The sequence below is a fragment of the Vitis vinifera genome, chromosome 17 (assembly GCF_030704535.1).
Source record: "Vitis vinifera cultivar Pinot Noir 40024 chromosome 17, ASM3070453v1".
NCBI classification, from domain to species: domain Eukaryota; kingdom Viridiplantae; phylum Streptophyta; class Magnoliopsida; order Vitales; family Vitaceae; genus Vitis; species Vitis vinifera.
Genome location: NC_081821.1, coordinates 17,043,183 through 17,115,271, shown reverse-complemented (window position 1 = coordinate 17,115,271; position 72,089 = coordinate 17,043,183). Strand labels below are relative to the sequence as shown.

The following is a 72,089-nucleotide window of genomic DNA, read 5'->3' as shown; positions in this document are numbered from 1 at the left end:
AGGATGGAAGACGAGGAGGAGCTCAAGGGTGGTATTGCTACTATTAAGTCAATGTTTGAATATTCTCAAGCAAAGAGACCGGATCTGGCAACAGATCTCTTCAAAGGCATTGAAGCTTTAGATAAAGATCTTATAAAAGGGCTTTTCTTGGAGGATGAGGTCTTATCTGCCCTCTCTGATTTGGACAGTGATAAAGCGTTAGGGCTAGATGGCTTTTCATTAGTCTTTGGAAATTTTTGTTGGGCCATGGTGGGTAGGAAGGTGATGTAACTTTTTGAGGAATTTTACTAGAAGGATTTCTTTGTTCACAACCTCAATGCTACTTTCTTGCTCTTATTCCTAAGAAGGGAGGGCAAAAGATATCAAGGATTTTAGGCTCATTAACCTAGTAGACAGTCTTTATAAGCTTCTAGCAAAAGTGCTAGTGAATAGGTCAGATACATCCTTAAACATCACAAATGCAACCCCAATATCTAGTGAACGCAACAAAAAGCATCCATATAAAACTTGTTTGCCAAACGAGTACTGACAAAGCCCCAAAATAGAAACAAAGAAGCAACATGGGCAAGTTAAAGATAGTACGGACTAGGGAAAGTAATGGTCATGGGGTCCCAACTTCTGAAATTGGCTCTTGGGTAATGCCTAAACTTGCCATGCATGGGAAAACATTGCTTGCAGAGAGAGCAATTCCAGGAAAGTAGTATGCCCAGAAAGTAACTGCCAATACTACAATGGGAGATGATAGTTGAGGAGTTTTTATGCACCTTTGTTTTTGACAACTGATTGTTCCAGTTGGGGAAAGGGGGTGTTTCTTCTTTGTTTACTCTTCAGTCACTGTCTTGGCAGCTCTTTTCAATATATTTTTTTTCTTATAAAAATAAAAAATAAAAAAACTATAATGGGAGATGACCAAAACAGAATCAAATTGTGCAATCTCAATGACAGTACTGACGTCAACCACTTGAATTCCTCTTTCCTTAACATTTCAATGATACAAACAAAGCACTGAAGATGACAACAAATTGAGAACCAACAGTGTCCTGATCAGCAAATGACATAGATAAAGGGCTAGTTATATCATGCCTTAGCCTGAATGAATCATCTGGAATTTTCTACCCTATATGCTTTCACCACCCCTCCTGTCTCAAACCTTTCAATTACAACATTTTCACAAAACAAGTGAATTATATGAAGTTGAAGGCATTTCATGTTCTCACCTATCAGTCAACTTCCATTTCTCAAAGCAGTTATGGTAGCAGGATATGACCATTGAGCCTTGCTAGGCCATGTATCAATAAACTGGTGACCTCTGTATTTCAAGTTGACTGAGATCCAAAGGTGGAAAGTGATCCATGTTGCCAAGATGTCTTTCAGAGATTAAACCTGGACATACTTTGTGCAACCACTGGTTGTTAAGACGATGTTGGTGATGATAACTTAGACCACTCCTTCAAAGGGATTGACCAATCTAACCAGAGGCCGCAACTCCAAACACATCTGACCCGTTCGACATGGAACCAATTTCTGAAGGCAACTTTGTTTTTTGTGAAACTGTAGCTGACGAAACATCATATGGCATGTTTGGAGCAAAGGGTTGCCGGTAGGCATCTAGGACAGCAATATCAAGAAATGAAACCATAGATAGAAACCAAAAATAGAGAAGCAACAATAGGAAAGTAACCATAGAAACAAAGCATAACAAATAACTTGGTCATCAAATGAAGCTTCACTTCATAAGTGACGAGTGATCTTGTAAGCCAGGTGGGTGAGAACAAGGGTCTAGATAAGAACAGGGACTTCTCAAATAACTTATAGTGGAATTAAACAAAGTGAGGTTATTTTCCAGTAAAACCAAGAGGAATATTAAAAAAAAAAAAAAAAAAACAAGGACAACAAGTACAAAATCATCTCAAAGATCAACAAAAGACCAAATGTAGAGTTTGATATCCACACCCAAACCAAAAAATGCGATGGAACCAATAGATAGGAAAACAAAACAATGGAAAATAGAGACAATAACATTACCTTATGATCCTCCTCTCAAACAGAGATCTATTTGGCTTCAAGCTAGTCTTCCCCTCTGCTCCTCTACTCTATCCCAAAATCATCCAAGCTCTACCAGCTCCCTCTTCTTTCTCTTTGCGTCCTTTCTTCTTCCCATGGCTCCCTCTCACTCTCCTCCAACTCTCTAGAAACAGCTCGCCCCTAAATGGGTGTTCCCCTCTCTACACCTCTGCTATCCCTCACAACTCTTTGCCCCCTCTATTTTTCTTGCCCCTTACTCAAGACAGCATGTTGTTCCTAAAACCGCCTCCACCACGCGTCCTCCGATGGTCCTCCTTCCAGAAATGAGTTTGCTCCACTCTAAAAGGTAGTGCCCTCTCTGCAGCCTCTCTTTCCTCTAATCGTCAGTAGAAAATGTCCTAACATGGTAAAAATAATCTTTAAAAGCCCGACAAGAGTCGAGAATTGTGAATTGTGCTTTAGATCCATTGGACTGGAAAATTGAGCCAAGATGACTTAACCGATAACCGAAAATTACGTTGAAGGACATTTACGTTTCAAATTTTCCTGAAATGCAAATAAACAACAAACTTATCAAAAAAAACAACATATTTCCCACTTCTCTCTCATTTTCTCTTTCTCTTTCTCTCTTTGCATTCACCTTACATTTTTCTCACATATTAAGTGATGGGACCATATAAATTAATTCCTACCTAAAGAGGTATCACTATTTCCATCAATTATTTTTCTCCCAAAAACCATGTTTAATAAATTGAATATTGTAAATCAATGGTTATAAATGATTATTCCTATGTTTTTTAAGTAAATATTTTTTAAACACCGCATAAAACATTTTTTTTTCAAACTTACAAAATATATAATAAATATTTTTAAAACACCTTAAAAAAATATTATTATTATTTTTTTTATCTAATATATAAGAGCTATTTTTTATATAAATATCTTTAAGATTATAGACAATTATTTGAATATTTTCTCTATTTTATGAACAATACATAGACATTGTCTTAATATATTATTTTGTAACATGACCATATTTTAACTAATGGTGGTAATTAATTTTTAATTGAATAATGTATTATAATTTAATAATTTGAAAAATATTAAAATATCCTTTTAAATATGCAATAGATGTAGACTTGATATGGTAAATTATTAAAATACGGTGTTATGAAGTCAAGCAAATGTATCATATTAAGAGATGTGCATGTAATTATACCATAATTTTATCTTCCTCTTTTTTTTCTTCATACATGATATCTTTTGTATAAAGTTTTGTAGATGAAAAATGACAAAATCTTTTATTATGCAAAGATGTATAAAAATACATTAAAATCGAAAAGAGAATATAATGGAGCACAAATTAGATTAAAATCACCTTAAAAAGATATATGATAGAAAACATGAAAATATGGGTAAAAACAAGTTTGGATGAAATTTAAGATAAAGAATCAAAGAAAATAAATTAAAATTAATAATATAAAAATCAAAGAATCTTCAAAACTATAATTACAACAAAAAAAAAATATTTTAAATTAACTGGATAATTTAAATTAATGATTTTTTTTTAAAAAAAAATACAAATGTTACAAAGATAATTTTTTATCATTTTTAATTCTATTTAAATATGATTTTTTTATCTCTACTGATATTATGTTAATAAGGGTAAAATAGTAAAAATGTATATTTCATTCGGTTTACTTGTAATAAACACTTTAAATATAATTAATTTTAATTTTATTTCCTATATTTTAATTTTGTTATGAGAGATCTACATGGCATACTTTGGTAAAAAAAATAACATTGATAATTTTTCCTAAATAGTTATTATATCTTGTTTATATTGTCTTGAGTCATTTGAAACATTGACACTAATGTATTATCCATTTAAATTAATTTGATTTCACAAAAAAGGTAATGCCTAAATATTGTGGTTAGTTTTCCTTTATATGGGATATAAATGTACTAAGAAAAAATGTTGTTAAAATTACTCAAACGAAATATGCAATTACAAATTTTGGATGATAAAATTTAAAAATTCAAATTGAAACACTTTTTAGGTGAAGGAATGTGTGGGGGAAAAGTATCCACTCCTTAAGTGACAAGAAAAAAAAATGGTTGAGAATTGACTAAAATCTTGCATAAATGGTAGCCTTGTACACCCCTCGTACAATTAGTACATTTGTTTTATACAATTAGTACATTTGCCTTGTACAGTGAGTATAACACTCTTGTGCAATAGTACAAATTTCATATACAATCCGTGAGTGACAAGGAAAATAAAGAAGTGATTCAAAATCGATTAAAATATTTCACAAATGGTAACCTTGTACACCATTGTATACTTAATACATTTTCCTTGTACAGTTAGTGTAACATCATTGTACAATGACGCAATATATCCCTCTTAAGTTATGTGTCCACATATGTATGCTAACCATATTTCTAAGGGTTTGACCGAGAAAATGATGGATGAATTAGGGTTAAATTTTTTTTCCTTAAACATTATTACTATGGAAAGTATCGAAATTTCTATGTGGTAGTTAAATAAAATGCATCACATAGGTATGCAATCTATGGGTGACAAGGAAAATGAAGAAGTGATTCAAAATTGATTAAATCTTTCACAAATGGTAGCCTTGTACATCCTTATATACTTAATACATTTCCCTTGTACAGTTAGTATAATACCATTGTATAATGGTGTAATATACATCTTCTAAATAATGTGTCCACATATATGTGTTAACCATATTTCTAATGGTTTAGCTAAGAAAAAGGTGGATAAATTAGGATTAAATTTTTTTCCCCAAACATCATTATTGGGAAAGTATTAGAATTTCCATGTGGGAGTTAAATAAAGTACATGACATGGCTATGCAATTTGTGGGTGACAAGGAAAATAAAGGAGTGGTTCAAAATCAATTGAAATATTTTACAAATGGTAATCTTTTACACCCCTTATATACTTAGTACATTTCCCTTGTATAGTTAGTGAATACCCTTCTACAGTGACACAAATTTCATATCTCTGTAGTGAATGTGTGCCTATGTATGTATTAAACATGATTCTAGTAGTTTGATTAAGAAAAAAAATGGAAAACTTAAATTTGATTTTTTTGTGAACATATTATATTTTTGTGAAAAAAATATACAATTGACCGATTCCTTTATTTAATTATGAACATATTATATTACATTACATTATTAAAATAACTAATAGAAAAAAAAATCAATAAATGAAACTTAATTCTTTATTATTTTCATATGAAAAAAATAGTATTAAACAAGTTCTTCAATTTTCCTTTTTAAAAATAGTTTAATTTTTTAATTAAAAGTATTTTAAAAAAAAGACAATATAGAAAATAAAAATTATTTTCAAAAATAAAAAAAATTAAACTAGAAAATATTTTAAAACCAAGCTCAAACATAATCTATATAAATTTTAACTACATGTTTTCATTTAAAATGAGTAAATATATCATTCAATCCTTTTATATGAGAAAAATTCAATTTCTACTATACTACGTATTGAAATAATCCGTTTTTAAATACAAAACATTTTACTTGGATATTTAAAATAAAAACTCTTCATCCATCATTTTCTCTCTTTGTCTTTTTCTTATTTCAATAAATTTTCAATTAATTCAAATCATTAAAAAAAATTCTTTAATAAACAAATTTGCAATATTTCATATAACTTATTATCGAAAGTCTATGTTCAAAAAATTATTAAAATAAAGAAGAAAGAAGATTAAAAAAAATTAAAATTTTTATTTTATAATAGTAAAAAACAGAAAATAAAATTAAAATACCTTTTAGTATAAAAGAAAAAAAACAAATATATTTATTTTAAACAATGTTTTAATCATCCAATTATTTATTTCTAAATTATAAAAGATAATTTTTATTTATTTAAATTAATATTTTTTTTGAAAGTATTTTCCAAATTGGTTTTTAAATCATTAATATAAGTTTTTTTGTTTATTTATAATTTAAAACTAGAAAATAATTTTGATTTTTCAATTATTTTTAAAAATAATGAAAAAAAATGTTTAAATAAGGGAGAATTCTATGGAATTGGCATGTAAAAAATAGTGGTATAAAGATAAAAACATGGGTGTAAGTTAAAGGGATATTTTTGTCTATTTCTATATCATATGCTTGTAATTATTTATGGGTGATTGAATTACTTTTTTTTTATTATTAATTATTAAATTAGGGATCCAAAATGTGGGTTTTCAGAAAGTTATTTTAATACTTGGAGAAAGTAAACCTCCATTTTGTCATTGGCAGATGTACTTTTATTATTATTTTCCCTCTTATTCTGCTCTTTTTAGTACAGGTTAAGGATCCCTTTTTGTTCAGTTTTTCATTGTCTTTATTTGGCTCACTGAGTTACATTTTGAAGACTACTAACGGATTATTTCAGATCTTTTTCTTTAGTTTTTCATTGTTCCTCAGTGATTTGCGTTTACTCGGCTCATTGTCGATTTTTGAACTACATTTTGGAGACCATTAACGACGGATTATTTCAGATCCTAGCGTGAGTATGGAGGACCCTTAAGGTTTAGTTTTTGAACTTTGGCTTTGGAAGACTATTTTTATAGAAGCCTTTGTCTTTTTGTGGGGATGATTGTCTCACGTTTTGAAGCAGGGCGTTAAGAGAGAACATTTTTTTTAGTGGGAGCCATTCTTCTATTTGGGGTAGAGTGGCAGAAGGGATTTGGTTGGAAAGTGTTTGTTCTAGAGATGAGCGAGAGCTGTGGTCCGGAGGTTAGTTGAAATATAGTAGAGATAGAATAGAGAGAGGAGTGGGGTTTTACAGTGCAGTGAGGTAGAGACTATGTGGGATTCTTTTGGGTTGGTGAGTTAGATAGATTCTGGGACGCTGAGAGAGAAAGCAAGGTTGAGGGAGAGAGAAGAAGAAGTTTGGGAGAGAACAGAGGTGGACACATTTCTGAGCGAATGGGAGAAAACAAGCAAAGGAGGGTCTAAGAAGAAACCAACAAGAAAGAGAAAGCAAGAAAGCAGAGGAGGCAGAGGAGCCGGTGACTTTTCGGCCGGTTTTGGAAAAGGAGTGCTGACCTAAAAGCCTAGTGCATTTTGCTTTAGGGGAGCAGTTTTCAGGTATGGTTGCTTTAGGTTCTCTGTTATTCTTTATTGCCATATAATGCTTCTTCTTTTCTTGCCATTTCCTGGCATTGCTTCTTTGGTTGTTTGGGTGTGCATAAATGAGGTCATACATGATTTTGTTGGTTTGGGATTGAACCAAATGTTGTCTTGTTCTTCATCATGTTTTGTGGTTTCATTTCAAAATAAATCTGGATATAACTCACTTTTACCACTGATCTTTAAACCCATGGATGAAATAATGAAATGGGTTTCCTCATGCTTGTTGGGTGTTTGACTCCCTATTTACTCTCCTTTAAGTTTTTACTCTGTTTTCCGGCTTTATTTCCTCTTCCTGGAGGAAGTGCTATGTAGTGCCTGTTGTTTACTTGGGGCTTCTTAGAATCTATTTCTAGTTTGGCATTTTATTATCATTCATCAACCTTGGCCTCTTCACTGAGGATGGTACAGTAGCTACTGATGACCCTATTGCTGAAACTGGAGATGTCTTGGACACTGGATGTGTCTTGGGCCTTAGTCCAGTTGGATCATACGGTGGGGAGACTTTTGGGTTAGAAACTGGTCTAGAGTGTACATTGGATGCATTTTCAGAAGTATGCAAATGATTTCAGGGCTCAGTGTTTCAACAAGAATGGAAATGTTACCGATTTAAGAGGTAACATGAATATTGGCAGATTATAGAGAAATCGATTGAAGAAGTTGAGGTGCTTTATGTTGGAAAAAGGGGATGAATGAAATTAAGTAAATCCATTGAATTAAGTAAATTCATTTATTTTTCCAGAATTCTAAGAGTCTCAAGAAGCCAAATTCATTTTGGCTTTCTGAACCTGTCTGTGTTCTTCCCTCCTTGAAGTCTATAAATAGTGGTAGACTTTCTTTCAAAAAAGTACAGAAAAACTTTGGAGTATTGTCAGAGTGTTGAAGAGTTCCTTCCTTCCGTGTCCGTGATAGAGTTGAACAATTTCCAGTTCGCCGGAGTGGCTGCAGAGTGTTGTTGTTGCTATTCGAAAATCGTTTTATCCTGGGAGACAGACGCCTTGCGATTCTCAAAGCACCTGTGGAGAAGGTGAATCTGTTTTAAGGAGATTGTGTTTTCCACAAGACTCGGTCTAATCTTCTTCCTTAATTCTCTGTTTTTTTTTTTTTTCCAGTTTTCTTTTATTTTCTTATGAACTAACCAGTGTGTGCAGTGTGGTTGTCTAACATTCTTAAAACAGATTTTTTTCAAAGGAAAACCAGTGGTTGGTGAAAAGGAAACAAGTTATCAGGAAGAAGAAGAAAAAAAAAAAAAAAACCAGTGAGAAAGAAAAAAAAAAAACCCGCAAGTTTCTGGAAAAGGAAAAAAAAAAACAAACAATTTGGTTTGTTGTTTTCGGTTTCGGGAAAAAAATAATAATAATAAGTTTGTTGAAATTGGGTTTATCTGGAAAAAAAAAAAACAAATCTGAAAAAAATAAAATTTCAATTTTGTGTTTTTTTTTTAGAAGAAAAAAAAAAAAAAAAAAAAAAAACAACAACCATTTGTTACAAAAAGAAGCTTCGAACTCTTAACCTGAGCCCTTTTTCTCATGCTCAACTCAGTATGACACCATTGGACTGTGACTAATTTTTTTTTATTATGGGAAAAATATCTTCTTATAAAGTTTGTACCAAGTCTTTTGAAAATTTGGAAATTATGATACAGAGAAGTTCTGTCTAAGGTAATTGGAATTTAAGCGGGACCATTTGTGACCCCTCCAATTTCCTGGGAACTGAATATTCTGTCTAAGGAAGCTAGTCCTGGTCTGGGTCATTATACCCACTAGTCTTTCCTGGGAATACTTTGTAAAGTGATTTTCAGTTTTTTTTTTTTTGAAAAAAAAAAAAAAGGAAAAAGAAATTGACACGTTTTCTTGGATGTTTCAAGAAAATGACAACTGAATCCGATAACGTTGTTATAACTGAATTAGCCCTAGTGGCAACCCCTACTGTGGCCCAAGTGCCAGCGATGCCTACTGCTGTACCAATCTCTGTCTCACCAGGAGAAAAACCAGAGAAGTTCAGTGGACTAAATTTTAAAAGGTGGCAACAAAAGATGTTATTCTATTTGACCACGTTGAATCTTGCAAGATTCTTGACTGAGGATGCTCCTAAGCTCAAAGAAGACGAGCACAATATCCAAGTCATCAGTGCTATAGATGCTTGGAAACATTCTGACTTCTTGTGTAGAAATTATGTCATGAATGGTTTAGCTGATTCGTTGTACAATGTTTATTCTGACAAGAAAACAGCTAAGGAGCTATGGGAATCTCTAGACCGGAAATATAAAACTGAGGATGCCGGGGCTAAGAAATTTGTTGTGGGTCGCTTCCTCGACTATAAGATGGTAGATTCCAAGACTGTGGTAAGTCAAGTCCAAGAACTTCAAGTAATCTTGCATGAGATACATGCTGAGGGAATGATGTTGAGTGAAACTTTCCAAGTAGCAGCTATTATTGAGAAACTACCCCCTGCTTGGAAAGATTTTAAGAATTACCTCAAGCACAAAAGAAAGGAAATGAGCATCGAGGATCTAATTATTAGACTTCGCATTGAAGAAGATAATAGAAGATCTGAAAAGAAAGGGGCGCACACTCTAAATGAGGCCAAGGTTAACTTTGTGGAACATGGTCAAAGTTCCAAGGCAAAGACGAACAACAACAAAGGGAAAGGATCTAAGTTGGGACCTAAAGGAGGGATCTCAAAGAAGCCGAAATTTCAAGGGAAATGCTTCAATTGTGGTAAGCAAGGTCACAAGTCTGTTGATTGTAGACTGCCCAAAAAGAATAAACCTAAGGAAGCTAATGTGATTGACGACATCACTAAAAATGTTTTTGACATTGACCTCACAGCAGTAGTCTCTGAGGTGAACTTGGTGGGTTCTAACCCAAAGGAATGGTGGATTGATACTGGTGCTACTCGCCATGTATGCTCTGATAAGAAAATGTTCTCCACTTTTGAACCAATTGAGAATGGGGAAAAAGTGTTCATGGGGAACTCTGCCACCTTTGAGATCAAGGGTCAAGGTAAAGTAATCTTGAAGATGACTTCTAGGAAAGAGTTGACTCTGACCAATGTTTTATATGTACCAGAAATTCGCAAGAACTTGGTGTCTGGTTCATTGCTGAATAATCATGGATTTCGGTTGGTCTTTGAGTCAAACAAATTTGTTTTGTCCAAGAGTGGAATGTATGTTGGGAAAGGGTATATGAGTGATGGAATGTGGAAACTCAATGTAATGACTATTATTAAGTCAAATATGAATAAAGCTAGTACTTCTACTTACATGCTTGAGTCTTCTAATCTATGGCATGGTAGATTAGGACATGTTAATTATGATACATTACGTAGATTAATTAACTTAAATCATATACCAACATTCCAAATTAATTCCAACCATAAATGTGAAACTTGTGTTGAGGCAAAACTAACAAGGTCATCTTTTCAAAGTGTTGAAAGAAACACTGAACCCCTTGATTTGATCCATAGTGATATCTGTGATTTGAAATTTGTACAAACAAGAGGTGGTAATAAATATTTTATTACTTTTGTTGACGATAGCACCAAATACTGTTATGTGTATTTACTAAAAAGCAAGGATGAAGCTATAGAGAAATTTGTTCTCTATAAAAACGAAGTTGAGAATCAACTCAACAAGAAAATTAAGGTACTAAGAAGTGATCGAGGTGGTGAGTATGAATCGCCATTTGTTGACATTTGTGCTCAACATGGGATTATACACGAAACAACAGCACCTTATTCGCCTCAATCCAATGGACTGAGCGAAAGAATCGTACCTTAAAGGAAATGATGAATGCAATGTTAATAAGTTCTAGTTTGCCACAAAACATGTGGGGAGAAGCCATTTTAACTGCTAATTACCTTTTGAATAAGGTACCCAAAAAGAAAGCAGAAAAGACTTCATATGAGTTATGGAAAGGAAGAAAGCCATCCTACACATACTTACGAATGTGGGGATGTCTTGCTAAAGTGGCAGTTCCTCCACCTAAAAAGGTGAAAATAGGACCTAAGACTATTGATTGCATTTTCATTGGCTATGCACATAATAGTAATGCTTATCGGTTTCTTGTTTATGAATCAAATATCCCAGATATTCATAAGAACACGATAATGGAATCAAGGAATGCATCATTCTTTGAAGATGTATTTCCATGTAAATCCAAAGAAGAGCCAAGTTCATCAAAAAGAATGCTTGAGAGTCAGGATCAAAATGAAGAAGTTGAGGTAGAACCTAGACGTAGCAAAAGGGTAAGGACAGAAAAGTCTTTTGGTCTAGATTTTCTAACTTTTATGCTTGAAGGCGAACCTCAAACTTTTAAAGAGGCAGTGAACTCTACAGAAGGTCTTATGTGGAAAGAGGCCATTAAGAGTGAAATTGATTCCATATTGCAAAACCATACTTGGGAACTAGTGGATCTTCCACCAGGTTGTAAACCTTTAAGTTCCAAGTGGATTTTCAAGAGAAAGATGAAAGTAGATGGATCAATTGACAAGTATAAAGCAAGACTTGTAATCAAAGGCTACAGACAAACTGAAGGCCTAGATTATTTTGACACATATTCTCCTGTGACGAGAATAAATTCCATAAGGATGGTACTTGCAATTGCTGCATTGAGAAATCTTGAAATACATCAAATGGATGTAAAAACAGCCTTTCTAAATGGAGATTTAGATGAAGAAATCTATATGGAGCAACTTGAGGGTTTTTCAGCTCCAGGACAAGAAAAGAAAGTTTGTAAACTGGTGAAATCTTTGTATGGCTTAAAACAAGCACCGAAACAATGGCATGAAAAATTTGACAATGTTATGCTGTCACATGGCTTCAAAATCAATGAATGTGACAAGTGTGTTTATGTCAAGGATACAGAACATGGATATGTCATTGTGTGTTTGTATGTAGATGACATGCTTATTGTTGGTAGTGATGATAAGATGATCACATCTACAAAGAACATGTTGAATTCAAGGTTTGACATGAAAGACATGGGACTTGCTGATGTTATATTGGGAATAAAAATCAAAAGAACATCAGATGAACTCATATTAAGTCAGTCACATTATGTAGACAAAATTCTTGGAAAGTTTGATAAAGATAATTCTGGAGTTGCTAGAACACCGGTGGATGTAACTCTACATTTGTCCAAGAATAAAGGTGAGAGTGTTTCTCAAGTAGAATACTCTAGAGTAATAGGCAGTCTAATGTACTTAATGAGTTGTACAAGACCAGACATAGCCTATGCGGTTAGTAAACTGAGTAGATATACGAGTAATCCCGGAGCCAAGCATTGGCAAGGAATTATAAGAGTACTAAAGTACTTACGGTTTACTCGTGATTATGGGCTGCACTATACGAGATATCCTGCTGTACTTGAAGGATATAGTGATGCGAATTGGATATCTAATGTTAAGGACTCAAAATCCCATAGTGGTTATGTGTTTACACTAGGAGGTGCAGCAGTGTCGTGGAAATCCTCAAAACAAACGGTTATTGCCAGATCCACAATGGAATCTGAATTTATAGCACTAGATAAATATGGGGAAGAGGCTGAATGGTTACGCCACTTCCTAGAGGATATTCCAAGGTGGTCAAAGCCTGTGCCTCCAATTTGCATACATTGTGATAGTCAATCTGCAATTGGTAGAGCACAGAGTAATATGTATAATGGTAAGTCTAGACACATTCGTCGTAGACACAATACCATTAGACAACTACTCTCAACTGGGGTTATCTCTGTGGACTATGTGAAATCCAAAGATAACATTGCGGATCCACTAACCAAAGGGTTAAATAGAGAGTTAGTTGAAAAGTCATCAAGGGGAATGGGACTAAAGCCCATAAAAGAATAAGTCAATACAGTGGATACCCAACCTAGTTGATTGGAGATCCCGAGATCTAGGTTCAAAAGGGACAACTAAACTGTAAAGACTTTGTTAAATCACTGTGGGGATCTTCCCTAGTCCATTCCTATGATAAAAAATAGTGATGCCCGTAAGAGGAAAGGGTAAGCTATGCTTTTAATGATCCTTATGCTTCGGAAAACTGAACAAAGTAATGCGGGTTACTCGTGATTAAGAGATCACCTATGTAAGAGTAAAGTGGGGCCGCTTCTAAGGGAATTGAATAGGGCACAATTCTTATTAAACTCTTACAGAACCAGGCGTATGTTCATGGCCAAAATGAACATAAAAGTGAGAACTGAAATTTGTTAGGAAGATTCCTATGTGAGATATGTCATCATCTACATAAATGGCAGAACAGTTCAAGGACATCGTGTCTACTGTTTAGCTAGTAGAGTAAACATATTTCTACAAGGGAAGGTTCAAAGGGTAACACCTACCTCTCCTATGCAGGTTTCAACCGTTGTACTCTATCACAAAGTTCATCGTGTCTTAATTTCTTTCATGTGGGGAATTGTTGGAAAAAGGGGATGAATGAAATTAAGTAAATCCATTGAATTAAGTAAATTCATTCATTTTTCCAGAATTCTAAGAGTCTCAAGAAGCCAAATTCATTTTGGCTTTCTGAACCTGTCTGTGTTCTTCCCTCCTTGAAGTCTATAAATAGTGGTAGACTTTCTTTCAAAAAAGTACAGAAAAACTTTGGAGTATTGTCAGAGTGTTGAAGAGTTCCTTCCTTCCGTGTCCGTGATAGAGTTGAACAATTTCCAGTTCGCCGGAGTGGCTGCAGAGTGTTGTTGCTGCCATTCGAAGATCGTTTTATCCTGGAAGACAGACGCCTTGCGATTCTCAAAGCACCTGTGGAGAAGGCGAATCCGTTTTAAGGAGATTGTGTTTTCCACAAGACTCGGTCTAATCTTCTTCCTTAATTCTTTGTTTTTTTTTTTTCCAGTTTTCTTTTATTTTCTTATGAACTAACCAGTGTGTGCAGTGTGGTTGTCTAACACTTTATGGGATTGACCTAGAAACTGGGGATTTTGGCAGTGGATCTCCCAAAGTTTCTAGTCCTACTGGTTCTACCTCAAATGAATGACATGCAAGACCAGGCTGGAACATGGATAACTTTCCTAGTGATAACACTTGGCTTGTTGATCTGATTCAGTAGAATGGTGACTTGTTCTTGAAGACTACATGGTTACCTTCTGTTTGCAATCCCAAACACATGTGCTTCTCCACCAAGATGATGGCCATAATGCTGATTTCGGCTCTTGGAAAGGCATTTTATGTGGCAATGTCAACTTTGCTAATTGTTTCTCTAAACCTAACAAATTTGAATTTGGGTGGGGAGATTTTGTCAGCAGTTGGTGATTTAAAGAAATCCACAATCCATAAACCTTTAGGAGAACAGATAAATCGGAAAAATCCCAGATAAGATTAGAAACTCATGTGTATGCATATTTTGATGTTTATGGTGGGGATCAGAGTTGACAACCATAGCAGAGAGCTGCTGAGTTGGGTTATAGTGAAAGTTACAGAACCTAGGAGTTTTGTACTTGCATATTACAATTAGTCAAGATCCTTCCTTGAGAGGCAAACTCTTGTTGGAAAGCTGTTTGGAGGTACACGAATGCATATCAGGGGATTATGATTAGTTGATGGCTTGCTGCAGTAGGGGTCCCAGATAGCATAGTTCCTCAAATGGGTTCCTCACTCACTTCACCTTAGTGGGGTGCAACATAATGAGTTTACTATTTGGAATTTGAACTGCTCAATGCCTCCTAAATAACTCAAAGACATATCAATTCCTTTTGCTGATGAAGCAGCAACAAACCAGAATGATCTCATGGAACTCTGGTCTCTAATGCATTTCTTGAAGCCCCATATCTTTCAATCTCATCAAGAATTCAAATATTGGTTCTATAATCCAATATCTAGAATGGTCCAGTACCCTTTCTTTCCTAGTCGAGGGATTTACCTTCTCGGTCGAGGTCCGATTGAAGGTAATGGTCACCTACCAAGCATTAAATGCTCCAACGGCTAGTGAACCAATCAACCCACAGCTTGACTGGTCAAGGCTACTTTTTGGTTTTTTGGCTCTCGAGGTTAGAAACCTATAAATTGAGAGCTTCACTTCATTTGTGAGAAAGAGACACCTGCATTTATTTGTTTACCTACTTGTTCTTGCCATAAAAGATCTCATTCTTTTCTTAGTGCATCAAATCTTCATTTGCATTTTCTTTAGTGCACCTTTGTGATTCATCCTAACCCTGAGTTGTATTTGAGTCATTGTTGAGTTAGGTTGAGATATTCATACTTGTTAATTGAGTGTTAAAGCCTTCAAGTGAGTAGAGACTTGAAGAGATTATGTAAGAGCCCATTGGAACCGAAATCTAAGTGTAAAAAGTGATTAGTGGAACCCTTACTCAATTAGGAGCTTGAGGAGAGTGGATGTACGCAAGGAAGTGTTGAATCACTATAAATCTGAGTTTGTTTTCTATATCTTTATCTTTTTATATTTGTGCTTGTGCTTAATTTTATTGTGTTTAAAAAGAAATTTTTTAAAACTCCAATTCAACACCCTCCCCCCCCCCTTCTTGGATGTTTTTATCCTTTTAGATTATCCCTTTATTTTCTCAATTGTAATACATTAGATTAAAGTATCAAACTAATATTTCTCCAAACTACTCTTTTGAAGTTGGAATATCTTGCTACCAATTTTGACATCAAGATTTTTAACTCACTTTAAATGCAATTTTTGTTGTATGGAGTAGCATGTGAAAATTAACTACTAGGAAAAGCTAAAAACCAAATAAATAAATTTCAAATTACTATATAGATTCAAGCAACCTACTGTGAATTGGAGTTTAATTGTTGAGATACACAAGTCTTCAACAACAAGAAAACATATTTAATATTTTTTTTTAATATGTACGGTCATGCATCATATAACATAACTTACTAGCTCTTGGTCATACTATGGTTATGTTATATAAGAAAGAGTATGGAGCTATGTGTTCAAGGTAGCAAAATGGAAAGTACTACTTTAGAAAATTATTAAAATATTAGTAAGATATAGTTAGAAATAAATTACACAACAATTACTGATAATCCTATCCATAATAGCAAAAATAATATTGATTTTGAATGAACTACTTAAACCTGGTGTCTGAGTAATAAAATTATTTGGTTGTTGGTTTTGGGAAAAATAGTTTCTTAACTATTAATTTGCAATCAACAAATATATTCTTATATAAAATAAAAGGAGATGTTGTATGAAAATACTACCATATGGGTCAATCTGCTTTAGGAATACTAGGATATGAAAAAGCCTGTAGCAAGCCGTTTGGAATCATCGTCATCCTAATTAGAAAATCCAATTGGAATACATTTTGCAAACATAATAGTTATTATGAACATTGGACATTCAAGTGTTAAAGATAGAGTGGGTGATTTCTAAATAGAAAATTATTTCAAGAACATGAATTTGATAAAAATTTAATAATTTTATCAATTTAGTAATATTAAACTAAGTATGTTTCTAATGTTTCATTGTGGAAGCAATTATATATTTCTAATAATTATAATAATGCACAAGGTGGGTAGATAGTAAGGGAATCCTTAAAATATGTGCTTAAAATTTGTCAAGTTTTATGTCATTATCTTCTTTTTCTTTTTATAGATGGAACTGCATGCAAGTGATTAATCCACACTAATCTAAAATCATGCTAAAATTTTGTTTTTAGAAATGATCAAAGACAAAGTGCCTTCTTCCAAGTTGCTATTTATAATGTACATCAAAGGAACAAGGCAAGGTGAAAAACTTGGTTACCTATCTATAATCCTTTCTTCTGCAACATACACTTTTTGCGCAAACAATGACACATTACTGATGTTTGCATGAGTTGGAGTATGATTTTTTGTAAGTTAATAAAAAAAACACATATGTGATTTATATGTCACAAGCTAGTTTATCAGCTATGAATTTATGTGGTGTTTAACATCCATTCATATAAGTTAGGAAATATAAAATATTTGAAATAGTAAAATTGTCTATCCCTAGATCATCTAACAATATGATTAAACTAATCTAGAAGTTAATTAATAGTAAAGAGTTCTTTCTTTTATGGTACTTATCAAGTTAACCTAATATTTAAAATTACTTTCTTATATCAAAATGTACTAAAAATATCATACCATCACAATCAAAACTACAATGAAGTAATTGTGAAATTTTCATGTATGGAATGATGTTCTAATTAGTCTAAAAACAATCAAAGGGTTGTAGGAGCACATGATATGGAATAGAGGGACTCCAAATTTATATACAATTAGTTATATCCTTATAGAAGGAAGATTTTACTTGGGCTACCAAAGAAAAATATTTTAGTAAATTAAAAAAATCGAGGGTTCCAATTCTTGGCCAAATGAGCATTCTTGGGAATTAAATGATTCCAAAGATGTACCAATTAGCTAAAGTAAATGCATTTCCCCTAGATTGATCAAGTTGTCTTCATGTCAATGAATGACTTCAAATATATTTGTTAACCTTAAAATCTTTAATTCACTTGTACTTGTCAATATGCTTGATGACTTAATTCTTGTAATCTTTTGTAGAATCATCGGTTGTCATATCCTAATCAACCATCAATGCAGTATGAATAAGATGTTTGAAAGTTAATTGAGTACCATCCTATGGTTTTTATACAATTTCTTTTTAGAAAAGCTAATATTTGTTTTTCTTTTTATCATTCTTTGGAGTAAGCTAAAAGATTAGTAGTTGAAAGAAAAAAACAAGCATAAGAAATATTGAATTAAAAATATACAATCCAATGTTAAATAACAAATTATCTAATTGGGTATGAATTCACTAAGCAAATATAATATTTTTAGAGTAATTGTTGAATGAAACTTCAAAATAAAAATAACCCTCCAATATTAACTTGTTGTCGTCTTACCCATTGATCTAAAACCACCAATTGTCGTAATGTCTTTGGAATCTCAAACTGACTTTTCGCTTTCACTAGCTGATGAGTTGTAGAAGTCTATTAGCTTTAGCATCCCTACTCACGACCTGGTGAACCATATATAAGTTCAAAAGAAATTCGACTACTACCAATAAAAGCTATCAATAGTTGACTTACTAGGACTTTTAGTCTCTCTTTGCACCTAAACACATCTCTCAAATATGTATGTTGATTGAGTATCTCTAACACATCAAGAAAAGGAAGTTTTGAAACATCAACCTGAGAATTGAAAGTAATAATATAATCAACAAGTTGTTTCATGAAAAAACAATTCAACCAATGTTTATTCATAAGATTCAATCTGTTTTAAAACATAACCTTATCCAATTCATCATGTGTGAGGTCATGCAACCGTAAAAGAAAATTCTTTCCTAATATAGCATTATCTTTAGAGTTAACCATTGCCACCAGAAAAAGATATTTTAAGATATTGTACATATAACAACAAATTTAAAGATTTAATTCTTAAATTTCAATTGTAGTTTTAATTGAAATGTATATAAGTGGACTAGAAGCAATCATTGTTTAACCATTAAAAAAATTGCATGTAAAGGATAAATATAATAAACAAAAATGTTCACATATGAAATTATGAAGGAAAATAGCTTATACATCAAAATACAAAGTCAAGAAAATTAATTCATCCTTAACATATAAAGGTTACTTTTATCCATGTTAAAGGGTCATCCCTACTTGTTATCAATGGAGGCAAGGAATTTACATATGTTCAAAATTCAAAATAAAGAGACAATTAAAAACTAATTTACATAAAGGACAAATTTGTTAAACTAATTATTTATATATATAGTATAATTCAAAATTCAATCCTATCTAATTTGATATTTTACAGTTAAATTTTTTTAATCAAATATCTTAAAATATCATATTTTCACGTTAAAAGAAAATTGAATTTTTGCTTATTCACAATTTCTTTCATTGATTTTTTTTTTTTTAAAGAAAATTAAGGAAAATATGATAATGTGTAACAAGATAATGATAACTAAAAATGTAACTAATTTTCACTCTTCTAATATAAGAAGATTAAAATATATTTTATTAATTATCCACATGGTTATCAAATCATTATGTTAAAAGATAGATGAATCTAATAATTGGGTTAACATGCATAAAAAGATGCATGATTGTTGTTAAGCACATGAAAATTTATCGATATATAAAAACACTTTTTATCATTCACACTTATCAATTTGCATATTTAAAAGTGATAGATTTAACTTTATTTGTTATATTTACTTATTCTATTGTTTGTATAATTGTTTTTTTTAGGATTTTACACTCAAAACTTTCTAAATAACCCGATCAATTTTTATTTATTTTTTAATTTGATGGAAACACAATATATATGTAGGATCTATGTATATTGTAGGTATTAACTAGTAAATAAAATTGAAATATAATTCAAATATTCCTTAATTGTTTAGAAATAAATTTTATTTATTATGATAATTATCATTTATTTTAATTATCATAATTAGTTAACTCATATAATAATCACAATTAAATAAATTTATTTATTATGATAATTATTATAATTAATTACTTATGATAATTATAATATTTATTTGATTTGATTTTTTTATCAAATTATTTTATATAGCATGTCAATATTTTATTAGTCAATTATTGAGACATGGTAATTAAAGAGTGGACAAAAATAAAATTTGTCTCCTTACATTTATACTTTCCTCTTAGTTTTTTTCTTTTATTATTACAAATATTAAGTTCTTATATTTATTATTTTAAATTTTTATTTCCCCTTGTGCCTAAGGTTGTCATCCCTTTCTTAGTAGAATTTTTAGGCTCTACCGTGCTTGCTCCTATAGACCTCTTATCTTAATTAAAAATTTACCAAACCTATCCTAATAAAGAGGGTCTCTCGATAAACCAAATCTATTATTATCTTTATACAATGGTAGGGCCACCATTGGGATAGTCCTATGTGTACTCAACGAATCTTTCCTTATAATACCTAATTATTTTTTTAAAAAAAAGTTATTTTTAAATAAATATAAATATAGAAAATTACTTTTATGCCCTTATTAACCCATCCAAAATTTATGTGTAATTCATTTTTTTTTTTTTTTTCACTTCTTCCATTTCATTTCCTTTGAGACACTTGGACATAGAATGAAGATGGGAACACAAGAAAGAAACTTAGGGCAAATTACTAATAAACTTAGGACAAAAATTTATGTAGTTTAAAATAAAAAGTGAAATGTTAGTTGTATCAGTTTGTATAGTTAGACAAACATACCTCAAATACCCTCAAAGTTGTCAAAAATTACACTAGATGCCATTATAAGAATAAAAAAGGAAAACAATAAAATATCAATTTTGTTAGTTTATATTGCATACATTCTTTTAATTGGTTAAGATTTACATAGCTTCAACTTCAAGTATTAAATAAGCGAATTGATTAATGATTTTGATTAATTTATTAGACAACATATAGTGTAAATGTCCTTTAATTTATAAAAATTAAATTACATCACATGTCATTTTAAGTGTCAAAAAAATTAAAAATAAAATATCAGATTTATTGATTTTTATCACTAATCAAACATTAATATTTACATCATATAACAATTAACTATTAAATGAAAAACAAATATTTTAACCATTATACTAATTTTCTTCATTATTTATATGCTTAACACAAATATTGGTAAATTAATACAAAATTCAAATCACATACCATCATGAATGTTAAAGAAGCAAATCTGGAGGTACCGGGCATAGAAGATGCCAAACCGCCGGGTTCGCCCACCCATTCGAGCTGAGCGGTAAATTTCGCTACAATCAATGCCTTCTGGTAGGGGCTAAGACTTTTATCGAGAAGAAGTATTGGAATTGCATTGTTCAAGCAAATCCTTCCAAGCGTGAAAGCTTCCAGGTCCGTTTACGCCTGAAGCTCTCCAAGAGCTCACCCTGGTTGAGCCTAGAATAGCTCAACATATGGGCATTGGGAAGAAAGTATCGAACTACCCTCATGGTTTCACATGGAGTAGACATTGAGAGCTACAACAAGATGCGTGTAAGGAACGAATCCCAAAGTGGAATCTCGTTCTATCACATCAATAGAGGGCGTTAGGGGGATCAACCACATGGCGCTTGACACAAATCTACATAACCAATCATAAGTGTCATGCGATCAAGGACGAAAATATCAGTAATTATGGATATATCGGTACTTCGATTTTACGGATATATCGAATATATCAAAGATATATCGATGGATATTTTGGAAAAAAATATCGATAAACTTAAAATTGTTAAAAACTCATGAAAATATAAGGAAAACCTCATAATAATATAATTAGAAGTATAATAAACATTTTAAAGTTATTTTATTAAAAAATTTGATATATGTATAATATGATTTATCATATTTGATAATAATATCGTATGCATCGATAAAAATATGAATTTTATAAGTATACATTTATTATTAAATTACATATAATATTATGATATTTGATTATAATATGTCTAATTTTAAAATATATATTAATATTAAAATTATGATCCATTTAATTCAATTGTATTAAACAATATAAAATAAATTATGATATATATATATAATTTTTTAATATTTAATTAATTATTAATGATATTAAAAACATTATGAAGAAAATTATATAATTTTTAAATTTTTGGTAATCAATTAAAAGAAGATTTTGCATTTAATTATAAAATAATTATAATTAATTTGCTATTTAGAATATTCTTTTAATATTTTCTTTATATAATGAGTTTAAGTATATATAAATTTAGTGTACAATATATAACAAGGGCAAGTTTGCCCGTATGGTAAGTAGAGTGTTTCAAATCTCCTCATAAGCAAAAGGAAAAGACATTGTAGCGACACAATAGCACATTGAATTTACTATAGCGCATTTGACTTCTGTTGACTTGCGTTGACCATGCGATATATCGAGAAAAATCGCCGATATATCACGAGATTTATCCCAAAATATCGTTGGATCGATATTTCTCCATGAAATGTTGTGTCGATACCCTCCAATACACGATATTTCGACGATATATCGCTGAAATATCGCGACATTTTCCTCCTTGCATGCGGTCTCTAATGTTTGATTCTCGACATGCCACTTCTCTAAAAGAAAGTTGACTCACTCGGCCAATCGAGTTGGCTAGGAAAGCCTATAAAGAAAAATGTTGAACAAGAGAAAAGGCAGATCCCGATCCTAAATGATCAAGGCACCGATCAATAGAGGGGGGCGATACTTAGAAGTTGGCTAATAACCTGAATAGTTAATGGATCACTGCATCCACGAAGGTGGAGCACCAACAAAACCTATAAAACATTATTTTCACTAATTTTTATCACGTGATCAATGTAACATAAATAAGTTGATCAAAATTTGCATCACATACTACAATGAATACTATAGAAGCAAATCAACCAATAAATTGATTCATATATTTGTTAAATAAATATATAATATAAATATCCTAAAATTTCTAAAATTTTACATCACATACCACTATAAGCATCGAAAGTCTTTGCAAGTATCGAAGAAGCAAGTAGCAAATGACATTTTGATATGGACACATCTTTCAAGGATGGACGTGAGAAGCATGCACCTATGAGACCAAAATTGCTGTTGTCAGGATCAGGTGGAGTCTCACCAAACTGCCAGGGCCCCCACCAGCTGATTTGCAATTAAAGTTCACCCTCTCTCACCACCGACTTCCCAACATCACCCTCGCCTCTCACAATCATTATTTTCATTCCATGTAACTTATGATATTATTCCTATTTATTTGTCCAAAAATATTTTTTATTCTCATTTTACATGCAGGGCATTTAAGGAATTCCCACCATATTTTATTTCTTTTCTTTACCATCTTTCATCAAGACTCAATTAAAATCTTATCTCCCCACTTTTTTCTTGTGTCTTATTCATTTAGGCTAACTTTGGTTCTGAAAATTTCGAGCGAAAATGTAAATGAGAGAAAATAGAGAGGAAAAGTAGAAGGAAAGAAAAAATAAAAAAATATAAAATTGATAAATTATTTTTATCTACTATTTTAAATTTATTTTATGATATAAAGATTAAATAATTTAAAAATATATAAATTTTTAATTAGTTTTTAATTATATATGACTTTCTTTGAAATTTTTCATAAGACAATCAAATATAAAAAAATAATTTTTTTTTACATTTTTTTCTTTCCTTAATATTTTCAGAAAATCAATCATAGGAATTACTTTTAATCTATAAGAGTTTTGTCTTGGTATCTTTATTAGAAAGATTGTCACTAAGAATGAGTTAGCTAATGTTCAAATATAATTAAAATAGCATTTTTTAAAATGTATTTAAAAATTAAATATATTATAAAAGATTATTTTTGAAAGAAAAAAGTCATTTTAATTGTTTTTTAAATTCAACTTTTATTAAAAAAAATGTCATTTAAAAATCTTTTAAATATTTTTATAAAGTAAAAATTACTTTTGATAGATTATTTTTTAATAATGTCTTACATAATGAAAATTATTTTTTCTAAAAAAATAAAACACTAATCAAGTGATTCTCTAGATTTTGAAAATTGATTTTATATATAAAGATAAGATATGCATACATTCAACTTTTTTCTTCAAATTTTTGAATTTTTTTGCTTTTTAATGGGGTGTGCAACAACCATAATTAATAAAAAGCAAAAAAAGGGTGATAGTGAAGATGGATATCATTTATGAAGATGGATGCCAATATCAGGGTGGATCCACACAATCCACATATATGGACAAACCCCTATGAGATGTGTTTAGGCGGTTATACGTTTCCAGCATATAGTACAAATGGTAAGGTATTAACACTTTTCCCTTTTTTGACTCATCATTTGACATTTATGCCTCTTGCTACCCCCAAATTTGCATACCATTTTTTATATTTTTTTAAATATAGAATTAGCTATTTTTGCATGCACTACATATGTCCATGCCTTTTATTACATCATCTACCACTCAAAAATAGGAAAATATTGGATTTTGAAAAGTTTTTAGACAAACTTATTGATATATTAATAAAAATATTTTTCAAAAAGTTGGGGACCAAATTACCTTATAGAATAAACCCATTATTATAATTTTACTAGAGAAATGAGTTGTAATTAATGGTGGGTACAGATGAAAGACTGAATTTTTTATCTAGAAATATTTTTGTTGTTAAAACAACATAAGAAAATTTGGAACAAAACTCTCAACTTTCTCTCTGTAAAAAGTCACTTTCTTTCTAGAATTTTGTGCAATGGCTCGATATAAATAGTGGGAGGGGGTGGGAGGGTGTCTTGTAATATCTTCTTACACCATAGAGGGGATAGAGAATAGAGGGAGAAACAAAGAGAGAGGAAGACGGATTACTTACTACGGAGAGGCGTTGAGTTCAGAAGACAAAGGCTCTGGTTACTCAGGGCTTGTGTCATGGTCTGTACAGTTTCACCATTTTACCACTCTTCTCTATTTCACTCTAAGTATCATATACAAAGATATGTGAATTTTGATGAAAAAATATATTTGTTATGATAGATTTTTTGGCAAGAATGATGGGTTTTTCATTAATAGGGAAAAGGGTGGGTTATTCTCATCTAAATCTCGAGAAGCTTCATCTTAGATTCTTTTCCAATTGGGGCTGTTTTTTATTTTTATTTTTATTTTTAGTTGATCTTATGTTCTTCTTTAGTCAATGGGGTATCAAATAAAAATCTAGTCCATTTTCTTTGAGCTTTTTCCCTATACAATCATTCTATTTGTCAAAAATGACTTTCTTTCTTCTTCTAGATCTCATTCTTTTTTCTCACCACTTATACATTTTTGACAAAATTCTTGTTATAAATTCGTGCATTTTGGGAAAAATAGTCTTACCATTCATATACTTGAGAATATTTTATGAAATATATATTTTTTATTATAAAAAAAACACATAAAATATTGACTTTTCATGGAAGATCAAGTGATTGTTAACAATTAAAACTTCAAGCCACAAGAGTTATACAAGAAGAAAATTACATCTTCCTTTGTGTAAGATTTATGGTATAGATTTACATTTCATTTGATCTTATGTGAATCATCATTCTCATTCATTGATACAATTCTAGGTTTTGATTGAATTTGAGCTCCTATGTAGCTATCTTTTCCTTTTCTTTTTAAATTTATTTTAGTAATTAAGTTTTGTTTGTCATATACCTTCTTTTACATCTTCATCATCATATTTATGTTGTCTTATTTTGTGAGATCCTCTAATTTTTTTTATTTGTTTTTCTTATCAATATTATTAGGGTAAGTTTCAAATGTATTAAAGATTTGTGAGTTTTCAATAGTTCTTCTGCCTATGAATTAAGTTAATGGAAATTTTTCTAGCTGAAGGTTTCTTATAGTGGGTGCTTCTTTCTTTTCTAGATTTTTTTGGAGCATCATTCAGGGAAATTTTATGCTCTTGGTATCATTGCCCTCTCATTGCTTGTTAATATAAGGATTTCCCATTGATTCGGACTCATGGCTTGCATGCAATTTGTTGAAATATTATTGTCTATCCAATTTTTGTGATAAAGTTTGATTTTTTTTATTTTCAAATTAATTTTCTAGTTTCATATTTGAGATGTATCATGCTACCTTGATTTAAGCTAATGGTAAGTTTTTTGGGATTTAGGGTTTTCATATATAGCAAGTGTTTATGTGTGTGTGTGTGTGGCCTTTTGTTTTGTTTTTTTTTTGTTTTTGTATTTTTTTTTTCTTTGTTTTTGGGAGAACCATTTAGGTTGATTCTACATTCTTGTTGTCACTACCTTCCGATATATTGTTCATATAAGGATTTCCCATGGTTTCAAGTTAAAGACTTGCATGCAATTCATTGATTATTGCATATCTAATTTTTGTGTTTCATTCTCAAAATAATTTACTAGTTTCATGATTCAATGACTTTGTGTTGTCTTTGATTTAATTTAATGGTAATTTTTTTGGGGGTTAAAAGGTTCTTGTAGTAAGTGTTTTGTGTTTCAGAAATTTTCGGAGCATCATTCAAGGCAAGTTATGTTCTTGCTATGACTGCCCTCCTATACATTGTTAAAATGAGGATATTTTATTTTTTTGGATTAAAGACTTTCATGCAATTCATAAGTATTTCTGGTGAAGTTATTATCGTTTTTGTTGTTGTTGTTGAACTAATTAACTTACATGTTTCCTTATTGTATGTTTATATCCAAGTATTTACCACTAAAACAACAATATCATATATTATCCCATCTAAAAGTTAACTTATTTATCTAAAAAATTCATGAACTTATTATAAAATTCATGGAAGTATAATTGCATATCTAATTCTTGTGTGCAAGTTATTATTTGTTGTTTTCAAGCTAATTTATTAGTTTCATAATTTTCTACTCATGTTATCATAAGTTTAGCAATAAATTTATGATTTTATTTAGAGATGAGTTAACTTTAAAATTGTATAACATGATTGTTGTTTTCGTATTAAAGATTTGGATACGAATCATTGAAGTATGATTAGATATCTAATTTTTGTGCCTAAAGTATTTTTTTTTTTCATTTACAAACTAATGAATTTTCTAGTTTTATAATTTTGCGTTGGTATTATTATTAGTTTAGCAATAAATTTACGATTTCTAGTGATAAATTAGTTAATTAGATTGGATAATATAAGTTGATATCGTTTTATAGTAAAGACTTGGATATGATTTGTTAAGGTATTATTGTGTATTAATTTTTATGCTAAAGTCATTATTTGTCGTTTTTTGAACTATGAAAATTTTGAACAAATTTATCAGTTTCATAATTCTACACTTTATAAATTAGTTAACTTGTTTAGATTAGATAACATTTATTATTATCGTTGTATAGTTTTCAAATCATTTGTCGTTATTGTCGTTTTAGACTTCCCAATCATCAAAGCATTATTGTGTATCTAAATTTTGTGCTAAAGTTATTAGTTGTCGTTTTCAATCTAATTTACCAGTATTATAATTTTGTGTTGCTACTACCATAAGTTTTCATAGTATATTTATGAGTTTTAGTAATAAATTAGTTAACTAGTTCAAATTGAGCGATACATTATTGTCGTTTTCCAGTAAACACTTGGATATGATTCATTGAAAGATTATCTAGTTCTTATTGAACAACATACATTATTGTCATTTTCTAGGAAATACTAAGATATACTATATTGAAGGATTATTGCATGCATATGTAATTTTTCGTGCTAAAGATATTATTTGTCATTTCTTTAACATACAATATTGTCATTTTGCATTGAGCACTTGGATATGCTTCATTGAAATATTATTGCGTATCTAATTTTTATATTAAAGCTATTATTTGTCATTTTTGAACTCACTAGTTTCATAATTCTGCACCAACTAGAAATTAGTTAACTTGTTTAGATTGGATGATATACATTATTGTCGTTTTCTCATTAAAGATTAGATTTGATTCATTGAAGTATGTATCATTGTGTATCTCATTCTTGTGCTAAAGCTATTATTTGTCGTTTTTGAACAATTTATTAGTTTCATAATTCTGAGCCATTATTACCATAGGTTTTGCAATAATTTTATGACTTTTAGTTATAAACCCGTTCACTAGTTAGATTACATGACATATATTTTGTCATTTTTATGGTAAAGACTTGAGTATGGTTCATTAGAGTATTAATGCGCCTCTATTTTTGTGCTAATGTTATTATTTGTTATTTCAGAACTTAGTAGTTTCATAATTCTACACCAATTAGAAATTAGTTAACTTGTTTAGATTGGATAACATACACTATTGTTGTTTTTTCATTAAAGATTAGATTCGATTCATGAAGTATCATTGTATATCTCATTCTTGCACTAAAGTTCTCATTTATAATTTTTTAACAATTTACTAGTTTCATAATTCTAAGCCATTATTACCCTAGATTTTACAATAATTTTATGGCTTTTAGTTATAAATTTGTTCACTAGTTAGATTACATGACGTATATTTTGTCATTTTTATGGTAAAGACTTGAGTATGGTTCACTAGAGTATTATCGCGCCTCTAATTTTTGTGCTAACATTAATAGTTGTCTTTTTTGAACTCACTAGTTTCAAAATTCTACACTAATTAGAAATTAGTTAACTTGTTTAGATTGGATAACATACACTATTGTCGTTTTTTCATGAAAGATTAGATTCGATTCATTGAAGCATCATTGTGTATCTCATTCCTGTGCTAAAGTTATCATTTATCATTTTTGAACGATTTACTAGTTTCATAATTCTGAGCCATTATTACCATAGGTTTTGCAATAATTTTATGGCTTTTAGTTATAAATTTGTTCACTAGTTAGATTACATGATGTATATTTTGTCATTTTTATGGTAAAGACTTGAGTATGGTTCACGCCTCTAATTTTTGTGCTAACGTTAATAGTTGTCTTTTTGAACTCGCTAGTTTCAAAATTCTACACCAATTAGAAATTAGTTAACTTGTTTAGATTAGATAATATGCACTATTGTCATTTTTTCATTAAAGATTAGATTCAATTCATTGAAGTATCATTGTGTATCTCATTCTTGTGCTAAAGTTATCATTTATCATTTTTGAACGATTTACTAGTTTCATAATTCTGAGCCATTATTACCATAGGTTTTGCAATAATTTTATGACTTTTAGTTACAAATCTGTTCACTAGTTAGATTATCAGACATATATATTGTCATTTTTATGGTAAAGACTTGAGTATGGTTCACTAGAGTATTATTGCGCCTCTAATTTTTGTGCTAACGTTATTATTTGTCGTTTTTGAACTAATTTAAAAGTTTTATAAATCAGCTCTGGAATGAGCATGAGTTTTTGCCAGTAAATTTATGATTTTTAGTTTTGAATCAATTAACTCATTAATTTAGATTGGATAATGTTTGAATACAATGCTCTGGAGCATTGTGGTTATCAAATTCCTTTAACATAACTTTTGCAATAAGTTCATATTTTTTAGCTTTAAATTAGTTAACTTGTTAGAATGAATAATGTTATTGTCATTTCTGCAGTTGTTATATCTATAGTAATTTTTAATTAACTGACTTGTTTTGATGGGATTATGTAAGATTATTGTTTAGTAGTAGTTGTAAACTTACCTCTTTCGATGTCTAATTTATGCTTTCCTTTTTACCAAAGTGCTTCAAAAAGAAACTAAGGAATATTTTACATGATTCACTTGCATTTGTTTCTTTTAATTTGTTTGATCTTCTTATATTGACTGTAATTAGCTTTTTGAAGGTTAGGGTTGCTCTTCATTAGTAGCGTCAGGTTTTCTCATAGATGGTTTTGAGTCCTCACTCAGATATGAATTTGTATATAGAATTCTGAGTTAATGTTGGCACTAGAAAATTCATATAGTAAGCTCCAAGGATGGGTCTTGTAGTAAAGCTACTTTCTAAATTTGCACTTGAGGACTAATCTTGGTCTGGCCTGGAGAAACCTTTGCATGCCTCCCTTACCTTTTGGGAGGCCTACATTCCATAGAAATTATCTACTGGAGACCCTTGCCCCATAGGTCCTGATGCAAAGGTTAGAATTCTAACTCTTCCTCTATCGTTATCTTACTAATGGCTCAAGCCTCCTTGGAAAGAGGCATTCAATGGCCAAATAGAATCCAGCAAGGGCTCCTTAACCCGGTCTCGTCAATTTCTCCATGATTAGATTGCCCAATCATTCTCATATGGGCTACACCAATTTGTCATGAAGAAACCCTTATTGCACTCTTCCTTAATTTACATTCTAAACTTTGTATATTGTAATTAATTTGTTTAGCTTTATTCTTTGGAACTTGTAATTTTCAACCTTTTCTTGGAGGACCAGAATGTTTATTTCTCACTTTTTCCCTATGTTACCTTTCACATGGACAGGCAGAAAGAGATATTAATTGTGAAGGTCGGAAAAGGCATACAAATAGGGTTAGAGATTTGGACAAAGGCAAGGCTATAGAAGATCAAAATATAAGACCACCTTCAGAGGTGAGCATACTATTTCTTTGCTGTTATTCATTGTGACTACACTGATTTTCTTCTATTTTGGCTCAAGTATTTTTTCTGAGTTGGCTGCTTTCGATCTCTTCAGCATGATCAGGGTCCTTCGACCACTTCAAGGAGCTCTGATATTCAGTAAGATGGCTTTGCCTTCTAGATTTCTAGTTTCTTCTTATATTTGCATGCTGTTTGTCCTTGAAACAACTATGAACACCTTGATATCACTGGCATTTCTCCTTATATTTTATCTGTTTTATTTTTCACATTTCTCATCCATTAGGTGTCACTGGTTAGATTTTATCTATTTTGATAGAAAAGTTTTGAAGTCAATGAGAGAAGATTAAACAAATACAGTGAGGATTAAGGTGCTGCCGATTATAGGAAACTAAAAGAAACAAAACACCTAAACCCTATCTTGCTATTGCTGAAGGAGGGTTCAAAAAAGCACTCCAAATGCCTCATGAGATGCACAGCTCCTCCAAAAGTCTAGGGTGGGAGGATAAAACCAGTTCAGGTTTTTAGTTTCCTGAGTCCCCTTCCAATTTCAAAATCAAATTTCTCATGAAATGGCTCTTCTAAGACGCTTAAGAAGAGCAAGAGCTTTTGCCTTAGTAGTAACCCAGGTCCTTGGCTTGGCTCCAACCATGCCAACTTAGGTTTCGAAGGAACCTTCGATACCAATTTGACTGTTGTTCCCTAAAGAGATACCATGAATTAAATTTCAGCCACTTTAACATTATCTGCACTGGTTTTGCAGCCCAGTTGTACTATTTTCCTCTTCAATAGGATATCCAATGTCTTCAATTCCTGTTAGTAACTTGAGGCTTAATGATAATAAATTTGCATAAAAATGGAATTGATACGACTTCTCAAATTTCATATTACTGAAATATGCTGAAGCATTAATTTGTGAATGCCCAAAATTATTAAATTATGTCTTTCTTACCTCTTGAAGCCAATCACTAGAATTATTTGTGTACAGTTCCAATCTGTTAGATATATATTTTCAGTTTGTACTTTTGGAATGATACTAATTTATTTCCTCTATTTGATCATCAGGTGCAATTATCTTACATACATATGCTTTCAACCTAATGGACACTGGAGACTCCTTACAGTCCCATTTCTATCTCACGAGAACTCAAACCTCGTGGGATATGGAGTTCAGATTGGAATGAATGATTTTCTACTGATTTCCCCAACACCTGTTGGTTCACCCAGGGCTCGTCAACAAAAAGAGCAGAGGGGTTCTCGTCATCATGATGCCTCTTCATCTGCTGAGTCTTCAACAAGCAGAAACTCCTCTGAATTGGACACGAATTGTCAATCTGCAAGCCAGTCCCTGGCTAACAAGGCCACTACGTCTAATGAAGCTTCTTGCAGTGACACTGTCGGTAAGATCTCAAATGAATTTGATGCCGTTAATTCATCTGAAGCATTAATTGATAGATCCAAGGCAGAGAAGAATGCGAGAAGAAATGCAAAAAAGAAGGCACGGAGGAAGGAAAAGCGAAAGGAGAAACTTTCAATGGGTAATACTGGCTCTACTGAGCTTGAAGTTTTGTCTGAGGAATGCGCACCTGAAAGTTCGACATCTGAAACATGTACTAACAATGATATGAATTGTGGAGATGGACCTGTTTCGCAAGAAACTACCCCAGTTGATCAGTTGCCCGATTTTCAGATTAATGAAAATGACTCTGGGGGAGACAGTAACAGCCTCATAACTGACTGTTCTGAAACATCAGAACATCCCATGTCCCATTCTGAAGATGGAATTCAAACCAGATATCTGGGGTTTTCCATTTTGAAAGGACCAGAGGAGAAACATGATGAACAACTCTATTGTTGTGATGATATGTCCGCAAAGGGTGTCTTTGATATGCCTGACTGTGTCATACTAGACTCAGTTTCTGCTGGCCATGAAGCCATTACGGAAGCTGGTTATGATGTAAATCGATCTAACTTAGAAAGTAATTGTGTTAGCCTTTCCCAAGAAATCTGTCATACTGGAATAAAGGAGTGCTTTTCTGACCAGAGTTCACTAAATGGTGTTGTAACAAAGTTTCAGACTCAGGAGTGTAGCAGCAGTGACATGCAACCGGTTGTGCCAGGAAAGAGAGACAAACAAGCAAAAATGCTTCCCCAGAATGGCCAAGAAAGGAAGGAAAACAATCCTTCTGTGTGGCAAAAAGTTCAGAGAGATGGGGTATCAAAATGTGAAGATAAAAGTGAATCAAAAGCTGAGGATTCTAGGAGATCGAATCTGGGTGAAGAACAATCTGCAGTTCACAGTCATACTCTTTCTGGATGCAGCAAGCAAGAGCTCGGTTCTTCATCTATTATCAAGAAATCAATACCCATGGAGAAAGATCCTAGATTGAAAATTTTGAGTAGATTTGAGAGATCGATATTGGCACATGGTGATGAACCAACTGCTGAAGCTTGGAGTACTCAAAACAACTTTGCTGGAGAAAAATCATCTTCTGATTCTCACAAGCTTACTGTTCCGAAAAAGTCTGAATTAATGTGTGGGGCACATGGTTTTGGAGCTGATTCAAGCAAGATTTCAGGAGCATTAAATGATTCGTATAGAGCACAACAACAATCTGAGGCTCTTCAACTGGCCACAGGCAGTCCAATTGCTGAATTTGAGAGACTCATCAGTGCAGCAACTCCGGCTATCTGCCAGTGGAACAAGGTTAGAATTTGTTCAACTTGCTCTCATGAAGTCAACCAACCTTTATGCAGAAATGAGATACCGAAATTCTCTCTGAGACACCTCTGGAAGTGGTATGAGAAGCACGGCAGCTATGGGTTGGAAGTTTCATCAGAGGAATTCAGTTACTCAAAGAGAACAGGTTTCCATCACTCAGCTTTTCGTGCTTACTTCGTCCCTTCCCTGTCTGCCATCCAACTGTTTAAAATACCCAAGAGTCATGCGGCAGAGAAGGATGATAGAATTCCTAGGCCCGGGGCTTCAAGGGCATTTGAAATGGGTAAAACCTCACAAAACTGATCTAATATTGTTCACTTTCCAATTCTTTCAACACGTATCCTTTGGCCTTGTACTGATGAGATAAGCTTTCACCGCCCAGTTGAAAATCATCTGCCTAGTTCACGAGTACCATCTGTACCTGTCGATGCGAAAGTAGCTGAGGATCCAGAGCTAATTTTCGAGTATTTGGAGTCTGATCAACCCCAATTAAGACCACCTCTGTATGAGAAGTAAGTGTTTTTTTCTTTTTCTTACTTCAGTTTTTAGACGCTATTCCCTAGGCTTCCAGATTGACCTTACATGATTGCACCTTTCCTATGACTTTAACTAGAGATCTTTTCAAAGGTAATGAGCTTATTAGAATTTAACTAGAGTGTTCGTTTTTTCTTTTTCTTTTTTGAAGGGAAAAAAAAAAAGAAAAAAAAAAAGAAACAAGAGGAAATGTATGATACTATTAATATCATGACTTAGTTTTGGCTTTTTGTTAAAGTTTGAAACTATTAATATAGTTGAATTTATAATCTATTTTATGAATTTGTTATGGTTTTTTGTGAAAGTAGGGAACTAGTATGTTTTTTTTTATGATTCTAATGAATTGTTTTCATGTTTTTATTTATGCTATTTTATTTTATATATTTTAAAATATTAATTAATTATATAAAGTAAGGCTCAAAAAGCTTACGCCTCAACGCCTCGAGGCTTACGCCTCGCCTCACGAACACAAAAACCCCTCGCCTTACGCTTTCGCCTTTAAAAACTTTGAATGTATCCAAATGACAGTTATATTATCATTTATGACATCAGTTAGCAGAATTTATGGGAAGTCTTAAATCTTTGACCATGGTCCTAAGGAACTGCAGTTAGACAATTGAAAATTTTTCCTCTCACCTTTGTTATGAATTGTCCCTGATCTTGACTCCATTCTTTTCCAGGATCAAGGCGCTGATTGGAGAGGGTGAACTTTCGCCAAACAAAATGTATGGTGATCCTAGAAAGTTAGACTCCATGAAACTAAATAAACTCCATCCCCGATCCTGGTTAGTTCTTTTACATAAAATTTTATGTTTCACCAAGTCAAAAAATCTAGATGTGTTAGAAAGCATTTAAGCAAAACAAATTGCATTATTCACCAAGTGATACAAAGCAAAATTCTAATAACTACTTTGGAAACTGATAAACTTTCAGGTACTCGGTGGCATGGTATCCTATTTATAGGATACCAAATGGCGAACACCGTGCTTCGTTTTTGACCTATCACTCATTCAGCCATCTGGTTTGTAGGAGCTCCACTTTTGGCTCCAAGAGAATGGACGGTTGTATGGTTTCTCCCGTTGTTGGTCTTCAAAGTTACAATGCTCAGGTAGTTTTACTGCTATTGTGTTATATTTTGAGCTGAAGCTTAACTCCATTAAATTCCTAAGATTGGTGGACAACGCAGCATGGTCTTCCTGGATTAAGTACTTTTTACAACAGTAGAATAACTGTACTCATTCTAAACTAAACAGTTTAGGGTTTAGATGGAGGCACATATTTTATCCGACCATAGAGGATTTCCTAAACATTCAAATATATGATTTCTTTCTTTTTTTTTAATTTATTAAAGATTAGGTTTTCAACCTATGAATTGTTGGATTTAAGGGTATGGAAACAAATGACTAACCCAAAAGACACAAACAAAGAACATAATTAATAAGAAGAAAAACTTATCGACTGAGGCATGACAAACACTGTCTTTGAAATAGATCCACCCTCCTCGAAGACAAACTCGGTGCACTAGGGTACTAGTGGTCTACCTCCAGGATTCAACAGCCAAATCTCACCTTGGGTGCACTCTGTAAGCGAGATGTGTACAACTCGGGTTTTGAAAAAATTCTTCCAGATAAATGTATAAAAATACTCTCTGAAAAACTCTTTTAAAAATTCTCTGAAAAATTGATATTCATATTTTGAGAGTGAGGGGTGACTTGCTTTTATAGGCCACTAACACAGTCCCAATGGGACTCTACTTGTAATTAAAATACGACTCAAAGTGGAAGGGGATTTTACTTATAAATGAAATGAGACTCCACTAGCACAATCCTAATAGGACTCTTCCCAAAAATATAAGACTAATAGAATAAAATAAAATAAAATAATTCCCGATAGGATTCTTCCCAAAAATATAAGACTAATAGAATAAAATAAAATAAAAAATTATTTACACTCTTCCTACAATCCCCCACAGAATGTAAACGTGATTTTTTTTTTTTTTTTTTGAGGAAAAAAAATCCAATATTACATCAGTACTGGTGCCCAAAGGCTATGAACCAGTCTTAAGACAAACAAGTATTGAATCACAAAACATGGTGAAAATAAATTTCTATGAACCAATGTTTCTTGATGTAACTCAAGGGACTTTTACCCACATTGGTTTTCTCAACTACACTACGAGTTGTACAAATGGGTTGGCACAAATAGGCCTTGTGCCTTACCTGGATATTCATGAGAGCTCTATAGAACCTGCCTAAGTTCTCATAGGAAGCAGCCCCACTTCCACTCTCATATAGGTGAATCCATCAAGTATGTTCTGCATTTAAACATACCATCCATAAGGAATATGGTATTCATTAAGAGTAAACACTCAACCTTAATCAATGCAGAATACGCTCTATCTACACCATAGGGATAAACTCTCATACAATTAGAGTTGATAGAGCACATCAAGTCAACAAGTGATTTGTTATTACTCATATGAACCTACTTCATGAAATTTCCATTCTAATAGGTTGGGTTACCACCACTCTTGACTTCTATAATAGGCATAAGCCTCATCCCCCTCTATGTTTCTTCCACTAGTTTCTTATTTAGTGGTTTGGTCAAAGGATCAACCAAATTCAACTCTAACCTCACAAATTATAAGGATATAACCCTTATTTCAAGCAGCTGCCGCACAATATTGTGCCTTAAGCATATATACATGTTCTTCCCATTAAATATTTTACTCTTAGCCTTAGCAATTGTAGTTTGGCTATCACAACGCATAGACACAGACAAAGCTGGTCTCGTCCATAAAGGGATATCTGCTAAGAGGTTTCTAAGCCACTCAGCCTTAGAACTTGTCTTTTCTAAGGCAATAAACTCAGCCTCCATAGTAGACCAAGTAATGCAAGTTTGCTTGGCAGACTTTCAAGAAACTGCACTTCCACCAAGGATGAAAACATATCCACTAGTGGATTTCATTTCATCTGAATCCGAGATCCAATTTGTATCACTAAATCCTTCAAGGACACTTAGAAATCCACTAAAGCACAAAACATAGTTAATGGTGCCTCTCAAATACTTAAGGACTCTACAAGCAACAATTCAATGGTTCTGATTAGGACTTTTGGTGTACTGACTCAATCTACCTACTGCATAAGCAATGTCAGGTCTGGTATAGTTCATTAAGTACATTAGGCTCCCTATGATATGAGCATACTCTATTTGGGCAACACTATGTTCTCTATTTTTCTTCAACTCTGAGATGGGATCATAAGGAGTTGACACTGGTTTATAATCAAAGTGTTCAAACTTCCTTAGAATTTTTTCAACAAAGTGCTCTTGAGAAAGTTTAAGCCCATTAGGTGTTCTAGTTATTTTAATTCCTGGAATCACCTTTGCCTCTCCTAGGTCATTCATATCAAACTTAGAACCTAGGAATTTCTTGGTCTCACACACAACCTGCTAGTTCCAAAGATCAGCATGTCATCAACATAAAGGTAGACGACTACACATGTGTTATCCTCAGACTTGTTGTAGATACACTTGTCAACAACATTAATGGAATATCCATTAGTTACGAACACATGATCAAACTTGTTATGCCACTGTTTGTGAGCTTTTTTTAACCCATATAGTGATTTAACCAACTTACACACCTTTTTCTCCTTCCCTGGAACTACACAACCCTCAGGTTGATCCATATAAATTTCCTCTTCCAAATCCCCATTCAAGAATGCAGTCTTGACATCCATTTGATGTATCACCAAATTATGAATGGAAGTTAGAGTGATCAATACTCTAATTGATGCTATTATAGTTACAGGGGCAAAGGTGTCAAAGTAATCTACATCCTTCCTTTGTTTAAAGCCTTTGGCAACTAAACGAGCTTTATACTTCCTTATGGACCCATCTTGTTTTAACTTTCTTTTAAAAATCCACCTACAACCAATAGTCTTTGGACCAAGAGGTAAATCTACTAACTCTCATGTATACATGATTGATTCGATTTCACTGTTAATGGCCTCCTTCCAGAATGGTGCATCAAGAGAAGTTATAGCTTCTTTGTAGGATCTGGGTCCTCATCTATTAGGAAGGTGTAGAAACCATCTCCAAGGTTTGTTTCTTTCCTATCTCTTTTACTCCTTCTAGGTTCAAATTCAGAAGGTTCAATAGACTTGTCTCTACTTGTTTTCTGAACTTGTTGTTCACCATTTAGTTTCATAGGAAAGATGTTTTCAAAGAAACTTGCATTCTTTATTTCTATTATAGTATTGACATCTACAAGACTGTTTTCTAACTTAGTAACAAGAAACCTATATGTCGCATTATTCTCAGCATAGCCAATGAACATTGCATTAAAGGTTTTAGGACCTAGTTTTCGTTTTTTAGGTCTAGGAAGAAGAACTTTAGCTAAACACCCCCACACTTTCAAGTATGCTATATTAAGTGCATAACCCTTCCACAACTCATAAGGAGTTTTACCATTTTTCTTGTAAGGTATTCTATTTTGAATATGACATGCGGATAGGATAGCTTCCCCCCACAAGTTCAAGGGTGCTCCTGAACTTACCAACACTACATCAAAGGTTTTAAGTCAATCAAAATGTGACCCAAGTTCACTACAACTGCAGAGAAAACCCTTTCTTGCCATCTCTTAAAGAATGTCCTATTAAAGGGATCAATTTTGGAGGTGTTAGAACGGGTGTGAACTAGAGAAGCTTCCATTTGGATATTGGATTTAAGGGTATGTAAACAAATGACTAGCCCAAAATACACAAACAAAGAACATAATTGATAAGAAGAAAAACTTATTGGCTGAGGTGTGACAAACATTGTCCTTGAAATAGATCCACCCTCCTCGAAGACGAACTCGATGCATTAGGGTACCAGTGGTCTACCTCCAGGATCAATAGCCAAATCTCGCTTTGGGTACACTCTATAAGTGAGATGTGTACAACTCGGGTTTTGAAAAAATTCCTCCAGATAGATTTATAAAAATACTCTCTTAAAAATTCTTTTCAAAATTCTCTGAAAATTTGGTATTCATATTTAGAGAGTGAGGGGTGACCTGCTTTTATAGGTCACTAACACAGTCCTAATGGGACTTTACTTGTAATTAGAATATGACTCAAAGTGGAAGGGGATTCTACTAATAAATGGAATGGGACTCTACTAGCACAATTCTAATAGGACTCTTCCCAAAAATATAAGACTAACAGAATAAAATAAAATAAAATAATTATCAATAGGATTCTTCCCAAAAATATAAGACTAATAGAATAAAACAAAATAAAAAATTATTTACACTCTTTCTACATAAATCACTAGTAATATTTCTATTTAAGTGATGCATTATTGCATGTAGTAACCATCTATAGAATTTCTTTCGAGTTCTCATATATAATGATTCTGTAATTTTCTTCAAAAACCTTTTAATCTCTCTAAGTTTCAAGTGACAATTAACCTGGCTAGATTTGGATTAATGAATTTTGATGATTTTGGTATTTCTTTACTCTATCAACCTTTGTTGCACTGACAATGTATATAACTACTTTCTGTTGCTTGAAACATGAACAGCGTTGGTTCCTTTTGAAACAATTTGGGCTGAGCCAGGCAGGAGAAACTCCAAAATTAAACCCTGCTGAAATTCTGGGAGACCGAGTGCAGACACTAGAGCGGGCAGCATCTGTTTTGGCAAGAGGAGAAGTTAGCAAGGGGAATCTGAAGTTTGTGAACAGACATCCAGACCATGAGTTCTTTCTCTCCAGGCGACGGTGATGCATTCAGGATATGCAATCTGAAGTTTCTTTTTTCCTTCTGTTTTTTGGCCAACCCTTTAGGCACAGTTGATAGAACCTAACCTTTAATAGGAGCTAAAAGGTGTGCCATTCTGTTTCCTTTTTTTGTTGTCTTTCTGAACTTTTGAGATGAAATTCTCCTTCTGTGAGGAGTTCTGCATGTGGATGCTCCTGTATCTTCCTTTGAAGTAGACTTCTGAGAGATTTAGAACTGCTGATATTGGTTCAGCAGTATTTGGGATGTTGTAGTTAATGCTTTAACCTCAGTTTATGTCTTATTCCAAAGCCTTTTTCTGTTGAATTGTATCTCGTATAGCCTGCTCCTTAATTTGATCAACTTGTTCCATAAACCGACACCCACTGCCAGTAGGGTACTGCACACACAATTCAAGAAAAACAAGAATTGTTATTGATATTAAGTTGTTTTTTGTTGCATTTCTAGCCTCTTAGAACAGCTGGTTGGACAAACCAAACATTTCTTTACAAACTCAGGACTTTCGCAATGGATCTTGACCTTCCTCTCTTATATGCATTGTATGCTGCTGATGATCTGATCTTCTTGCTGATTCTTGACCCTGGTGATCGACCCTAACAACAATGGCTATACCTATACTTTTTCCATGGAGTAGAACCATTACCTAGTTATCATGCTAAGAGGTAAGAGGGAAAAGGGCTTTCTTCTCTTCTCTTACTCCATTAGATTATGGCAGTTTCTTTAGTCCATGCAGTTGCCATTTTGGTCAAGCCTTCAGCCACATGAAGCTTTTCCACTTTTCTCGTAAGTGCCAAATCCTCCTCCACAACGTTAGTGATGACATCATCACAATGCAAAACTCTGGTCAATGATTATTATGTTTGATGTTATATATTATGCCTTGGAATATCTTTGGGGAAGTAATTAAATAGGCTTAGCTGATTATATTGTTCTTCTTAATCATAATATTGATATTGAATTTGTAATGGACTGTTCTGTCTCCTAGGGATTCGTTTAGTGAGGATCGATGTTAGGGGAATTATGATATATAAACATTGTCCAAACCTAAATAAAATCTGAAAGAATCAAATTGACTATATCTAAGTTGATTTTTTCAAATTTTCCAATTTTATTGTTTCGATTTAATGGAAAACCAAAATCATCAGTTTAGTTCTTGACTGCTAAAACTTTTTTTCAGTTCAAACCAACCTGATTTCATGCCTTTTTAATTTATTTTTTTAAAGATTTTTCCACCTAAATCATTAAATTATTCATTGAAAAGTGTCCCATACTTCCTTTTTGGACATATTATAAATTTTTTAATATTTTTTATTTGAATAATATTTTGTAAGGAACCTTTCTTTTCTTATAAAAGTGTCCTATGATGAGATTTTGTTACATAAATGGATTTTTGTTTTCTATATTAAATATTCTTGTGAAATTAGGAAAGAATATAGGAATCTATTTTGACAAAAAAAAAAGGGTATTTTTGGTTGTGGTTGAGACTTTCAATTTGAAACTTTTAGAATCGTAATTATAGATTTGAATATAGCGCATTGATCTCTCTCTTCTTGTCAATGTTGCCACATTGTTGAACCACGTTAAATATTGTATTATAATATGTTTACTTTATCAATTATTTTCACTTTAAGGGTGTTTGCCTTTTTAGTTTTTTGTTAAAAATAATTTGTTGTGAGACTTTAGTTGTTTATTTTTCTATTTTTTTCATGACTTATTATAAATTTTTTTTTTAATAAAAAAGTTAAAATATTTAACTTTTTCTAAATGAAAAAAGTAACATGTGGGTTTTTTTTTCAACTTTTTAATATTTAATAGAAATTAAATCTTACAAAAAAAAAAATAATAACCTAGTATTTAACACTATTAAGTGCTATTTAATATTTTTAAGTTCTATTTAAAATTAAGTAAAACAAATAAACACCACTTTGTCTCTTCTTTTTTTTCCCTTTTTCCATAACAAATAGTATTAGAGATAACGTGATATCTTAAGGCTAAGTATAAGATAACAAAATTTTCTAGAAATAATTTTCTCTTGTGGCAATAGCAAATGAAAAATATTATCATTCAACAAGGAGTTCAGAATAAGGCAAGTTGAAAAAAACCTGAATATACAACAAATGAAATGTTTGAAGAGATGGATGAGAAGGCAAATATTGAGATCTATCTAAATCCATTTGATGAGGCAATAAGTGAAGATATGTAGAATAGTTTAGCAAATGTATGGACTATTAATGTCAAAAAAACGCAGATTTACCATATATATAACATTTTAATACTTTATATTGATCAACTCCTCAATTGTTATAATAGGAGATCATCTTTGAAGAAGCAAACAAAGGGATTTTGTTGTTAACATCGTTTTCCTTTATCAAATGACAATTTAGAAACAACCTTATTATATGGGAAAGAGACCTGGAGCTAGTGTGATCAGGTTACTAGAGTGTTGTTATCATATGGAAAATAAATAAATAGAACTTTTGATGGAAAAGAGTTGACTTGGTGCCAAAGTTAAAATAGAAAAAAGGAAAAATTATCAAAAAGAAAGATCATTGAATAAAAATAATTCTAGATGATGGACATGCCTATGCTAAGACAGAATGTTATTATTGTCACAAAAAAGTGACATATTAGAAAATTTTGTAGAAGTTTGAAAAAAGACTTCAAAGAAAAAAGCTTCAAAAGAAGCCCACCAATGCAATTAGTGTTATTGAAGTTAAAGATGAAGGTAATTAATTATAAGTAGATTTGTTAACAATTTCAACAAATAAGAATCTTCTTTCAAATGCTTTGATTGTGGATTTTACCTACTCCTACCATATGTGCCTTAATAGTGATGGTTTTTATACATACAAATCATGTAAATATGAGACCATTTTGATGGCCAATGATGCAACATATAAGTTTGTTGAAATAGGAATAATAAAATTAGAATGTTTGAAGAACTTGATTTCTCTATGATTATTAAATGCTTTAGGATGCAACTCTACAACCAAGGATGGAAAATTAAAGGTAGTTAAAGAAGCATTAATAATCCTAAAAGATGAGGAGATTGAAAATTTATGTTATTTGGTAAGTAACATTAATTATATTGGATTGTTAAGCTTAAATCGGTTTTGTTGTGCTTTGCACGGGATGTAGGGGGGTTGAGCTTTGCACTGAATGTGTTTCTTGTTTAGAGAGTGTGCAACTGCAATTAAGAGGTGTGTGAGAGCTTCACCACTGTAACCCTTCTGTTTCCTTTGATTAGTGGATTCTTAAGTGTTAGTACACTTCATGGACTTAAGGATCACATTAATCACTGAACCACATTAAAAATCTCATGTTTTTTTTTTTTTTGCTCGTGTGTGTGCGTAGTTTGATTAACAACTAGTATCAAAGTGCTCAAGTTCGTAAATCCTAGGCTTGATGTATTCAACCAATTACCATTTAAGCATAAGTGATGGAGTCAAATAAGGATTCAAACAAAATCGAGAAATTTGATGGTACAAATTTCAGTTTCTAAAAGATGCAGATGGAGGATTATCAGTACTAAAAACATTTGTATCTCTTATTAAGAGAGAAGCCAGAGTAAATGGATGAAAATGAATGGAATTTGTTGGATCCTAAAGCCCTTAGTGTGATTAGGTTAACCATGTCGAAATTCATTGCTTTCAATATAAAAAACAAGAACACAATGGCATCCCTCATGGTTGCGCTAACTAGTATGTACAAACAACCCTCTACAACAAATAAGGTAAACTTGATTAAGAAGTTGTTTAATTTGAAGATTCTTGAGAATGGGAATTTGAAGCAACACTTGAATGAATTTAATGGGATCATGAATCAAAATTTGGTTGACATTAAATTTGATGATGAGATTCCAACCTTGTTAATCCTTGGCTAATCGTCTGAGAGTTGGAAAGACACAGTCACTTGAATCAGTGGTTCATCTTGGAAAATTGGTGTTTTTAAAGATAGTGGACATGATTATGATTGAGGAGATTAGCAAACATGAAGAAGGTTTTTCTAATTCAAGATCAACATTAAACATGGAGAGTGGAGGCAAAAACAAGAATAAAAGTCATGGGTATGGTAGATCTAAGTCAAGAAATTAAAAATCAAAATCCATAAATCCCTTAAATTCCTAGAATCAAAGTAAGAAAGATATTGAATGTTGGAATTGCAAAAGGATGGGACACTATCAAAATGAGTGCAAGGCTGCCAAGAAGGATAAGGATAGTGACAATAAGACCAATACAAATGTTATATCAAAAAAATTAGATAATCCTCTTATTTGCTCTTTGGATGGCAAGATAAAATCATTGGTGCTAGATTCAAGGGCATCGTTCCATGCTACCTTAAGTATAGAATTATTGAAGAATTATCTCTCAAGTAATTTAGGGAAAATGTATCTAAGTGATAACCAAACGTGCGATGTTATTGGAAAAGGTGAAGTGCATATTAAACTAAATGGGTTTATATGAAATCTGAACAACTGAGGCGCGTTCCAAACTTGAGGAAAAATCCTATTTCTATTGGGCAATGAGAGAAAGGTGGCTATGTGACAACTTTTACAAGTGACACATGGAAAATCTCAAGGAAAGTAAATTGATTGTTGCTTATGGTAAGAAGAGTAGTACTCTTTACATGACAACAAATAGTTATGGGTCTATTATTGTTGCTAAGAGCAAAGAAGATCTGAATATATGGCATTAGAGGCTTAGTCACATTAGTAGTAAGGGGCTAGAAATTATGCACTCAAATGAGAAGCTATCAGGTTTGAAATTAGTTGACAACGATATGTGTGAAAGTTGCATACTAGGGAAACAGATAAGGGTTAGCTTCAAGAAAGTTGGAAGAACTCCAAAATAAGGAAAGTTGGATTTAGTTCACACAGATGTTTAGGGATCCACTTCAGTTTCATCTATTGGTGGAAGGTCTTATTTTGTGACATTCATTGATGATCATTCGAGGAAAGTATGGGTATACTTTATAAGGCACAAATCAAAAGTGTTTAATTTATTCAAGAAATGGAAAGTAATGGTGAAGAATGAGACAAGTATAAAAGTTAAAAAGTTGTGATCTAGTAATGGTGAGGAGTATGAAGACTATGAGTTCAAGAAGTTTTGTTATGAAAATGGAATTAAATTAGAGAAAACTATGCCAAGAACACCCCAACAGAATGGTATAGCAAAATGAATGAGCAAGACATTAACTAAGAGAATCAAAAGCATGTGTATACAAGTAGAGTTGCCAAAGCAGTTTTAGACAGAAGCAATCAACAAAGTAGCTTACTTGATCAATCGAGGACCACTAGCACCATTGGAGCATAAAATACCGAAAGAAGTGTGGATTGGAAAAGAAGCAAAGCTTTCTCATTTAAGGTATTTTGGTGTGTCTCATATGAACATATTATAAGTTTCATTGGTTATAATGTTGATGATTTTGGTTATAAGTTTTGGGATGGCCAAAACAAGAAAGTGATTAGAAGCAAGAATGTCATATTTAATGAGAAAGTTTTGTATAAGGATAGAGATACAACATGGTCCACTAGCTTGGTACAACATGAACTTGTTTACTTTGAGTGGAATGATGTCCTAGAGAGTAGTATAGCAGATAAGACAAGTTAAAATCATCAAATTGAGGAATGTTAGGATTGAGCCCCTAAAAGCAAGACATGATGTAACAAAGTTAGAGGTGACCTTTCACTTGATATCCCTTTTATGTATTGACATTGATTTGATCATTTAGCCCATATCACTTGCATTGTTGTAGACCCTCCATTTTGTCCTCCTAGCATATGTCCTATTAGGTATTTGTTCGAAACTTTACAATAATTCCCTGGTGGCCCATTACTACTCGTGTAGTCTATCTTTTCTAAGCCACCTTGGGGATTTTGGTTGAGGGATTTACCTAACCCCATTGTGACTCTTGGCACCCTAGGCCCATTTAGGCACCCTAGGCCCATTTAGGCACCCTAGGCCCATTTAGGCACCTTAAGCCCATTTAGGCACACTTGGCCCATTTAGGCACCCTAAGCCCATATAGGCACCCTAGGCTTATTTAGGCATACTAGGCACATCTGACCCACTTAGGCACTTTTCTAGGTTTAGTTTCACTTAAATTTGTTTTTTTTTTCTATATTTATTTATTTTATTGATTGATTTTTAGGATTAAGTAAGTTTTGATTTATTTTATCTTATTTCATTGTTATTATTATTTATATTTTATTTATTCCTTTTATTTTGTGATTGCATGAAAATATTTTTTTATTTATTTTTGATGGTTTGAGTTTGACACTTTGATTTTTATTATATGCTGCATTAGTTTAATTTCTTTTTTTATTGAATATGTTTAATATTTATTTATTTATTATACCTTTTATCTATTTGTTCATATTTTCTTATTTACTTATTTAATCACTTCTTCAAAATTTAGTGAAACCAATGTTGACTTTTAATCACTTGAGTTGTTTCGACTTCGAATATGCATGAGATTGCCTAACTAATTTTTAATCGAATAATATTGTTCATTTCATCCGCTTTTATTTTATTTATCTTCAATCCCCTAATTTTATTTTATTTTATTTTATTTTATTTTGCATGAGGGCCCTCAAGGTGCTATTGACTCTCGAGGGAATACACGGACCTTTGACGAAGAAAATTTAGCATGTATATAGACGAAAGGGAGGTTCATGTTCAGGCTGGTGAGTGGTCTTTCCATGTCAGTGGAGTCAACGGGAAAAAATGCTGAGCTGTGGAGAGAGAACACATGGTTTTGGAAAGGAAATTTTCAGCACGTAAGGAAAGAAAAAAAAATGTTGAGTTGTGGAGAAGGAACGAATGGTTTTGGAAAGATGGATAGGGCAGCACATGGAGTTGAGAGATCCAACATTCTGGAATGGAAGGTAAGAGGGTTGACTAGTTTTTTTTTTTTTTTTTAGGGAAGAATCACGCTGATCTAAAAAAAAAAGAGAAAATGAAAGAAAATGGAAGAAAAAGAAAGGAGGAAGGACGCACCATTAGGGAGAAGGATTGGCAACTGCATCATTCTGGAAGTGGGATCAGGTGCAGTCGCACCATTCAGACCAAAGGAAAGTTTGGTATTTTGGGTTGAGGAGAAGGTGCAGCCGCACTGGGTTTTGAAGGAAGTATACTCGCACCTTTGAGAGGATTTTCAGCACATGAAGAAAGTGAGAAAGCACTCAGACAGAGAGGGGAAGGACGCACCATTGAGAGGGGATCAACAGCTACACCAAGAGAAGAGAAAACACAAGAGAGAGGTGATAGGAAAGGTGAGTTTTTTCTGTCGATAGAAAGGTGCAAGGTGCAATCGCACCATTGGAAAGCAAGAATAGGTGCAGCCGCACCCTTGAGGAGAATCAAAACCATTTCTTCTAAAGGTGCAAGGTGCAGTCGCACCATTGGAATGCAAGAACAGGTGCAACCGCACCCTTAAGGAAGAGCAAAATCCTTTCTTCTAGAGGTGCAAGGTGCAACCGCACCCTTGAGGAATTTTTTCGGAACAGCCACACCGGTTGAAGAAGGAAAGGAAGGCACGCATCAAAGAGAGGAAAGGTGCAACCGAACCCTTGAGGAATTTTTCGCATTAGTCGCACCATTGAGAGAACTTCTGGAACAGCCGCATCATTGAGGGACAAGAGAAGAACCAGCCGCACACATCCAGATTTGATCTAATAACTTCATAACCGGCTAGCACCAATCACAACAGCTGGTGTTCCCTTGCTTGCTCTTCACCGCATCAGTCACACACATCCATATTGTTTCAATAGCATCATAGCCAGTTCGCTTCTTTGATCTCCACGGGAAGCATCTTTAGCACCAAACCCGACTGCCACTTTGGGAAGCCAATTGCCCATACACCTATTCGGTCGTGTGAGCTTCTCTCTTCTTATATTTTTTTAATCCATCAATACAATATGTTAAAAGTTCTTTATGGATTCACTGTTATGCCATTATAAGTCATTGTTAAACTTAAGATCTATTTATCTATATGTTAACTATTTATCCATTTATTAACAAGATTTATGTTATAGGTTAGAGACATAGTTTTAAAATTTGTCTTAAATAGTTTTTCTTTAATTTAATTTTTGGTTTAAGTGAAATTTGTGTTCGTTAAAATAGTTAATATTAAGTGTTAAATATTTGATTTTAGGATTGCCATAATTGGTGTTAAAAATATTTTTAAATTTAGATTTCATTTTAGTAATATAAATTTATTTAAAAATTTTGATTCCATGAGTTCATATTTTGTTTTAGTCATACTTATTTATTCATGTGTTATCTATTTATCCATTTTTTAATGAGATTGATTTTATAGTTTATTTTTAAAATTTGTTTTGGATAATTTTCAATTTAATTTTAGGTTTAAGTAAAATTTTAGTTTGTTAAAATAATTGACCTCATGTGTTAAATATTTGGTTTTTAGATTTGCCTTAATTAGTGTTTAATTCATTTTGAGCTTAGATTTCATTTTAATAATGTAAATTTATTTAGGAAGTTGATTCCATGAATTCATATTTTGTTTTTAGTTTGCTTTCATTTAATTTGGTTCATTTTAATTATTTTATGTGCTTTCATAATTTTAAGTTATTAATAAAATCAATTCTATATTTGAAGGTGTCTGTGTTTAGTTTACTTTGATTTAGCTTCACTCATCTATTCAATTTAAATATTTGCTATAATATTAGCTCATTAATAAAATTAATTCTATGATTGAAAATTCATGTTTGCCCTGATTTAATTTGGTCCATTTTAATAAGTCTAGATGCGTTTGTGTGTTTAATTGATAACTGCTAATTCATGATTATTACTCTTAATTGATATGTTTCTTGAATATTAGTCATTAATTTAATTGATTTAAGTTTGAATAGTTTATTGCTTAGGTAGTCTCCAGTAAAATTTACTTTTCGAAGGCCATCAGAAAATAGTGAAGATTGGCCTTCATTCTCACCACTTCAATTTTTTCGCTTATAAAAAATTCTACTTGGTGATTTTGTTTTCTTTTGTTTTGTCTGGTATTTTGTCTCATACATTTTGTTTTTTTTCAAATTAATTTCTTTCATTTTAAAATAAAATACTTTTCTCAAAATGTTCCTCATAAAAATCTATTTTAAAAATTTATTTAGAGTCCTTAGAATCCAAATCTCATTTTCTTAAAATAACATGCAACCATTTTTTGATCGGTTAGCATCTTTCTCGGTTTTCAATGAAAATTTTGGTTTTGAATAGAACACGAATCAAAGTTTGTGGTCCCAAATAAATGGGATGATTCTAGGCTAAATTTGTGTATACCAATTGGGGAATTGGTGAATCCCCTACATAAGAAAAATTTTCAAAACTCTTCCTTGCTACTAGTTTTCACTTAGCCACTAACCCTTTAGATTTAAAATTTGTTTTAGCAACCTTGAAATGTTTTTAAAAATTTTCCAAAACTTTTATGACTTTCCTCACTTCTTGAACTTGAATTTAAAGTTTCATTTGAGTTAGAAAGCCATTCTAGAATAGAAGATATAAACAAGTCTTTAGGGGGGCACCGTTTTCACCCAGTTCTGGACACCTAAGAACTTTTTTGAAAAAATAAAATACCATAATACTTTTTAAATTTGATTAAATATTTTTCCTCAATTTTAGGATTCTTGAAATTGATATTAGATACATAAAATATTGAAAAATATACCTTTTGAGGGAGATATGATTTTTCAAATTCGTACCTACTGTGCATGATGGAATATGGATATCTGATTAGTTAGAGCATTTTAAAAATATTTTTGAGTACTACCCAACCTGGATTTATTTTTTCTGTGATATAGACACCTTTAAAAATGTATATGATTTTTTGTACGATTTTACGTGATGTATTATTATTTTTTAAAAAAAATTGTTTATGCATGTCACTATTTTTTTACCTAATTTGGACCTTCTGGAACTTTTGGGCGTCTTTACTGCAATTTGACATTTGAATGAGTCTTTGGATTTTGGTATCTTGTTCTTGATGTGTAGGAGTTGTTTCTAGAAATTTTTTGTGATTAAATTCCACTCCAAGACATTTTTTTAGAAACTATTTTTGTGATACTCCCTTTACTATATGCATGCTAATGACTCAATACTTGCTTGAATTGTTATTATTTTTGGAGTCATTTGATATATCTTAGCTCGATTTTGGCTTTGGAACTGTATATTAGACATAATAAAGGTGTTATATAATATATACTTGTCCTAACCACTCTAGCCTTTTTGTTTTTTTTTTTAGGAATCTTATAAATTATGCATGCTATCCAAGTACGCTCTCTATCACTACTTTTCGGGATTCCATGAACATGCATATTGTTGTGAGCTTTATTTATGCTTGATGTGGTCCTTAGGTGCTTAGATGTATGCTTTATTCGCTATGATTAAATACATGTTGTGTGTTATATTTCTATAATAACTCTAATGTTTTATGATTGTGCTTGAGAAGAAATTTGGGTACGCATCCTAACTCTCCTTTATTATGATTTGATCTTGTTTGGCATGCTATTTTTTAAAATCACCTTAGTCTACCTAGGCACCTTCAATTAATCAATTAATTGCCACATTTCCCTTAACTTAGTTAGTAGAGACCTTTATAGGGCTTAGAGGGGTGTTGCCTCCTAGAGGTACCTTCCCAATAAGTAACTTGATCCCTGGACCTAGATTCGGGTTTTTCAAAGACACACTTTTTCAAAAATTATAGAGTCACTTTTTAAGGTTTTCTTTCTTGTTTTATTCTCCCTTTAAAATAAAATAAAATAAGTGACGACTCCGACTTTTCCAAAAACAAAATTTTTACCAATAAAAGCGAGTCTTGCTAATCGAGTGAGGACGCACGTGAAAAATGTGGGTCCATAATTGTACATATTTTTGGTGTATTAGTAGTTGCACAGAGGATAAAAGTCATGAGTTCCTTACAAGATGATAAGTTGTTCATAATCGGACCATGGATTTGGAAAATTCAATAGACACTATAATGCATTACCCCCTAATTAATTAAAGGGATGACTTGTCTTGGCCATCGAGATAGGGTTCCCATGGTAAGTGCTTGCGTCACATCCTGTGATTAAAATTGGAAGAAAAAAATATAACTATATTATTTAGGTGTGGATTCAATTTACCATCACTTAGAATTACTTTAGAGGACATAAATATATCTTATAGTGGTGGCCACAAGGAAAAATGTGGTTCTAAAGTGTGAGCTCATAGTCGCGACCACATGTTGGTTGTGACTAAAAGTGTTGTATAGCCACAGGCACATGCAAGTCGTGACTAAAAGTGTTGTATAGCTACAAGCACATGCGAGTCGTGACTAAAAGTGTTGTGTAGCCACAAGCACATATTCTAGCCACAACTAAAAGTGTTGTATAGTCACAACCACATGATGGTCATGACTAAAAGTGTTGTATAGTACGATTCTGTTTTGGTCGTGACTATAAATGAGTTATATATGATAATTTTGAAATAAAGTGTTTAGACACGAGGTATTGGTTTTCAACATTGCAAATGTTCATATGGATACTAAAATTTTGTAACCATGACCAAAAGTTTAATTTAGAGGCAAATTACACTTAGCTACAATAAAAGGTTTTAATAGTTTTTTTTAGTACTTTATATTAAAATTCTCATTGCATGGAATTTTTTTGCATATCTAATATTATATTTAAACTGCATATATTGAAATTCTAAAACTTTATTGTAGACCCTTAATTTTGTCTTACAAGTACATAGGATACTAGGTATATTCTTGTGCTTCTCCTGTGTCCTATTAAGTTCTTTTTCAATACTCTATAATAGTTCCCTAGTGGCCTATTGTTGCTTATATAGCTTATCTTTTTTAGCTACCTTAAAAACTTTGGTTGAGGGATTTATCTGGCCCCTCATTGTGACCCCTAGTAGCCCTGACTTAGACTTAGGATCTTCATTTTCATTTTTCCTTTTAGGATAGCTCATTTAGGTATGCTTTTAGGACACTTGGGCACTTTTTTCGATCACCTTAGGTCACTTAGGCACTTTAGGCTCACCTACGAACGCTTGACCCACTTAGGCCCACTTAGTTTTACCCAACCTACTTAGGTCACCTTTTTGGCATGTTTTGCATGACTTGTTTTTTGTATGGTTGCATCATTTTTCTTTTATTATTATTATTATTATTATTATTATTATTATTATTATTATTATTATTATTTTATCTATCATAATACTTTTTTTCTTACTCGTATATTCAATTTAATAATTTGGTGAAATTCTCCCTTTTGATCTAATAATATTGCAAATATTTTTTATTTAATCTAAAAATTTTATAAAATATTTTTATTTAATCTAAGTCTTGTAAAATACTTCGATTTAATTTAATAATTTTTTAAAATGCTCCCATTTAGTCTAATTAATTTCATAAATTGCTTTTCTTCAATTTAATACTTTTAGAAAAAAAAATACTTTTATTTCATTTAAGAATTTTGAAAAAATATTTTTATTTAAACTAATACTTTTGTAAAAATGGTTTTATTTGATTTAATAGTTTTGTAACATATTTGATTCAATTCAATGATTTTGTAAAATGTTTTTATTTAATTTAGCAATTTCATAAAATGTTTTCTTTAATTTAATACTCTTGTAAAATGATTTTATTTAGTCTGATAACTTTGTAAACTATACACATACACATGAAGGTTATTATTATTATTATTATTATTATTATTATTATTATTATTATTATTATTATTGACTAAGATTAATTATTTTGAAGAAAAAAATAAAGAACAAAAAAAAATTCAAGAATTTTGAGAGATTGAAGTGGGGTTGAAGGAGATTGAGTTGGGGAATTTTGGGTATTGGGAGTAGCAGCCCACGTTGGGAAGGGGAGTTTAAAGAAGGGAACATGAGATTTTTAAAGAAAAAAGTTAAAAAGGGGAGTTTATTTATTTATTTTTATGAAGACGGTGGGGGCTGTAGTTAAGAAGGTTTGGAGGGAGAAAGCGTCTCCAAGAGTACACCACCACCATTGAAGACCTGCACTACTTTTTGGGATTGCGCCACTACGCATCATAGTCGAACCTTTGTTTTTGTTTTTTTATTTTTTTATTTTTATTTCTTTAGTGTGGAGTTGATTGGCATCTCCACTACCATTTCAAATTCACCATCGCACACACACCAATCGCCAATTTCTGACAACACGCATGTTAGTAATCTTAGGTCTCGTTTCTTTGGTTTGAATTAACATTACCAATATACAGTTGAAAATATTAGTGGATTTCAGTTTTGCTTGAATTTTTTTTTTTTTAAATAAAAATAAATGGATGATGGCTATAGAAATGCACAACTCGGTTATAAAAAAATCCATACACAATTGGAAATGTGCATGTCGACATGAAGATTTTAAATAGCCTTTGATGGCACGTGTTTGGGTATTTGAATAAAAAATGAGAAGAAACGGAGGATGCATAGTCATGCTCATGAGAATGTGTTAGTGCTTGTGTTTGTTAAATAAAAATAAAAGAAAAAAAATCAATGAATGGATGTAAAGTTGGCTAACTAAGGAAGATTTTGATTGAACTTTGAAGTGGAAAATGTTAAATGGATGTAACCATCAGAATGTGTGAATAAGAATTGGTGGCTATAATGTTAATGGTTTGTGACTTTTTATTTTATTTTAATATTTAAAGTAAATAGAAGTTTAATGTGATTGTGGTGTGTGTTGAGATTCAATGGAAATGGAATATAGTGGTTTTCTTCTTTTTTTTTTTTAATAAAAATGTTAAGAAATAGTGAGAAGCAGAATAGTGATTGAACGTTTTTTTTTTTTAAAAAAAAAAGAAAAAGTGTTTAGGAATTTAATGAATAGTTAGATTTTTTTTTTTTTAAAGTTTTGGATAATTTTGATGTTAGTGAAAAGATAGTGTTTTTTAAAGTTTTTTAATTAGTTTTACATTTACCTTAATATTAATAAAAGAGTCCGATTTTAAAATTTTTAGTCGAAGATAGTTTTTAATGTTAATCAAGTTGGAGTGTTAAAAAATTGTAGTTTTAGTTAAGTTTTAGGTTTTAGGTTTTAAATATTAAATATGGTTGTGGTTGTGTGTGTTAGTGTTTTAGGTTTTAAATATTAAGTAATATAATATGTGGTTGTGCGTATTAGTGTTTTGGGTTTTAAATATTAAGTAATATGTGTTAGTGCTTTAGGTCTTAGATATCAAATAAATTAGTGTAATTGGAATGTAATGGTTTTTTTTATTTTTTAAATGCATGTTGATGATAGTGAAAAGTGATAAATATAAGGGTTCATTTTTTTAATATAAAAATTCGTGTAGGAAGTTATTAAAAGTTAGAGTTTTAAAATTTAAGTTTTAATTCATTTTTAATGTTAATAGAAAAGTTAGTGTTTTAAAGATTTTTTTTAGTTTTAGATTTTCTTTAACATCAATGAAAAGTTAAAAGTTTTTTTTTTAAAAAAAAAAGTTTAGTTTTCAATTTTCTTTTATGTTAATTAAAGAGTTGAATTTTATTTTTAAAATTTTAGATATTATTAATGAAAAAGTTAAAGTTTTAAAATTTTAGTTTTTAGAGTTATGAAGTTTTTAGTTTTGTTTAGTTTTTTATGTTAATGAAAAAGTTAGAGTTTTGAAATTTTAGTTTTAGATTTTCTTTAATGTTAATAAAAGAGTTAGATTTTAAAAAATTTAGTTGTAGATAGTTTTCAATGTTAATAAAAGTTAGAGCGTCAAAAATTATAGTTTTAGTTAAATTTTTTATGATAATAAAAAAGTTAGAGTTTTTAAAATCTTTAGTTTGGTTGGTCGATTTAAGTTAAAAAATTTTCTTTCTTTACTAGATTAATTAGTTATGTGGTAAAATGCTCTTCCTAAATTCATTTTAATTTAATTTATTTCGTTTATTTAATTAAAGTACTTCAATTTTTTTTAGTTCATTAGGTTTTTTTTAAGTTGTATGGCAAAAATGCCTTTTAGTTCACTATTTCACTAGGTCGTTGTCGATAATTCTTTACTTTAAACATCTTATTATGATCATGCATGCTAAGTTTTACTCTCCTAATTGAATATTATGATTTTTTTTGTCCTAATCTCTCTATACGTATTACAAGTGTATTTGTGTTTAGAATATACTATTCAGGTACGCTCTCCACCCTTCACTTTCTTTTGGTTGCATAAGAAATGCTTCATGCAAATTATATCTATGTTTGATACTGTCTTTGATTGCTTTGATGTTTGTTTGATTTTCTCTGATAAAATGCAAATTATTGTAGGGACCCCTCCCCTTGGGAAACACGTGGCACGCAGCTCATAGTGACGCGTGACACGTGTTATCAGCCGGACCATCATCATCCGGATTCCCCTAAGGATATGCATGGTGCAGTTATCCTATCCGGACCGCTTCAAGGAAAGGCAAACGACGTTTCATCTTCTCCTATCCAAGGAAGAGCAAACGACGCTGGCAGAGCGTACACATCTGGATAGCCTCCACAACACATCCGGATAATCAGCATGAGCCATCCGGATATAAATCTTTTGGATGGTCAATTAAAGTAAAGCGAGTCTTACACGCAATCACAACAAGCAGCCATGGCCCACATCCCATCACCTGCAGAATGAGAAGACAAGAGGAAGTGACAGCAAGTCACTTCCCACGATCATTCTGCATAATCGCTTCCCACGATCTCTGACGGCCGCATCACCTACCATAGTCTCTGACAGCCATTCGTAGGATGATAGTGCTCCTACTAACACCTATTGTCATCATCACAACAGAAAAGATCTCCTCACCATTAATGAGAGGAACAGTACCCCTGAAGCTGGATATATATACCTTCACACGAAGAAGAAAGGGGATCTCCTGGTAACCTCTTGATACCTAGAAAAAAGACCAACTGATTTATATATCTCTTTCTCACCATGGCTAATAAAACCATCGGAGGGTGCGTCCGGACACCCTGTCCGGATGCCTTTTGCAGGTGCAACCACTGAATCAAGAACCCCTTGTGTGTTGAGAATCACGTGTCCATCCATATAGCAGCAACGTGGACCATCGGATACGCGAGGCGACAACATTGGCGCCGTCTGTGGGAAAACTTTTACTTTTTATTTTGATTCAGTCACTAGCAAAGATGGCCACACCTTCCCAAAGTCGATCATCTGGTAGAGAGGAAGAAGATAATCACGAATGGCGTCAAGCCATCGAAAAAAGACAGTTGGCGAGCGAAAAACAGCTAAAAGCTCTCCTCCAGGAGACGGAGAGGTTAAGGGAAGAAAACGCTGTGTTACGCATTCAAGCCTCAACATCAGGACCTCCTCGTCGTCAGCGCTCAAAAGGCCAGGTGGCAAACTCAAAGCCAGAGCCAGAATCAATATATCCTGGGTCAACAGGAGCTATCCCAGGAACGTACAACGCAAGGCCCCATGAGCCACGCACACCCATGCCTCGAGCTCCCCGTGAGGAAAGCTCAGATTCCACTCATTTCTCGGCAAAAAGACAGCGTGATAGAAAATCACAGTTGTCAAGTTCTATGCGCGCAAGACTAGGCCCACAAGAGCCTGGGAGATCAAGGCCACCAGCAGCCACAACCCGGGCGCCACGCCCCGATCCTATGATCGCTCCCATGGTGCAGAACGTACCTCCGCATCGTGACCCCATGGTCACCCCAGCGATGTGGAACGTTCACTCACACCTAGCGGAACGACCAGCTGGGAGAAACCTTCCAAACGAGCCACCCATTGGCTCCATCAGCAAAAGGCTGGATGACATGCTCTCCACGCCCTTTTGCTCTCATATCACTCATTACGAACCCCCAAGGGGATTCCTCGTACCGAAGTTTTCCACATATGATGGGACCAACGACCCCTTCGATCACATCATGCACTATTGACAGCTTATGACGCTCGATATTGGCAACGATGCATTGTTATGCAAAGTATTCCCCGCCAGCCTTCAAGGGCAGGCCCTCTCATGGTTTCATCGCCTACCTCCTAACTCTATTGACAATTTCAGGGACCTCTCTGAAGCATTCGTGGGACAGTACTTGTGCTCTGCTCGACACAAGCAGAATATCAGCACCCTCCAGAACATAAAAATGAGAGACAACGAATCCTTGAGGGAATTTGTGAAACGATTTGGCCAAGCCGTACTCCAAATAGAGGTTTGCAGCATGGATGCTGTCCTACAAATCTTCAAGAGAAGCATTTGTCCAGGCACTCCATTTTTTGAATCACTGGCAAAAAAGCCTCCTACAACGATGGACGATTTGTTCAGACGTGCTAACAAATATTCAATGCTCGAAGATGACGTGCGTGCAACCACTCAGCAAGTATTGGTTGCCGGACGGGCTTCTAGAGATAACGCGGACAGGCATGCCAAGCCTCCAGACCGTCCAAAACCAGTTGACCGGAGACAGGACGGGCCGAGTCGTCCGAATAGGCCGCCCGTCACACCCCTATCCGTATCATACGAAAAACTTCTCCCAATGATCCAAGGGTTGTCTGACTTCAGGTGGCCTAGACCCCTCGAAACGGACCCATCCATAAGAGACCGCAGCAAGAAATGCGCCTTCCACAAAGACCATGGTCATACAACAGAGACGTGTCGATCCCTCCAGTATCTAGTTGAAAGGCTCATCAAAGCAGGACATTTAAAACAGTACCTCCGCTCAGATACTGGAGGAAGGGACGTATCTCAGCATCATAACTCTGAGGCCCCGAGGGCCCCAGTCGCCCCCAAGGCTGTGATAAACTATATCAATGGGGGCCCGTCTGACGAGGAATACGATTCCAGGCGTAAAAGGCAGAAATTGCTGCGGGTCGCGTCAATACGCGAGCGCATTAATTCCATCCGGCCGGGTCTTACTGGAGAGGGCCCTCACCCCATAGATGGGACAATCATTTTCCCACCAGTAGATCCCACCCGGACGCTACAGCCACATCGCGACGCCCTCATCCTCTCTCTAGAAATAGGAGATTTTGATGTAAGACGTATCTTGGTTGATCCAGGCAGTTCAGCCGATCTAGTACAAGCATCAGTCATTGGCCATATGGGACATAGTCTCGCGGGTCTCGAAAACCCCGGACGAATCTTATCCGGATTCAACGGATCATCAACAACATCCTTAGGAGACATTATACTGCCGGTTCGAGCTGGACCAGTCACTCTCAACGTGCAATTCTCGGTGGTGCAAGAATTGTCACCCTTCAATATCATCTTGGGACGCACATGGCTTCACTACATGAAAGCCATCCCTTCCACATATCATCAAATGGTGAGTTTCCTCACCAATGAAGGGCAAACTGACTTGTATGGCAGCCAGTTAGCCGCTCGCCAGTGCTACCAAATAGCACGTGAAGCAGTCGCTAACCAGGAGGATGCATCTCCCCCTGAACCTAGCATTGCGCGCGACCAATAGCAATTATTGGGTCCGGTGGACAAGGATCCCCCGGTAGCAGATCCCTTACAAACAATCCAAATCTCAGAAGAGAATGATCACCTCACAAACATCAGTTCCCTCATGACACAAGAAGAAACCCAGAGCATACAGAATATCCTTCGAAGTAACCATGACATCTTCGCATGGACACATTCGGATATGAAGGGAATTCATCCCTCTATCGCCTCTCACAAGCTTAACGTCTTTCCAGCAGCCAGACCCATTCGACAGAAGATTAGACGATTTCACCCGGATAGACAAAGAGTTATCCAAGATGAAATTAACAAATTGTTGGAAGCCGGATTCATCAGAGAGGTATCTTATCCGGATTGGTTGGCAAATGTAGTAGTGGTACCAAAGAAAGAGGGCAAATGGCGAGTCTGTGTTGATTACACCAATCTCAATAATGCATGTCCAAAAGACAGTTTTCCCTTACCGCGGATAGATCAAATTGTGGATTCCACTTCCAGGCAAGGGATGCTCTCTTTCTTGGATGCCTTCTCCGGCTATCACCAAATTCCCATGTCTCCGGATGACGAAGAAAAAACAGCATTCATAACGCCACACGGCCTCTATTGCTACAAAGTCATGCCATTCGGACTCAAAAACGCTGGCGCCACGTATCAAAGATTGATGACTAAAATCTTCAAACCTCTGATAGGCCGCTCGATCGAGGTATACATTGACGATATCGTGGTTAAAAGCAAAACTCGAGAGCAGCATATCCTCCATTTACAAGAAGTATTTTACCTCTTGCGAAAGTATGACATGAAGCTAAATCCTTCCAAATGTGCCTTTGGCGTGAGTGCTGGCAAATTTCTGGGATTTATGGTCAGCCAAAGAGGCATAGAAGTCAGCCCGGATCAAGTCAAAGCAGTCATGGAGACACCTCCTCCCAGGAACAAAAAGGAGTTACAACGCCTCACAGGCAAGCTCGTTGCGTTAGGACGTTTTATAGCCCGCTTCACTGATGAGTTGCGACCCTTCTTCTTAGCGATACGAAAAGCTGGAACGCAGGGATGGACGGAAAATTGCCAAAACGCGTTGGAAAGAATTAAACGCTGTCTTATGCATCCGCCCATCTTGAGCAGCCCCATCCCAAAGGAGAAGCTATATATGTATTTAGCTGTCTCAGAATGGGCAATCAGCGCCGTTCTATTCCGCTGCCCTTCGCCAAAGGAGCAGAAACCTGTCTACTATGTCAGCAGAGCTTTGGCAGATGTAGAAACCAGGTATTCAAAAATGGAGCTAACAGCCTTAGCTCTTCGAAGTGCTGCTCAAAAGCTCCGCCTCTATTTTCAAGCCCACCCAGTGATTGTACTGACCGACCAGCCCCTTCGTAGCATTCTACACAAGCCAGATTTAACTGGGCGAATGCTACAATGGGCCATCGAATTGAGCGAATTTGGAATCGAATTCCAACCCAGATTATCCAAAAAAGGCCAAGTAATGGCCGACTTCGTGCTCGAATATTCACGAAGACCCGACCAGCACCACGAATCAGGTGAACAGGAGTGGTGGACTTTACGAGTTGATGGAGCCTCACGCTCATCAGGCTCTGGAGTTGGGCTCTTATTGCAGTCCCCAACTGGGGAACATCTGGAGCAGGCCATCCGGCTGGGATTCTCCGCGTCTAACAATGAAGCAGAATACGAGGCCATCCTGTCCGGATTGGACCTCGCTCTTGCGCTATCCGTCTCCAAACTCCGAATCTACAGCGACTCGCAACTAGTGGTAAGGCATGTCCAGAAAGAATATGAGGCTAAGGACTCACGCATGGCGCGATACTTGGCCAAAGTAAGAAGCACCTTACAGCAATTCACCGAGTGGACAATTGAAAAAATTAAGCGAGCTGACAACGGGCGCGCCGACGCCTTGGCCGGTATAGCTGCTTCCCTCCCCATCAGAGAAGCCATTCTATTGCCTATCCATGTACAAGCCAATCCCTCTGTCGCAGAAAATTCCACTTGCAACTCCATTGAGGCAGACCAAGCGGATGATCAAGAATGGACGCATGATATTGCAGAATATCTCCGGACAGGAACTTTACCCGAAGATCCTAAACGAGCGCACAAAATCCGGGTGCAAGCTGCCCGTTTCACCCTGATTGGGGGGCACCTGTACAAGCGATCCTTCACAGGGCCTTATCTTCGCTGTCTTGGGCACTCAGAGGCCCAGTATGTGTTAGCTGAGTTACATGAAGGAATATGCGGAAATCATACGGGAGGACGATCCCTAGCACATAGAGCTCATTCACAAGGATACTATTGGCCAACAATGAAGAAAGACGCGGCAGCATATGTCCAAAAATGTGATAAATGTCAAAGATACGCTCCCATTCCACATATGCCATCAGTCGCATTAAAATCGGTCTCAGGCCCATGGCCTTTCGCGCAGTGGGGCATGGACATAGTGGGACCCCTCCCAGCAGCACCCGCCCAAAAGAAATTCCTTCTTGTCGCCACTGATTACTTCAATAAATGGGTAGAAGCTGAAGCATATGCAAGCATCAAAGATAAAGATGTTACCAAGTTCGTATGGAAGAACATTGTTTGCCGCTTTGGGATTCCCCAAATCATCATAGCTGACAATGGTCCACAATTTGACAGCATTGCATTCAGGAATTTCTGTTCGGAATTGAATATCTGGAATTCATACTCCACGCCACGTTATCCTTAAAGCAATGGCCAGGCGGAAGCCACAAACAAAACTCTAGTCAATGCCTTGAAGAAAAGGCTGGAGCAAGCCAAAGGGAAGTGGGTGGAAGAACTACCCGGCGTCCTGTGGGCCTATCGAACCACACCCGGACGACCAACAGGAAATACTCCTTTTGCCCTTACATATGGAATGGATGCAGTCATTCCCACTGAAATAGGTCTTCCTACTATCCGGACTGATGCAGCAAAGCAAAAAGACGCCGACACGGAACTAGGAAGAAATTTGGACTGGGCAGACGAAGTCAGAGAAAGCGCATCCATCCGGATGGCAGATTATCAACAAAGAGCATCAACGCATTACAATCGAAAAGTCAGGCCCAGAAACTTCAAAAATGGTACGCTAGTACTTAGAAAAGTTTTTGAAAATACTGCTGAAGTAGGCGCAGGAAAATTCCAAGCCAATTGGGAAGGACCCTACATAGTGTCTAAGGCAAATGAAAATGGAGCCTATCATTTACAAAAGCTAGATGGCACTCCGTTACTCAGACCATGGAATGTGTTTAATTTAAAGCAGTATTATCAGTAGAAAGTGTACACAAGTGCAAATGAGAAAGAAGTAAGTTTTATTGATATGAGTAAATGTAATTACAAAGAGACATCCGGACCACAAAAATATACAGAGGGAAAAATTACAGCAGAAAAATTGCAAGAAGAGATAAACTATTAGGGAGCAGGTTTCTCATGGAGCTTCTTTTCTTTACTTGGAGGAATTGAAGGGGTATCTCGCTTTATACCGTTCTTCTTCATGCAGCAGCGATACCCAAATATAAATGTATCATCCACTTGTTTCTGGTAATCCGCTGCAAGTTCCTCCCTTTCCACAGCAAACTCCCGTTCAAGTTCCTCTTTTTGCACATCCAGACGCAGCTGCAAGTCTTCCTTCTGTTTCTTTTCATTCAAAACTTCTGTCCGGAGTCGACTCAATTCATCCCTTAGCCGGGCTGCCTCACCCTCCGCCTCATGAAGGCGGCCCGCAGTTGATTCTTCTCGACCCTTTGCCTCAGCCAACTCCACCCGGAGGGCTTCATTTTCCTCTCGCATGGTGGATAGACTGGCCTCAGCCTCCTCCATTCTCAGACGCAGTTGATTTTCAATCTCTTGGTGCCGAGAGGAGAAGGTCCTCATATAGTCTGCAGTTTGCAGCAGCTGAGTAAAAAGAGCGTGTTGTTGAGACATGCTGCGGAGGCCCCTCACCAGCTAACACACAAACAAGAAAAGCAAAAACATAAATCATACTACAACAAACACATCAGTGCAACAAAAAGTCAAAAAGCAAAAACACAAGACAACGGTGTACCGTTTCTATCATATCAAACATCTTAGCAGAGGGCTTGATGGCTTTCCAGTCAGGAGTAATCTGCTTTAACTTAGCTTCCAACTCCGCGTAGCTGAAAGGGCTAGCGGGAGCGGCATCATCAGCAGATTCCTCCTCGGATGAGGAAGGAGAGGGTAGCTCGTGTCCCGGAATCGGAGCCCCCATATTTTCGTCCGGGCACATAGGTCCGGATGCATCCTCAACCGGAATTATTGCCGGAGCGGCTGAGGTCTCAGTAGCCATCTCCACCTCGCCTCCATCCGGATGAGCGTCATGGGCAGAAGCGCAGCTAATTTCAATCTCTTGCTGCCGCTCTTGAAGCCGCTCAAAGAGTCCGGACTGTAGATCGCGCGTCAAACGCGGCTTCTTGAGGGGAGGCCCTTTCACCAGGACTATAGCCAGGCGATCCGGGTCGTCGGAAGGCTGACTTTGGCTTTCTGCTCCCGCTTCCTCCAACGGGGCCATTTCAGCTGCATCAGCATCCGGATTAAGGTTGCCCGGACGGTTGATGGATGCAGCTTCCTCAGCCACGTTAGCCAGACGCACAGCCGCGACCAAGGAAGGACCTGAGTGATTCAACCCCGACATGCGTCCGGGGCCGCTTGAGATAGAGTGCGGAGCAGCATTTACTGGCTCCTCTATCATTACTTCCCCCTCATAGGTAGTTTGGGGAGGAGGGAACTCCTTGGGAGGAGTGGGTTCCTTCACATCCTTCCCATGCTTCTTCACTAGCTTCCCCCTCTTGCCTGGAATTTTCTTTGAAGGAGGGTCCGGCCCCCCCTTCTGTCCGGGAGCCTTCCGGATAGTGCCTTCAGTTTTTTTCTGATCTCTATCCTCCAGGAGCTTTCGCCGCCTTTCAGCGTCAGCCTCTTTAGCTTCCTGATAGAGGGGGAGCTCCTTCACTGTATAATGCTCCCCAGGCACTATCCCATCCTTTGCCAGTTTCCTAGGAAGAATATTGATAACATATTCCTGGGGCTCCCGGACGACCTCTGTCAAATTCCGCGCGGAAAGCAATGTTTTGTAGGCCCTCTCCTTGGGGTCTATTTCAAATAATTTGCAGACGCAGGCAAAGGACGCCTTTTCCACCCAATCCATAAGGTGGCCCCTCAATTCCAAACCTGCATTGTCAGCAACAAAAGGTGAGAATTCTGTCCGAAAAAATCAGAAAAAATCAGCAAAGCAAAATCCGGATAAAAAATCGCAAAACAAGATTACCCGGAATTTTTAAGCTATAATTCGGAGAAAAAGGCCTCGACGGATGCTGCGATAGCCCCGCCCATCCACCCCAGACTGCCACCAGCCCCTTCGCCCCTCCCTTTGTCGAATCTGGCAGTTCTGTCACCATTTGAAGGGAGGGCAGGTAAGCGGACACACTGAAGATATCATTCTTTGCTTTCTTCAGGGAATAGACAAAGAACAATTCCAGTAGCGTAAGGTCGAGGCTGTACAGCATGTTGATAATGTTGCATCCCATCAGCACCCGGACAAGGTTGGGATGAATGAAGATGGGTGGAATCTGAGAGAAGTGGAGGAATTCCTTGAACAAGGCTGGCAGAGGGAACCGGAGCCCCGCGTTGAATTGTTCCTTTGTGAAGAGGATAGCGTTTTTTCCACCTTTCTCAGTAGGCATAGCCGCCTCCTCGTTCACCAGGTCTATCAATACGTCATGGGGGATGCGGAATCGCTCCCGGAACTCCTTCGCATTTAGTTTATCTATCGCCTTTTCGCCAGCCTCGCTGACCCGGACAGACGAAACAGTCTTTTTTGGAGCCATTTCTTACCACAAAGCCAAAGCAAAATCTACACGCAAAAACAATGCAAACGGTTCAGACCAAGCAATCAGAAAATACACAAACCCTAACTCAAAGCCGTCAGAAAAACCCCTCAAAAACCCCTCCAAACAACAACAAAGTACCAACATTCAACAACAATTGCAAACGACTCGTCCAAAACAATGCCCAAGCAAGCCAGAAAACAAGTGTAAAGAACCAGCAAACGCAACCAAAGGAACGGCAGTAGCAAAGAGATACGTACCAAATACAGCACCGAAGAAGAAGAACGGGTACCGCCTTGATACAAAATCACCAGCAGCAAACCAACAAAGTCGCGATACAAAAGCACTGGTACAAAAGAGCTTTCGGAGTTTTTTTTTCTCAGAAAAGCAAAGGGCGTAGAAAAAGCAGTAAGAAGAAAGACTCTCAAGAGAATGCAGTAGAAAAAAATACAAAAAGAGGTACAGTACCCTATTTATAGCAGGACAGCCCCTCGGAAAGCCAAACCAACAGCCATGTTATCATTGAAACGACATATTGTCTGGGGATACGCAGGGTCGGCGGCTCGTCATAAATGCCTTTTTGGCTTCCGCACCCCCACTTGCCACGTGGCCCAGTCAGACGAAGGGACTTCTTCAGTTTTCAAAAGCCAGTTATTTTTAACCCGCCCATTTTTTAGGCAAAATAGGCAAGTTAAAAAGGGGGGCAATGTAGGGACCCCTCCCCTTGGGAAACACGTGGCACGCAGCTCATAGTGACGCGTGGCACGTGTTATCAGCCGGACCATCATCATCCGGATTCCCCTAAGGATATGCATGGTGCAGTTATCCTATCCGGACCGCTTCAAGGAAAGGCAAACGACGTTTCATCTTCTCCTATCCAAGGAAGAGCAAACGACGCTGGCAGAGCGTACACATCCGGATAGCCTCCACAACACATCCGGATAATCAGCATGAGCCATCCGGATATAAATCTTCTGGATGGTCAATTAAAGTAAAGCGAGTCTTACACGCAATCACAACAAGCAGCCATGGCCCACATCCCATCACCTGCAGAATGAGAAGACAAGAGGAAGTGACAGCAAGTCACTTCCCACGATCATTCTGCATAATCGCTTCCCACGATCTCTGACGGCCGCATCACCTACCATAGTCTCTGACAGCCATTCGTAGGATGATAGTGCTCCTACTAACACCTATTGTCATCATCACAACAGAAAAGATCTCCTCACCATTAATGAGAGGAACAGTACCCCTGAAGCTGGATATATATACCTTCGCACGAAGAAGAAAGGGGATCTCCTGGTAACCTCTTGATACCTAGAAAAAAGGCCAACTGATTTATATATCTCTTTCTCACCATGGCTAATAAAACCATCGGAGGGTGCGTCCGGACACCCTGTCCGGATGCCTTTTGCAGGTGCAACCACTGAATCAAGAACCCCTTGTGTGTTGAGAATCACGTGTCCATCCATATAGCAGCAACGTGGACCATCGGATACGCGAGGCGACAACAATTATGTGTTTTGTTTTTTGTTATCTAACTTTATGTTTTGTGATAGCACTCTAGTTGAAGGCCAAGTACACTTTGGTCGTATTTGTTTTCACTAATTAAACATGTTTGCCTATTGCCATGATATCATCCATATTTATTTTGTTCTAGTATCCACTTGAGTGGATCAATCATTTGCTATAATCTCCTCAACTCAATAGTAGATACCTTTTAAGGCTTAAAGGGGTGCTACCTCTTTGAGGGTACCTTCCCAATAGGTAACTTGATCCTCGAACCTAGATTTGGGTTTTTACGAACAACTTTTCCAAATATTAACAGTCATTTTGTTAGGGTTTTATTTCTTATTTTGTTTTCCCTTTTAAAAATAAAGGGTTTATTACACTTTACCCCCCCTCCCCCAACCTTTAGCATGTTTTGGACATTGCCCCATTGAGTTCAAAATTGAGCAATATACCCTCCATCCTTTATAATTGCATGCAATATGCATTTTTTTTAGAGACGGTGTTATTTTTTTGGACGGAAAGGCACATTCTCTCCATGTGATCAATGGCAAAATGGTCATTTTCTTAATAAGTGAGGGCAAAAAGGCCCTAAACTTGCTCTCTTATTCCTTCTCTTGAACTTTCCTTATTTAGTGTTATTCTTCTTCTTCTTAGCAGAAGAACCTAAGAACCTTTTACTTCCATATGAATGCCCTATAATATTTGAGAATCCCCTTGGCCATCCCAAAGGAAAATGGTAAGGTCTCTAAGATCATATGAATACTGGTGTTCATAACAATCCTAAGAGTAGCTTGTCAAAGTTATCCTACCCTTATCACTAAATAACCATTGTAAGCTAGAAAGAGAATATCAAAGTCTCTAGTAATAGACATGTGTTGTTATTGCAACACATTATCCAAAGATCCAAGTATTAGGAACTTTGTCTTCGGATTTGTCTAATATCACCTTAATATACCACTCTTTTCTTTTGATAGGTTAGTTCATAAGGAATAGTTAGCTCTTCCTAAACTAGCTTCTATGAAATTAGCTACTATATCCATAATAAAATTAGTTCAATTGATTAGTTGGGCTTGGTTTATTGTGAGAAAGAGAGTGATAATAAAACCGACATCATATACATAATAAAGAATATAACCAAGCATATGACATAATTGAGCATTCAAGGCATTTGGTAATTAATTTAGCAAAAATGTAGTGCTCTCAAACTATATATCCCTTTGCAAGGTATCCTAGTATCATAAGAATCAAGCCTATGGTGGGCAGGTTATGACCTTATTACTAGTTAGAGACCCTCTCAAATTGACCTCCCTACCTTAACCATGAAAGTTATCTAAAGGTAAGATCAACATACCTTTTATTTAGCTCATGGACTATGCAAGTGGGACCACGGTGGGCAATTCGACCACTTCATATCCAATGTCAAGTGACAACCATTGTCCTCAAACTATCAATGTCACTAAGTAAGGAACCCCACTAGTGGGGCGGTTGCTCCCACTATCGACATATCTAGTCTCTTCCATGTGGAGAGTCCATATCCCTTGATTCCTAGGGCCCAACCTACTGGTCGGGTGATGATGAACCCAAATCAAAATGGGTTTGATAATGGAGGTCATGGGCTTGCCTAAGGCCCTCTCCCACTTAGTCTTTTGAGATAAATAAGAGCATTTTAAAACCATTAGTAATTTCTCTAATGAAGAAATTATCTACTTTGAGAATTTCCAAAAATATTTATTTCCTAATTGGATATCTAGTGTAATAAGAGAATATGAACGTGAAAAAATTTAAAATTTTCATGAGAGTAATTTTCAAAAAGAATTTTGATAAAATATCCACTCTCAAAATTTTAAAATCTATTTTCATAAAATTCTCCTTCTATACACAATTCCAATTAATAAATATTTTATTAAGGAAATGTTTCAAAGAAATTTATTTCCATCAATATCTTAGCCTTGTGGTAATTGTCTTTCAATGATAAATTATCTTTAATGAAAATTTTCAAAATATTTATTTTCCAAATTTGAAACTCTTGTATAATAAGGAAATTACCAATTTATGAGATTTTGAATAATCTTGAGAGTACCTTATCCAAGAAAGGAACTTTTGCTTTTCATATTCAAAAAACCTCATAAGATTTACTTTCCTTATTCCTTACACTTTTCAAACTTAAGAAATATTTTCATGGCAATTTCATAATTATTTATTCCATTAAATACTACCAAAAATAGAACCTTTTAGTAATTCCTTAATGGATAAAATATTCTTTATGAAAAACTCCAAAAAATGCTTATTTCTGAAAAGGAATTAAACAATCCATTATGGAAAGTCTTTTCAAAATATTTTATATCTTCATTAAATTACTAAAATATTCCAAAGTTATTTTGATAACCCTTGTGGGGGGAGAACCTAGAGGACCAATTATAAGTATAGTTTTCCTTCTCTTATCGAGAAAAAACAGGAAAACTTCCTAAAGTTTAATAGACAGATAGTTCTAAAGAAATATCAATCCTTTTAGCAACAACCAATTTAAATAAATAGTTTTAGAAAATATATTCTCATGAAAGTTTACTAAGAATACCAAAAAACTTTTCTTTGGGTTCTAATACTTATTTTGGTAATCATTCTTAATCATAAATTATCTATCATGAATTTTCAAAATTAACTTATTTTCTTTAAATCAAAAATAGGAAAAATAAGAGCTTTTCCTTAAAAGAAAGATTTTATTCTTAGAGTTCTCAAAGATTTGAGAAGATTTTAAATAAAATTAAAATATCTAAGAATTAATTTTAAAAAATGTAAGAAAGCTCTTAATCCTTCTCCAACTTATATTTTCTTTAAAATAAAATTTCCTAACCATGCACATTCCAATTTAAATAAGTTTTTCAATTTTAAAAAATGCATGAAAAATTATTTACAATCAAGAAGGCCAAAATATCTTGAGGCCGCATATGCAATTAATCAAGAGCATATAATCAAAACAAGGGAATAATTAAATATATATATCTCATGGCCTTTGGGAATCTTGTTGCATATTTGGCAATTAAAATTAGGATAAAATTCAAATTAAAAAAAAAATAGTCCTACAACAAAAAATGGGGTTAGTGAAAATAGAAAACCCAAAAGGCCCAATTGCCACCAAAATGAGCCCAAAAGGAGAAGCCCAAAAAACCAAAAGGAATTAGACTCGTAGGCAATCTCATAACAGCATGCTCTTTGCGCAGCATTGCTTCAATTAGTCATATCTCCCTTGTTTCAACTCTGAATTACAATTTGTTTGAACCATTGGATTCCTGACTTCTTAAAAACCATATGTGATATACCCTAAGAAACTTATTGGAAGTAACCCTGATTTTGGCTCAAAGTTGACAACACTATGTTGTCATGCCCTTTGTGCAGCCTTGCTTCAATTTTCCATATCTCTCTAGTTTCAACTTCGAATTGTGATTCGTTTGAAGCTTTGAGTTCCTGACTTCCTAAGATTCAAAACCATATGTGATTTACCCCAAGAAACTGCTATGAGGTAGTCCCAATTTTGAGTTAAAGTTAACATCACTATGCAGTAAAGGATCTCAAAGTAAGAACTTCCAAGAATCCTTCTTTTTTCTTTAATCTCTCAAAAAGAGCCTTCAAGATTATTTATTTTCTCCTAGGTCACCATAAATGGATACAAAATAAAAATGTTTACTATAATAAAAAATCCTATGCTCCTATAATGGAGCTTACGACCCATCTATTGAAAAGAAAATATTTTTACAATCAAATATATACCCCTTGTAAGGTGTTAAACACAATCTAGAGAAAATAATAAACCAATAATCATCAAAAAATCTAAATATAATTATAATTATAACAATCATGTTAACATTCATTCATCCCATTAGACCATGGGATGAATAAATATACCTTGGAAAACAAAGTTAGCATACCTTATAACATATCTAACATGCTAAAATCTAACTTAGCTCTGATACTAGTTGTTAGGAACCCTAGATTACTTTGTTCCCACACCCAGGATCTCATAGGGTACATGCATCTATTCCTAGACATCTCAAAATTTATCGCAACATAAACAAATGGCTGTAAAAACCCTTATAACTATAGATATAGAGATATAGTATTCACACCTATGATCTGGATGTTCCCACATCAAAATCTATCCAATGAAGAAGAAGTCTGAAGAGTTTAAAGGTCTTATATACCTAAGATCTTCCACCATATGACTCGAACCACGATCTTGGCACTCCAAAGTGTGGAGAATGGAAATGAGGAAGCTTTAGCTCTTTCTCCATTTTTCTCTCTCTCTATAGAGATGGAAGATGACTAACTAAAGTCAATAAGGAAATCCTAACCCAAAATAGGGTATTTATGGTGTTGCCAACTAGGCTTAAGTGACTTGAGCCCATCAAGGTTTGGTCACTTAATTTAGCCCAAAACATGTTCTAATTGAATAATTAACCACATAGGGTCATCTAATTAATCGGTTAGCCCAATCTAGAGACCTTGTTCATTATCCTCTATGCAATCTTGGGTAAATAGCAATGAGACAAAAGAGAATCAACTGCACTCCAATAACTTATCTAAATAACAACAAGATGAAGCTCAAATCCATGACCTACTAACCACTACATGTAGACTCCCTATGGACTGGTGTTTGTAATCTAACAAGGTAGTTTTATCACCTATCAAGATTACCTCTCCAATCCTTGAGTTACAAATCCTACTTATTATGTGATCAAATGAGATACTCTACCTCTAAGGAGCATATGTCAAATTCCACTAAAGGAATTATTGTGGCCACAAATTTCATGATCACATGTCCTTTGAATCCTCTAAGGGGACACACTGTCTCAATCCCACGAGATATCATGGTGTCTTTGTTGAGAATACTTATTGCCATTAACCTCCATCAACAGTGACCTAATCCATAGGGATATATGACTACTTTAGGGTCTCACCCATAGGCCAAAGTCTCATGTTGATTTTGACACAGACTTAATCTCCTCTCAAGGTTGAGAGTCTATGCAACATAATAGTTTGATAAATCATGGCATTTGATAGCCTTGCATCATGATTCACTGTAGGTCTTGTCTAGTGTGCATCACATACACTAGTACACTCACTATGAGAAACTCATCCCAACAGCCAAGATAAGTCATCCCTCCAATTAGGAGGTGATGTACTACAATCTCTACTAGATTGCCCAAATTCATGAACCAATTGTGGACAACTTATCTACTTCCAAGTAAGCTATGACTTATATCTTCTATACAACTCCTAATGCCCTAAGTCATGTACAGTGTAAGAGATATGGGTCAAATGCTCAAGTCAATGTTAATACACCAAAGGGATAGTAAGAGGACAGTTAAGTCTAACTTTGTTACATCATGTCTTGGACTCAATCCCAAAAAAAAACTACTTAAATTAAAGGGAACAAATAAACATACATTTTTTTAAAGAGAATTTAATTGAAATATTAGAGAAAATTAAACTTAAGGCATTGGAGAAAACCAAATCAACTGATAAAAGCATAACTTAAATAGTTTAGAGAGATGCCTAACACGGATGTTTCCTGCAAAATATTATTGTTTGAATAATCTATCTCTCTAAAGTTAATCTCAATCATAGAAGCTTCTCCTTATGATTCTTACTACCTATTTCTGGTTGGTGATGACCTCTAGGCATCATTGTTGATCTATTGTATCTTATCTAGCTTCTATTCTCTTGAATTGATTTGTATACATTTATATTCCTCTCAAGCTTTGCTTTGTACCTTGGTGTTATTACAGGAATCTATTCTTTATTCATGCTTTTACAATGCATCAAGCAAAATCTTCAATTATCTTGTTTTGTTACCTTGATCATATCTTATCTCTCACACTACTTTACCTTCGGTATAGTTTTTTGTATGTGTGCAGGTTATAGGATTGAAATATGAGTACTATAAAATGATGCAAAGCATTCCCTTAGTATATTTTTAATTAAGTGTTAATGTATGTTATGCAAACTCCTTTATGAGAGTTTAGGTGGTTTATGTAATGATGTTTTGTCACAAAATTGTCAAAGGGGGAGATTGTTAAGACATTGAGTCTTGTTTATATGTAACAATTTTGTTTCTTTTTATGTTTGGCCATAGAACTCTTTTTAGATAGTGACTTGATCTCCATTGAAGATCAAGGGTTTTTGTTCATCCAATCGAGAAGTCTTAAATACGTCTAAAGAGGTTTGGCATGTGGCATATTAGGCTTCTTTGAGGTATAAAAAGGTTCAATATCATTTTTTTTTACTTAAAATGTTTTAAAAAGATTTTTTAAAAGAAGCAAGGGCTACTTGAGCAATTAAGCCTGCTCAAGTGGTCAGCCTGCTCAAATGGTAAGGACTGCTTAAGCAGTGTAAGTCCGATCAAATGGTCATGATAGTCCTATTGAGATATGAAACAAATTTTAGATGAATTTCACTCAAACTCTATTTTGGAAACTTAAGATTTTGAAACTCTTTGGGATTTTGCCTATAAATACCTCCTTTATAATCCTTTGAGGGTTAGAGATCTAAAAGTAGAGATTTCGACTAAGAGATCTCATAGTTTTGAGATATATCGTTGAGAGACTTTTCATTCCTTAGAAAGGATCTCTTTGAGAAAGCCTAATGTGCTACATCTTTCCCGATCTCTCATTCAAGGATTCAATCTTTGAATCTTAGGTTGAAAACCTTAATCCCTTCGAAGTGGTTGAATGATCTACTAGGGGGCAATAGAGAGTTGTTGTGTCACAGATGTGAATGAAGTTTTAGGTATTGGAGAGTAAGCTTTTAGGGTAAAATGGTTAAGTAAATCTATGTAACTCGATTTCGAATAATGCATCTAGATTTGTAGGTCTTTAACCTCATGATCTTTTATCTCCATAGTTGTAGGTGTTTTCCATGTAAAAATCTTATGTCTCATTGCATATCTTTTTATTCTTACTTATATATGTTTGATGATATTGATATCCTTTCGATTGATTAGTTAATTTATCATTGAGGTTGTTAGGTTGGTTATCTTGAAGATTATGGTAGTTATACTTATAACCAATTATTATTTTCCCTAACATCTCGCAAGTTGTCTTTTAGATATTAATAATTATATTATTTTATCCCTAAC

The 72,089-nt window shown here is 34.3% G+C and overlaps 3 protein-coding genes across 3 annotated transcripts; 1 reads left to right on the top strand and 2 right to left on the bottom strand.

The window, feature by feature from the left end:
- The first annotated feature begins 24,454 nt into the window (after positions 1–24,454).
- Positions 24,455–39,509, top strand: LOC100258195 (uncharacterized). The gene is made up of 8 exons (XM_010665612.3): positions 24,455–24,588; positions 30,048–30,155; positions 30,259–30,302; positions 31,227–33,166; positions 33,266–33,395; positions 34,098–34,202; positions 34,351–34,525; positions 38,983–39,509. Exons 1-8 carry the CDS (start codon positions 24,586–24,588, stop codon positions 39,181–39,183), a joined length of 2,706 nt encoding a protein of 901 aa, XP_010663914.1. The 5' UTR covers positions 24,455–24,585; the 3' UTR covers positions 39,184–39,509.
- A 21,507-nt stretch (positions 39,510–61,016) lies between these two features.
- Positions 61,017–61,911, bottom strand: LOC132252784 (uncharacterized). Its single transcript, XM_059733990.1, has 2 exons — positions 61,651–61,911; positions 61,017–61,550 (listed from the first exon to the last, which is right to left on the bottom strand). Exons 1-2 carry the CDS (start codon positions 61,909–61,911, stop codon positions 61,017–61,019), a joined length of 795 nt encoding a protein of 264 aa, XP_059589973.1.
- Positions 61,912–62,597: 686 nt separating this feature from the next.
- Positions 62,598–64,951, bottom strand: LOC132252842 (uncharacterized). The gene is made up of 2 exons (XM_059734210.1): positions 63,706–64,951; positions 62,598–63,471 (listed from the first exon to the last, which is right to left on the bottom strand). Exon 2 carries the CDS (start codon positions 63,443–63,445, stop codon positions 62,843–62,845), a length of 603 nt encoding a protein of 200 aa, XP_059590193.1. The 5' UTR covers positions 63,446–63,471; positions 63,706–64,951; the 3' UTR covers positions 62,598–62,842.
- Between the last annotated feature and the right edge of the window lie 7,138 nt (positions 64,952–72,089).

Coding starts and splice junctions, on each gene's coding strand:
- LOC100258195 (XM_010665612.3), top strand. Junction 30,156..30,258: donor ATATAAGACCACCTTCAGAG/GTGAGCATACTA, acceptor CGATCTCTTCAG/CATGATCAGGGTCCTTCGAC. Junction 33,396..34,097: donor AGACCACCTCTGTATGAGAA/GTAAGTGTTTTT, acceptor ATTCTTTTCCAG/GATCAAGGCGCTGATTGGAG.
- LOC132252784 (XM_059733990.1), bottom strand. CDS start 61,911: ATGGCTACTGAGACCTCAGCCGCTCCGGCAATAATTCCGGTTGAGGAT. Junction 61,551..61,650: donor TGTTTGATATGATAGAAACG/GTACACCGTTGT, acceptor TTTGTGTGTTAG/CTGGTGAGGGGCCTCCGCAG.
- LOC132252842 (XM_059734210.1), bottom strand. CDS start 63,445: ATGGCTCCAAAAAAGACTGTTTCGTCTGTCCGGGTCAGCGAGGCTGGC.